This window comes from Musa acuminata, chromosome BXJ1-3, assembly GCF_036884655.1.
Source record: "Musa acuminata AAA Group cultivar baxijiao chromosome BXJ1-3, Cavendish_Baxijiao_AAA, whole genome shotgun sequence".
NCBI lineage: Eukaryota > Viridiplantae > Streptophyta > Magnoliopsida > Zingiberales > Musaceae > Musa > Musa acuminata.
Window position 1 is genome coordinate 22,884,721 of NC_088329.1, and position 60,948 is coordinate 22,945,668.

The 60,948-nt window shown below is 39.2% G+C and overlaps 1 protein-coding gene and 1 long non-coding RNA gene across 10 annotated transcripts; both read right to left on the reverse strand.

The window, feature by feature from the left end:
* Positions 1-5,442: 5,442 nt before the first annotated feature.
* On the reverse strand, positions 5,443-15,393 carry LOC135623937 (uncharacterized). Its single transcript, XR_010491567.1, has 3 exons — positions 13,795-15,393; positions 7,815-11,715; positions 5,443-5,735 (listed from the first exon to the last, which is right to left on the reverse strand). It is a non-coding gene; the product is annotated as an uncharacterized LOC135623937 (long non-coding RNA).
* Positions 15,394-51,135: 35,742 nt separating this feature from the next.
* LOC135583407 (uncharacterized) lies at positions 51,136-59,164 on the reverse strand. Of its 9 annotated transcripts, none has more exons than XM_065127428.1 (23): positions 58,982-59,164; positions 57,935-58,444; positions 57,643-57,751; positions 57,479-57,560; positions 57,304-57,384; positions 57,043-57,177; positions 56,818-56,939; positions 56,264-56,428; positions 56,072-56,177; positions 55,841-55,946; positions 55,629-55,739; positions 55,211-55,374; positions 55,012-55,129; positions 54,258-54,482; positions 53,473-53,663; positions 53,197-53,364; positions 52,925-53,030; positions 52,610-52,756; positions 52,338-52,496; positions 52,050-52,253; positions 51,756-51,950; positions 51,608-51,679; positions 51,136-51,515 (listed from the first exon to the last, which is right to left on the reverse strand). In XM_065127428.1, the coding sequence occupies exons 1-23, from the start codon at positions 59,027-59,029 to the stop codon at positions 51,402-51,404; spliced, it is 3,438 nt and encodes a 1,145-aa protein (XP_064983500.1). In that variant the 5' UTR covers positions 59,030-59,164; the 3' UTR covers positions 51,136-51,401. The 9 variants fall into 9 exon arrangements, with proteins under 9 accessions (XP_064983500.1, XP_064983489.1, XP_064983504.1 ...); XM_065127417.1 differs by having other exon boundaries at positions 55,211-55,383; XM_065127432.1 differs by having other exon boundaries at positions 52,610-52,747; positions 55,629-55,742.
* Positions 59,165-60,948: the final 1,784 nt, after the last annotated feature.

Below are 60,948 nucleotides of genomic sequence, written 5' to 3' on the forward strand. Positions count from 1 at the left end.
CATGACAATGGCAAATTTAGTGCCACATCCGCATGGAATCAAATTAGGCAAAGAAATAACAAGTGGGTCCCAAGCAGTTGGACATGGGATCGACCGGGATCACAAAGACACTCCTTATGTACATGGCAGGCCCTTCTCAATAAACTACCTACAATAGACAATATGAAAAGAAGAGGTATCTATCATGTTAACCGATGCTCCCTTTGTTTGCAACAAGAAGAAACTGTTGACCACCTCTATTTTGCTTGTGATTATACAAAATGGATATGGAAGGAGATTCTCCAGCAATTTGAACTCAATAGACTGCCGCAACCAAACTTGCACCAAGAACTAGGCGACCTTATGCAATGTTTCTCAAGAAAATGGCCTCTTACACAACTGGCAAAGGTTACTTTCAAATGCGCTATTTGGTGGATGTGGAAGGAGAGATGTAATAGAATCTTTGAATGTCAACACACAAACAATGCTCAGCTCTTAAAAGAGATTATTAGAGACTCAAGATCCTGTATGGAGCATGATCTCAAAACCGAGCACTTCACCCGAAGAGAAAAAGATATTTTTATCAAATTTAATTTTGCTATTAGCTAAAGATCTTGGGAATGATGCCAAATAATGTACCCACAGGTAGTTATAGTCTACAGTATATGAAGTCATAACTATCGCATTCGCACTCTATGAGTTACTTGGCTTTGTCTATGACTTGTATAGATAAAGCTAGTTGTAGAAACTTTACACATAATCAATTTACTTTTACTTACCAAAAAAAAATATCTAAGACGTTTGTAGCTCTATATGTACCTGATCTATTAGGTTTGGTTTGTTTACCTTTAATGCATTCAACACAAACATATAAACATGATAAGTCAATGGGATCAAGAATCCCTTCTGACATAAGTCTTTTAACTCGATTTCTAGAGATGGGACCCAAACGTTTATGCCATAATGCACCAGAATTTTTAATTTTATGTTTAGTACCTTACAATTCCGCATTCAGGGATTCATGATAGGATGTTATAGTATCAAGTAAATATAGATTGTCCTAAGCTATAAGTGAACCAGTTCTAATCACATTTGAATTTAAAGACAAAGTAAACTGATTGTTTTCAAATGAACAAGAATAGCCAAATCTGTCCAAATAAGAAATAGAAATTAAGTTCCGTCTAAATGATGGTACAACAAAAGTATCTTTCAAATCCAAATAATATCTAGTACACAATAACAATCTAAATATACATATAGCTTTCACATCTACCAATTTTCCATCCCCCACATAAATGCATCTCTCAGCATCATTGGGCCTTCGGTAGCTCAGGCAACCCTGCTTTGAAACATTGATGTTAGTAGTTGCATTGGAGTCTAACCATCAATTGTTTCTAGGTATTGAAGTTAAATTTGTTGAATCTCGGATTTTGATGATAAAATCAATTGGTAAATTATTTTATCTAATCCTTGTGTTGAGATAAGTGTGTAGGATTAACTATGATAGTAGTAAGGCATAAAGCAAAAGATGGGCCAGAGTCGAAGACTCAGACGATATATCAGGAGCTCGCCGAGAGTTCATCGTGAGATCACCAGAAAGCTCGTCAGGAGATCACCGGAAGCATGCCGAAAGACTAGCCAAGAGTTGGTTAGGAGTTCGCCGGAAGACTAGTTGAAAAGTTCATCGGAGGATCGTTGAGAAAAAAATCGACATACTGGACCATGCTTTCCGTAATTGTAGTTAGAATGATAATTAGAATTGATTTAGGAGGTAATCCCATCAACTCTGTTAGGGGCCAACTAGGCTCGGAATTGGGCTAGTTTGGGCCGAATTCAAGGCCCAACTAGGATGCTAAATTCCTGGCCAATGGTGGCATCGCCTAAAAAGCGGCACCCTAGGTGGTCTGGGCAGTGGTACCGCCCAAACTGGGTGGTGATATCACTGGCAGTTAATGCTTCTAGCAATGGTACCGCCCCTGTCAGGCGGTGGTACCACCAGAGCTCGATCTCTGAGCTTTGTCAAGCGATGGTACCACCCAGTGTCAAGTGTCAGGTGGTGGTCTCGCCCAGTAATGCCAGTGGTACCGCTAGTACCCCAGAAATCCAGGATAAGATACTTTTTGGCTCAATTTTTTAAAGCCATTGGGGCCTATAAATACCCCACCCTTTTCATCATGAGAAGGCACCGAAGTGTGATTATAATCTTGAGTTATTGGGGTGTAAAAGTGTTGTAAACAAGTGCTAGAGTCCTCCTCCTTCCTTTCTAAATTTTGAGATCATTCAAGAGAGGTGTGAGACTTGTAAGGGTCCTTTTCTAAACCCGACAAAAGGAGAAAGAGCTGTAAAAGATGATTGGTCTTCACCTATTGAAGGAAGGCCTTTAGTGGATGTCGGTGACCTTGACGGAGGAGGAATCCGAAAGTGGATGTAGGTCACATTGACCGAACCACTCTAAATTCTAGTTTGCATTTCGTTTTGAGCAATTTACTTTAATTGCAAATCATTTCATAGCAAACTACTTCTCCTCCTCATCTTGCTTTCACTATGCTAATGCTCTCTTACGTTTCAAGTTGCTATCTTTCCGAATCGATTTCCATCAAACATACGAAATATTTTATGAAATTCAAGAATTTTCTGCTGCACTAATTCACCCCCCCTCTTAGTGACACTCTTGATCCTAACAATTGGTATCAGAGCAAGGTTCACTCTCGTTTGGTTTAAAACTTAAGAGAGATGGCATTTGTCGGCAACCAAAAGGGTCATTCAATTACATGTCTGCCCATGTTCAATGGAACGGATTACACATATTGGAAGACTAGAATAAAGATCTTCCTAATTTCAATGGATTTTGAGCCATGGAACGTTGTCGAAAATGGTTTTCAAATGTCTTCTCTTCCAATGAATGATTGGAATGAGTTGGAGAAGAAGACTTTCACTTTAAATGCAAAGGCTATGAATGTCTTATTTTATGCATTAGATAAAAATAAGTTTAACCGAGTGTCGATTTGTGAAATAGCTTTTGATATTTGGCACACACTCGAAGTGACTCATGAAGGCACTAGTAGAGTGAAGGAGTCAAAAATTAATCTTTTAGTGCACACTTATTAGTTGTTTCGGATGAAACCGAGTGAGATCATTGGAGACATGTATACCCGATTTTACATATGTCATCAATGGTCTAAAAGGACTTGTAAACGTTTCTCAGATTTTAAGCTTGTTAATAAAATTTTAAGATCCCTTCCAAAGAGTTGGGACTCTAAAATAACAGTCATTCAAGAGGCCAAAAATCTAAATAATTTTCCTCTCGAAGAACTAATTGGGTCACTAATGACCTATAAAATGACTTGTAAAGCTTATGAAGAGCTTAAGGACACCCTTCCAAAGAATAGGAAGGATATAACACTAAGAACTCAAGAAGACCACTTGAAAGAAAACTCAAGTGATGAGGACCTTGATGAAGATTTGGCACTCTTAACAAGAAAATTCAAAAACTTCATAAAATAAATAAATTTAAAAATAACACTAAAAATAAATTTGAGTCTAAGAAAGATCAAGTAATATGCTACGAATGCAAGAAGCCGAGATATTACAAGAGCGAATGTCCCCTAGCCAAGAAGAGGCAACCAAAGAAGAAGGCTCTCAAAGCAACATAGGACGACTCAAGTGCATTCGAAGAAAAGGAGCCTACCATCACCAAGCAAGTTGCTCACTATGCACTAATGGCCATTGGAGATGAGGTAACAAGTTCATTTGATGCAAATTTATCCTTTGATGAACTATTAAATGCTTTTCATGATTTATTTGATTAATGTAAATTAATTAGTAAAAAATATAAATTGTTAAAAAGGGAGCATGCTTCTCTTGTTAGTGATTTCAATATATTAAAGGTTGAACATAATAGTAGTTTAACTCCTTGTACGAAATGTGATGAATTAGAAATATTTAAAAATGAAAACTTGCTACTCAAAGAAACCTTAGAAAAATTTGAGGTTGGTAGCAAGTCTTTGAACATGATCCTTGCCAATAAGGGTCATGTTCATAGGAGAAGTGGAATCATATTTGTGAGTAGCTCTCACCAAAATCCAACCACCTTTGTTAAAGGCCTGACCTTGTATGTTTCACCTCACACCAAATGCAACTTTTGTTGCAAACTCGGATATATTGCTTATAAATGTCCACTTCAAAGATGTAGTCCACATAGATTGATTTGGGTTCCTAAAAAAACCTCAAATGACTCAATACAACATGATAAGATATGTAAATCGATTTTTGAGGCACCTAAGGTCAAATGGGTACCTAAAAATCATCTTTTTTTTATAAAAAAATGTACCATCACAAGCTAGGAGCAAGAGATGGTACCTTGATAGTGGATGCTCAAGGCATATAACTAGAGATCTATCTGAATTCTCTAAGCTCACTAACCTAGATGAAGGATATGTCACCTTCGGAGACAACAACAAGGGTAAAATCATTGGTAAAGGAACCATAGGTAACAAATCCAACCTTTTTATTAAAGATGTGTTGTTGGTTGATGGCCTAAAACATAATCTCTTGAGCATTAGTCAATTATGTGATAAAGGATATATTGTTAAATTTGAATATAATGCTTACATTATTAAAAAATCATACAAAAATACATCTATGATTGCACTAAAATAAAATAACATATAGACTATTGACATTAATGATCTTTACATTATTAAAAAATGATTGCACTAAAAAAATCATACCAAAGTGTTTTCTTCTTCTTCTTCAATTTATTTTTATTTTTTGATTCTTACTTTAAGTACTTTTTAAGTTTTATTATGAGAAGTTCAAGTTCATCATCACTTGAGCTTTCGCTCAAGTGGTCTTTTTTTGTTCGATGTCCGAAATCCTTCCTGTTCTTTAGAAGGTGGTGCTCAAGTTCTTCACGTATATTGCACGTTATTTCATAGGTCATCAAAGACCCCTACAAGTTCTTCAATTGGTAAATGGTTCAAGTTTGAGGATTATTGAATAGCCGTTACTTTTGATTCCCAAGTTCTAGAAAGTAAGCGTAAAACTTTATTCACAAGTTCAAGATTCGAAAAACATTTGCCAAGAGCTTTTAAACTATTGACGACATCCGTAAAGTGGGTCTACATGTCAATAATAGTTTCGCTTGGCTTCATTTGAAATAGCTCAAAATCATGCATTAAAAAATTAATCTTCGAATCTTTTACTCTATTCATGCCTTCGTGTGTGATTTCAAGAGTGTGTCATATATCAAAAGTTGTTTCGCAAGTAGTGTCACGCCCCTCAAAATATCCATGATTTTTAAAAGTTTTCATCGTAGACCAATCCAGGATCCAAACTAACGTTTGAGGACATTGAAAAACATTCTATTCATATTCACATCCATAAAACCTGTGCAGTTTATAATCATATATCACATCACTCAATAATTCACATTTATGACAACCCAAGCCAACTTGACAAACATGAACAATATTTATAAATCCACAAGCTAAATAATTTATACAATCAGAACTCCAACTATTCACCACAAGTTCATATCATTATAAATTAGGCTTAACATTCAGAAATTTCAAATAAGAGAGATCTCCTAACACTTTTACACAGTATATCCATTTCGGTTCATCGACAACATTTCATTACATACAAAACATACTTATACAACAATATCGTAATAACCAACCAGACTTGCCCATCATTCTGAATAGCTATCCACTGCCTCAGCCCAAATCAAACATCTCGAAGAGTAACAAGCTGACCTGAAAGATTTATATAACAACGGAGTGAGCCAAAAACGGCTCAGCAAGTGACAAAGCATATTCAAAACAAAATGAACGGATTCAAACGAGTAAGGTATCATAATGTAAAGCAGAATACAAGAATTCTCAAGGATACCATCTCAATAGATACCAAATCATATGTATCATGTCATTCATAACATATTTGATCCATAACGAATGGAGCATAGAGTAATTGAAGCATATCAATGGCAGATAGGACATTTCAGAACATATCAGTTCATAGCAAATGGAGCACAGAGTAATTGGAGCATATCAATGGCAGATAGGACATATAAGAACATATCAGTTCATAGCAAATGGAGCACAGCGTAATTGGAGCATATCAGAAGCAAAGGAAACATATCAAGCTTATCAATGGCATATAAAATGTTCCGAAGCATATCAACGGCATATGGAACATTTCGAAACAAAATCATCAGGGAATGAAGCCTTTCAGAGCATATCGGTACACATATCATACAAGAGCTCAAACGTCGTCCTTGACGTTGCAATCATATCAATCTTATCCAGAGTATGAACAGAAACAAACTCACCAAAACTCTGGATGTCATATCAAACACATAGAGGGTGTAGTGGGATCTCAGTCAGAATGTGATTCATCCATTTCTGAATGACCACCTGACAAAAGTCTCCCACGTCTGGGAGCTCCATCTACCCACGTCTAGGTGAAGTCAAAGGGGGCCGGCAGAGCATCGCAGGCTCTAATCACATACCCACGTAGCGGGCAACAAGCGCAAACAGAATATCCCTCATAGCGGGACCCCATATAGCGGGCAAATAGCGCATACCCTTTACCATTTCTGGCAAAGGTCCAGACAATCCCACACACCAGAGTACAAAAGGGCAGTTTCAACAACAAGTAGCATATGTCGGAAGCACACGCGGAACAACGAAGCGTACATGTGCCTTTACGAGTCAATCCGAAGTAAGCAATAATATTTCACAAGCATATTCAGATTTGAAAGGAATTGAAAGCAAGGGCACATATGGAATCCAAGCAATCACATATAACTCAATTCAATAAGAAGATTTGATGAATTCAATGTCCAAAGGAATGAAACTGGAATAGGCACATATCGAAAGCAAATGCGGAACAATAGGATATACATGTGCCTATATGAGTCAATACGATATAGCATAAACGTTACACAACAGTTTTCAAGAATGCAATAACTTTAAGGACAAGAACATACAAGAATTCAAAGCAGTAATATAAAGCTCAATTGAATAAGAAAGCTAAAGGATATCAATTTCCAAAGGAATGAAACCAGAATATGAGAAATCGACCAAAGCTCGATTTCTGGCAGAATACAGAAGGCACATTGAACAAATGATTCAAACTATCAAACGTGCTCCAATTTACTCAGAAATAATCATTGGATAATACTTTCAGATAAGACAATGCTTCATATGAATTGAACTGTCCAACAGAGAGAGTTACAAATAATTTGGTAAGCAAGTGTCGTAGAACAAAATCTCTGTTGGCAGAATTCCTAATGTCAGATTCAACAGATAGCTGGACAGGTGTTTGGATTCCAAATCTTTCAATCCATATATCAAAGAAAGGTCTACGAGTCTATTTTCCAATGAAATCAGTTTTGAACAAATCAGAGTTTCCAACAAAGACTTATAGGCAGCTCGGTATCAAAAGGTCAGAATATCAGAAGTTGCACAGATTCGAATCGTTACGTCTAAACAGGAGATATATCAAATGCAAGGCTAGAACAATTCAAAGTTCCTCATATTCAAAGCAAATGTAGAGATAAAATGGCAGTGAGGAACGATCAAGATACTTGCAATAGGAAAGATTAGAGCAATTATAGGCGGAACGATCGGGAAACTTGCAATAAGAAAAGTTAGAGCAATTATAGGAGGAACGATCAGGGAACTTGAAATAAGAAATATCAGAGCAATTATAGGAGAAACGATCAGGGAACTTGCAATAAGAAATATCAGAGCAATTATAGGAGAAACGATCAGGGAACTTGCAATAAGACATATCAGAGCAATTATAGGAGAAACGATCAGGGAACTTGCCTTTCAAATATTTTGATCTAAATATCCAAGGAAGGTGCCAGTCCAATCTTTCTACTTTTCCTCCGTGTCCTCTCTCTGTTTCGTTTTGTGCTCCCGTTTTCTTCCTTTCTTCGTAACTACATCACGTGTCGAACATCGAGGCACAGTCACCTGCTCTCTCTTACTCTCATTCCTTCTTTTTCTTTCCCAAACGCAGCTGCCACAGCCGCCGCCACAATCGCAACTGCGGTCACAACTGCAGCCCCCTTCCACTGCACTATTTCCTTCTTCCCTTCTCTCGTTCCTACTCTTTCTCTTCCCCAAAAGCAGCTACGGCAGCCACCACCGCTGCCGCAGCTACCGCAGCCAACGTCGCAGCCGCAGCCGGAGTCGCAGCCACGGCCGCAGCCACCACACTCGCAGCCTCTTCTTCCTCCCCTGCTCTATTTCCTCCTCCTCTTCCAGCTGCAGCTGCCACTGCCGCAGCTGCCACCCCTTCTCCTCTTCCTCTCTTCTTCCTCTCCTTCCCTTTCTCTTCTTCTTCCTTTCCTTCTCTTCTTTCCCAGCCACAGCTGCAGCTGCCATCGCCGCAGCCGCAGCCCCTTCTCCTCTTCCTCTCTTCTTCCTCTCCTTCCCTTTCTCTTCTTCTTCCTTTCCTTTTTCTCTTCCTCTTTCCCTGCCACAGCTGCAGCTGCCACAACCGCAGCCGCAGCTACTTCTTTCCCTTCTCCTCTTCCTTCTCCTTCCTTTCTTCTTCTTCTCTCCCCGCTGCAACTGCTGCAGTCGCGGCCGCAGCCACGGCCACAACCTCTCCCTCCTCCCCTGCTCATCTTCCTCTTCTTCTTCTCTTCCAGCTGCAGCTGCCATCGCCGCAGCTGCAGCCCCCTTCTTCTCCCCGACGAACAGCACCTCCTTTCCTCTACGTTTCCTCCTGCAGGAAACAGAGGTGCCGCCTCTTCACCCGCTTCTACTTCTTCTCTTCTTCCTCACCATCTCTTCCTCTCCTTCTCTTCCAGCTGCAGCTGCCACCGCCGCAGCCGCAGCTCCTCCTTTCCCTTCTCTTCTTCCTCTCCTTCCTTTCTTCTTCTTCTCTTCTTCTCCTTCCTCCCCTTCTTCTCCCCGACGTCACACACACCCTCTCCTCTGTTTCCTCTGCAGGAAACAGAGGTATCACAACCTCTTCTCCTGCTTCCTCTTCCTCTTCTCTTCCTTCTTCTTCTTCTTCTCTTCGAACGCCCCCCTCTCCTCTGTTTCCACCTGCAGGAAACAGAGGTGCTGCAGCCCTAGCTGCTGCCACCTCTCGCTCCTCTCCCTCTTCCCTCTCTTTTCCCTCTTCTTCTCCTTCTTTTCTTCTCCTCTTCCCTTTTCCTCCCCAACCCCACACACCTCCTCGCTGCAGCCTTGCCGCAGCTATCATCCTCTCTTCTTCTTCTTCTTCTTCTTCTTCTTCTTCTCTTCTCCCTCTTCTTCCTCTCTTCTTCTCCCCACGCCCCACAGCTTCTCGCTGCAGCCCTCGCTGCAGCTTCTTCTTCTTCTTCATCTTCTTCTCTTCTCCCTCTTCTTCCTCTCTTCTTCCTCCTCACGCCCCACCGCTCTCTCTGTTTCTGGAAAGAAACAGAGTGCGTGGGAGGCGGTGGGATAATACCGAATTTTCGGTTTTTCCTTTTTTTTTTTTTTTTTTTTTTTTTGCAACTTAGCAGTTTAGTCCTTGTAATTTCTATATTTACATATAGGTCCCCCAATTTACATATAAATCCTTATTAATACATTTTTAAAAGTGGGGGATATTACACTCTCCCCCCCTTAAAAGAAAATTTAGTCCTCTAAATTGGTCATAGCTCAATCGATGAAAAGATGAGGATTATGATTTCTTTATTTCCTCCTCCTACTCTTAAATAATTTCATCAATTCAATACAATTACACAATTTTCCAAGAGTGACCGAAATATTCTCCTTCTTGATTCTCAATAGATGGTAAACCCGACCTTCAATCAATCTTTCAAAAATACTTGCGCACCCTGTAATTAATCAAGCAAATCGTTACTTCAGAAAATACTCGTTTTTGATGATCATCTGATTCAACTATCCATAATCAATACAAAGCCTCCATGTTCCATCCATCTTTTTAACTAACACCAGAGCACCCCATGATAAAATATTAAGCCAAATAAAATCCTCATTTAATAATCCTTGTAGTTGTTTTTCTAATTCCACTTACTCAAATGATATCATTCTGCAGAGAGGCTTAGATATAGGGATTGTCCCAAGGACGAAATCAAAAGCAAAATCACATTTGGAGGTAATCCAGGCAAGTCATCTTGGGATACATTAGGCAAGGAAATAAAATCATATCCAATACTTTCAAATAAAAGATGGGCTGATCAAATATGCAAAAAGTGATCCTTTGTTATATACCAATCCATACTGGTATGATAGGAAGATAGTCAATCCATAACAAGTATGATATCAAAACTCCAAATCTTTAGGAGAACTAAATCAGCAAAAGTTCAAGTTCTCCAATAAAAATCAGACAAGAGGACCAGATTCAAGTTCGTTATCAAAAAAATCTCCAATGATTATATTTACATATAGCACATATTGCAATGGTCTAGGTTGCATACCCAAGTGATAAGCAAAATATTACGAATCAAATCGTAGATAGGACCCATGGTCAAACAAATATTTACATTTTTTCATAATCATGCATAATACCTTCGATCACTAATTCAGAAGTTTTAGAATCATATTCAGTGATAGCATACACTCTGACTTGGGCAGATGATTTATGAGGCAGTGACTCTTTCTTCTTGTTCAAAGGGCAGTCTTTTATTTTATGATCCAACTTTCCACAAGCAAAATAGACTCTAGTCACCCGAAAACACAAACTTGTTTCATAATTTAACTTGCAATCCACACGTGATTGAGTCTTTTGTGGTGTCTTCCTTTTCAAATTCAAATGTCTTGACCCTCTCGTTATCACTTCCTAATTCATTTTCAATCATATTTTTATTGGTAAACTTGTCCTTATCATTCTTACCACTAATTTCCAAAAATTCTTTTCATTGTTCCCATTAATGATCAGCCTCTACTTCCAATATAAGGTGGCAAAAGAAATCTTTTGATCATCAGAACAATTTTGAACATCAAATATTTCTCAATTCGCATCATCCATTTTTCGACCACCAATAGATTAGGTACACCATGCTTCTGCTGCGCCACTCTGATTCAATATCCCCGATTACCCCTTTCATCCCACTTAATTAATCGAAATCAGATGAAATAGGAGGACCAAATGTCCTCATCATCCCAGATTCCTAAAATGCATCAAAGAAAATATTTCCACCAATCACTATAATTCACTAGACCTCAATATATTTTGCACGTCAACATATCAAATATTTCAGTGATCCTCAAACCATGCTCTGATACCACCTCTGTCACGCCCCTCAAAATATCCATGATTTTTAAAAGTTTTCATCACAGACCAATCCAGGATCCAACCTAACGTTTGAGGACACTGAAAAACATTCTATTCATATTCACATCCATAAAACCTGTGCAGTTTATAATCATATATCACATCACTCAATAATTCACATTTATGGCAACCCAAGCCAACTTGACAAACATGAACAATATTTATAAATCCACAAGCTAAATAATTTATACAATCAGAACTCCAACTATTCACCACAAGTTCATATCATTATAAATTAGGCTTAACATTCAGAAATTTCAAATAAGAGAGATCTCCTAACACTTTTACACGGTATATCCATTTCGGTTCATCGACAACATTTCATTACATACAAAACATACTTATACAACAATATCGTAATAACCAACCAGACTTGCCCATCATTCTGAATAGCTATCCACTGCCTCAGCCCAAATCAAACATCTCGAAGAGTAACAAGCTGACCTGAAAGATTTATATAACAACGGAGTGAGCCAAAAACGGCTCAGCAAGTGACAAAGCATATTCAAAACAAAAGGAACGGATTCAAACGAGTAAGGTATCATAATGTAAGGCAGAATACAAGAATTCTCAAGGATACCATCTCAATAGATACCAAATCATACGTATCATGTCATTCATAACATATTTGATCCATAACGAATGGAGCACAGAGTAATTGGAGCATATCAATGGCAGATAGGACATTTCGGAACATATCAGTTCATAGCAAATGGAGCACAGAGTAATTGGAGCATATCAATGGCAGATAGGACATATAAGAACATATCAGTTCATAGCAAATGGAGCACAGCGTAATTGGAGCATATCAGAAGCAAAGGAAACGTATCAAGCTTATCAATGGCATATAAAATGTTCCGAAGCATATCAACGGCATATGGAACATTTCGAAACAAAATCATCAGGGAATGAAGCCTTTCAGAGCATATCGGTACACATATCGTACAAGAGCTCAAACGTCGTCCTTGACATTGCAATCATATCAATCTTATCCAGAGTATGAACAGAAACAAACTCACCAAAACTCTGGATGTCATATCAAACACATAGAGGGTGTAGTGGGATCTCAGTCAGAATGTGATTCATCCATTTCTGAATGACCACCTGACAAAAGTCTCCCACGTCTGGGAGCTCCATCCACCCACGTCTAGGTGAAGTCAAAGGGGGCCGGCAGAGCATCGCAGGCTCTAATCACATACCCACGTAGCGGGCAACAAGCGCAAACAGAATATCCCTCATAGCGGGACCCCACATAGCGGGCAAATAGCGCATACCCTTTACCATTTCTGGCAAAGGTCCAAACAATCCCACACACCAGAGTACAAAAGGGCAGTTTCAACAACAAGTAGCATATGTCGGAAGCACACGCGGAACAACGAAGCGTACATGTGCCTTTACGAGTCAATCCGAAGTAAGCAATAATATTTCACAAGCATATTCAGATTTGAAAGGAATTGAAAGCAAGGGCACATATGGAATCCAAGCAATCACATATAACTCAATTCAATAAGAAGATTTGATGAATTCAATGTCCAAAGGAATGAAACTGGAATAGGCACATATCGAAAGCAAATGCGGAACAATAGGATATACATGTGCCTATATGAGTCAATACGATATAGCATAAACGTTACACAACAGTTTTCAAGAATGCAATAACTTTAAGGACAAGAACATACAAGAATTCAAAGCAGTAATATAAAGCTCAATTGAATAAGAAAGCTAAAGGATATCAATTTCCAAAGGAATGAAACCAGAATATGAGAAATCGACCAAAGCTCGATTTCTGGCAGAATACAGAAGGCACATTGAACAAATGATTCAAACTATCAAACGTGCTCCAATTTACTCAGAAATAATCATTGGATAATACTTTCAGATAAGACAATGCTTCATATGAATTGAACTGTCCAACAGAGAGAGTTACAAATAATTTGGTAAGCAAGTGTCGTAGAACAAAATCTCTGTTGGCAGAATTCCTAATGTCAGATTCAACAGATAGCTGGACAGGTGTTTGGATTCCAAATCTTTCAATCCATATATCAAAGAAAGGTCTACGAGTCTATTTTCCAATGAAATCAGTTTTGAACAAATCAGAGTTTCCAACAAAGACTTATAGGCAGCTCGGTATCAAAAGGTCAGAATATCAGAAGTTGCACAGATTCGAATCGTTACGTCTAAACAGGAGATATATCAAATGCAAGGCTAGAACAATTCAAAGTTCCTCATATTCAAAGCAAATGTAGAGATAAAATGGCAGTGAGGAACGATCAAGATACTTGCAATAGGAAAGATTAGAGCAATTATAGGCGGAACGATCGGGAAACTTGCAATAAGAAAAGTTAGAGCAATTATAGGAGGAACGATCAGGGAACTTGAAATAAGAAATATCAGAGCAATTATAGGAGAAACGATCAGGGAACTTGCAATAAGAAATATCAGAGCAATTATAGGAGAAACGATCAGGGAACTTGCAATAAGACATATCAGAGCAATTATAGGAGAAACGATCAGGGAACTTGCCTTTCAAATATTTTGATCTAAATATCCAAGGAAGGTGCCAGTCCAATCTTTCTACTTTTCCTCCGTGTCCTCTCTCTGTTTCGTTTTGTGCTCCCGTTTTCTTCCTTTCTTCGTAACTACATCACGTGTCGAACATCGAGGCACAGTCACCTGCTCTCTCTTACTCTCATTCCTTCTTTTTCTTTCCCAAACGCAGCTGCCACAGCCGCCGCCGCTGCCGCTGCCACAATCGCAACTGCGGTCACAACTGCAGCCCCCTTCCACTGCACTATTTCCTTCTTCCCTTCTCTCGTTCCTACTCTTTCTCTTCCCCAAAAGCAGCTACGGCAGCCACCACCGCTGCCGCAGCTACCGCAGCCAACGTCGCAGCCGCAGCCGGAGTCGCAGCCACGGCCGCAGCCACCACACTCGCAGCCTCTTCTTCCTCCCCTGCTCTATTTCCTCCTCCTCTTCCAGCTGCAGCTGCCACTGCCGCAGCTGCCACCCCTTCTCCTCTTCCTCTCTTCTTCCTCTCCTTCCCTTTCTCTTCTTCTTCCTTTCCTTCTCTTCTTTCCCAGCCACAGCTGCAGCTGCCATCGCCGCAGCCGCAGCCCCTTCTCCTCTTCCTCTCTTCTTCCTCTCCTTCCCTTTCTCTTCTTCTTCCTTTCCTTTTTCTCTTCCTCTTTCCCTGCCACAGCTGCAGCTGCCACAACCGCAGCCGCAGCTACTTCTTTCCCTTCTCCTCTTCCTTCTCCTTCCTTTCTTCTTCTTCTCTTCCCGCTGCAACTGCTGCAGTCGCGGCCGCAGCCACGGCCGCAACCTCTCCCTCCTCCCCTGCTCATCTTCCTCTTCTTCTTCTCTTCCAGCTGCAGCTGCAATCGCCGCAGCTGCAGCCCCCTTCTTCTCCCCGACGAACAGCACCTCCTTTCCTCTGTTTCCTCCTGCAGGAAACAGAGGTGCCGCCTCTTCACCCGCTTCTACTTCTTCTCTTCTTCCTCACCATCTCTTCCTCTCCTTCTCTTCCAGCTGCAGCTGCCACCGCCGCAGCCGCAGCTCCTCCTTTCCCTTCTCTTCTTCCTCTCCTTCCTTTCTTCTTCTTCTCTTCTTCTCCTTCCTCCCCTTCTTCTCCCCGACGTCACACACACCCTCTCCTCTGTTTCCTCTGCAGGAAACAGAGGTATCACAACCTCTTCTCCTGTTTCCTCTTCCTCTTCTCTTCCTTCTTCTTCTTCTTCTCCTCTTCGAACGCCCCACCTCTCCTCTGTTTCCACCTGCAGGAAACAGAGGTGCTGCAGCCCTAGCTGCTGCCACCTCTCGCTCTCTCCCTCTTCCCTCTCTTTTCCCTCTTCTTCTCCTTCTTTTCTTCTCCTCTTCCCTTTTCCTCCCCAACCCCACACACCTCCTCGCTGCAGCCTTGCCGCAGCTATCATCCTCTCTTCTTCTTCTTCTTCTTCTTCTTCTTCTTCTTCTCTTCTCCCTCTTCTTCCTCTCTTCTTCTCCCCACGCCCCACAGCTTCTCGCTGCAGCCCTCGCTGCAGCCACCTCCTCTTCTTCTTCTTCTTCTTCATCTTCTTCTCTTCTCCCTCTTCTTCCTCTCTTCTTCCTCTCTTCTTCCTCCTCACGCCCCACCGCTCTCTCTGTTTCTGGAAAGAAACAGAGTGCGTGGGAGGCGGTGGGATAATACCGAATTTTCGGTTTTTCCTTTTTTTTTTTTTTTTTCTTTTTGCAACTTAGCAGTTTAGTCCTTGTAATTTCTATATTTACATATAGGTCCCCTAATTTACATATAAATCCTTATTAATACATTTTTAAAAGTGGGGGATATTACAAGTAGAAACTCGATTAAACTTAGTTTTATCTAAAGCACAAAATAAGGCATTCATAGCCTTTGCATTTGGAGAAAAAGTCTTCTTCTCTAAATCATTCCAATGGTTCATTGGAAGAGAAGACCTTCAAAAACCGTTTTCAATAATATTCCATAAATTTAAATCCAAAGAAAGCAAAAAAACTCTCATTCGAGTTTTTTAATATGTGTAGTCCGTTCCATTGAACAAGGGAGGACGAATGAGAGAGTAACTATCACGCCCCTCAAATATATCCATGATATTTAAAATAATTTCATCACAAACCAATCCAGGATCCAAACTAACGTTTGAGGACACTGAAAAACATTCAATCAAATTCACATCCATAAAACCTGTGCATTTTAAAATTATATATCACATCACTCGATAATTCACATTTATGGCAACCTAAGCCAACTTGACAAACATGAACAACATTTATAAATACACAAGCTAAATAAATTATACAATCAGAACTCCAACTATTCACCACAAGTTCAAATCGTCATAAATTAGACTTAACATTCCGAAATTCCAAATAAGAGAGATCTTCTAACACTTTTACACAGTACATCCATTTCGATCATCAGAACAATTCATTACATACAGAATATGCTTATACAACAATAGCATAACAATCGACAAGACTTGCCCATAATTCTGAATAGCTATCCACTGCCTCAGCCCGAATCAAACATCTCGAAGAGTGACAAGCTGACCTGAAAGATTTATATAACAACGGAGTGAGCCAAAAACGGCTCAGCAAGTGACAAAACATATTCAGAACAAAAGGAACGGTTTCAAACGAGTAAGGTATCATAATGTAAGGCAGAATACAAGAATTCTCAAGGATACCATCTCATTAGATACAAAATCATATGTATCATGTCATTCAAAACATATTTGATTCATAACAAATGGAGCATAGAGTAATTGGAGCATATCAATGGCAGATAGGACATTTCAGAACATATCAGTTCATAGCAAATGGAGCACAGAGTAATTGGAGCATATCAATGGCAGATAGGACATTTCAGAACATATCAGTTCATAGCAAATGGAGCACAGAGTAATTGGAGCATATCAATGGCGTATGAAATGTTCCGGAGCATATCAACGACATATGGAACATTTCGAAACATATCAACAGTGGATGAAACATTTCAGAGCATATCAATAACAAATACCGTACAGAAGCTCAAACGTCGTCTTTGACGTTGCAAACATATCAATCTTATCAAAGCATGTACAGAAACACATAACCAAAGCTCTGGATATCATATCAAACATACAGAAGGTGTAGTGGGATCTCAGTCAGAATGTGATTCATCCATTTCTGAATGACCACCTGACAAAAGTCTCCCACGTCTGGGAGCTCCATCCACCCACATCTAGGTGAAGTCAGAGGGGGCCGGCAGAGCATCGCAGGCTCTAAGCACATACCCTTTACCATTTCTGGTAAAGGTCCAGAATATCCCATAGAGCGGGCAATAAGCACATACCCTTTACCATTTCTGGCAAAGGTCCAGACAATCCCACAACCACCAGAGTACAAGAAGGTAGTTTTAACAATAAGTAGCATATATCGGAAGCACACGCGGAACAACAAAATGTACACGTGCCTTTTCGAGACAATACGAAACAAAGAACAAATCTCTCACAAATGTATTTAGATTTGGAATGAAATGGAATAGGCACATATCGGAAGCAAATGCGGAACAACGGGGTACACATGTGCCTATGTGAGTCAATACGATATAGCATAAACGTTACACAATAGTTTTCAAGAATGCAAATAATTTTAAGGACAAGAGCATACAAGAATTCAAAGCAGTAATATAAAGCTCAATTGAATAAGAAGGCTAAAGGATATCAATTTTCAAAGGAATGAAACCAGAATATGAGAAATCGACCAAAGCTCGATCGTCGTCCTTGACTTTGCAATCATATCATTCTTATCCAGAGCATGTACAAAAACACATAACCAAAGCTCTGGATATCATATCAAACATATAGATGGTGTAGTGAGACCTCAAACAGAACGTGATACATCCATTTCTGAATGACCACCAGACATAATCTAGAGCATCGCAGGCTCTAAGCACATACCCTTTACCATTTCTGGCAAAGGTCCAGAATAACACCCTTTACCATTTCTGGCAAAGGTCTAGACAGTCCCACAAACACCAGAGTACAAAAGGGCAGTATGAACAATAAATAGCATATATCGGAAGTACACGCGGAACAACAAACGTACATGTGCCTTTACGAGTCAAATATGATGCAAGCAACAATCTCTCACAAATGTATTCAGATTTGGAATGAAATGAAAGCAAGAGTATACAGGGATTCCAAACAATCATATTTAGCTCAATTCAAATAAGAAAGCTAAAGGATATCAATTTCCAAAGGAATGAAACCAGAATATGAGAAATCGACCAAAGCTCGATTTCTGGCAGAATACAAGAGGCACATTGAACAAATGATTCAAACTATCAATCGTGCTCCAATTTACTCAGAAATAATCATTGGATAATACTTTCAGATAAGACAGGCTTCATATGAATTGAACTATCCAACAGAGAGAGTTACAAATAATTTGGTAAGCAAGAGTCGTAGAACAAAATCTCTGTTGGCAGAATTCATAATGTCAGATTCAACAGATAACTGGGCAGGTGTTTGGATTCCAAATCTTTCAATCCATATATCAAAAGAAAGATCTGCGAGTCAAGTTTCCAATGGAATCATTTTGAACAAATCAGAGTTTCCAACAAAGACTTATAGGTAGCTCGGTATCAAAAGGTCAGAATCTCAGAAGTTGCACAGATTCGAATCGTTACGTCTAAACAGGAGTTATATCAAAAGCAAGGCTAGAACAATTCAAGTTCCACATATTCAAATCAAATGTAGAGATCAAATTACAGTAAGGAAATATCAGGATACTTGCAATAGGAAAGATTAGAACAATTACAGGAGGAACGAATCGGGAACTTGCAATAAGAAATATCAGAGCAATTATAGGAGAAACGATCAGGGAACTTGCCTTTCAAGGATTTCGATCCGAAGATCCAAAGAAGGTGCCAGCCCAAATCCTTCTACTTTTCCTTTGTGTCCTCTCTCTGTTTCGTTTTGTGCTCCCGTTTTCTTCCTTTCTTCGCAACTACACCACGTGTCGAACATCGAGGCACAGTCACCTGCTCTCTCTTACTCTCATTCCTTCTTTTTCTTTCCCAAACGCAGCTGCCACAGTCGCCGCCGCTGCCGCTGCCACAATCGCAGCCCCTTCCACGGCACTACCTTCCTTCCTCCCTTCTCTCGCAGACATAACTGCTGCATACGCAGTCGCTGCCGCTGCGGCCGCAATCCCGTCCACAGTCCCTTTTTCCCCCTTTCCTTTCTTTTCTTTCCCAGCTGCAACTGCCGCAGTCGCAGTCGCAACCATGGCCGTAGCCTCTTCTTTCTCCCCTGCTCTATTTCCTCTCCTTCACTTCCAGCTGCAGCTGCCACTGCCACAGCTGCCTCTCCTTCTCCTCTTCCTCTCTTCTTCCCTTTTCCTTTCTCTTCTTCTTCCTTTCCTTCTCTTCTTTCCCAGCTGCACTGCTGCAGTCGCAGCCTCAGCCGCGGCCACAGCCTCTTCTTCCTCCCCTGCTCATCTTCCTCTCCTTCTTCTCTTCCAACTGCAGCTGCCATCGCCGCAGCCGCAGCCCCTTCTTTCCCTTCTCTTCTTCCTCTCCTTCCCTTCTTCCTTTCTCTTCCTCTTTCCCTGCCATAGCTGCAGCTGCCACAGCCGCAGCCGCAGCTACTTCTTTCCCTTCTCCTCTTCCTTCTCCTTACTTTCTTCTTCTTCTCTTCTTCTCCTTCCTCCCCTTCTTCTTCCCGGCGTCACACACACCCTCTCCTCTGTTTCCTCTGCAGGGAACAGAGGTATCACAACCTCTTCTCCTGCTTCCTCTTCTTCTTCTCTTCCTCTTCTTCTTCTTCTGCTCTTCTCCTACCCGACACCCCACACGTCTCCTCTGTTTCCACCTGCAGGAAACAGAGGTGCTGCAGCCCTAGCTGCTGCCACCTCTCGCTCCTCTCCGTCTTCCCTCTCTTTTCCCTCTTCTTCTCCTTCTCTTCTTCTCCTCTTCCCTTTTCCTCCCCAAGGCCACACATCTCCTCGCTGCAGCCTTGCCGCAGCTATCTTCTTCTTCTTCTTCTTCTTCTTCTTCCCTTTTCATCCTCAACGCCCCACACATCCTCTCCTCTGTTTCCACCTGCGAGAAACAGAGGTGCTGCAGCCCTAGCTGCTGTAGCTGCCTCTCTTTCTCCTCTCCATCTTCCCTCTCTTCTACTTCTTCTTTTCTTCTCTTCTCCCTCTTCTTCCTCTTCTTCCTCTCTTCTTTTCCCTATTCTTCTCTTCTCCCTCTACTTCTCTTCTTCTTCTCCCCACGCCCCACCGCTTCTCTCTGTTTCTCGAAGAAACAGAGAGAGAGTGGGAGGCGGTGGGATAAAACCAAAATTTTCGATTTTCTTTATTTTCTTTTCATTTTGCAACTTAGCAGTTTAGTCCTTGAAATTTTTATATTTACATATAGGTCCACAAATTTACATATAAATCCTTATTAATAATTTTCAAAAGTGAGGGATATTATAGTAACTCTCTTGAAAGCTAAAAAGAGTCATTTCTATTTATGTGTTAAACCAAATATGAAAAGCGAGGTTCTGATACCAATTGTTATGAAAAGAGTTGGCACTAAGAGGGGGGGGGGGGGGGGGGGGGGTGAATTAGTGCAGTGGTAAAAATTATGTTTCTGAAAATTCTTCATACGTTGAAAATCAATTCGGGAAATATGCTTAGATTAAAAGCATACAGAAGAATGTAGCAAGTAATGAGAAGGCAGTTTGCAGTTTAAATTAAATTTCTCAAAGTAAAGGCAAACCAGATTTTTATAGTGGTTCGGTCGTCATGACCTATATCCACTCCATCGATTCCTCTTCTGTCGAGGCCATCGGCATCCACTATCGGCCTTCCTTCAATAGGCAAAGACCAACCACCTTTTATAACTTGATTCTCCTTTTATCGAGTTTAGGAGATAACCCTTATACCCCCACTTACTCCTCTCTTAAACTATTCTAACACTTAGAACTTTTGAGAGGAGTTCACACAAGATTGCAATAGCATTTCTTTCTATTTTTACTCTCAAGTCTTGTGTAGTTTAACCAGGGATGAGAGGGATATTTATAGGCCTCAAGTTGATTCAAAATTAGAGCCTAAAAACATCTCATCTCGAGTTTCCTAGGTTCGGGCGGTACCACTCTTAGTGTCAGTCCGACATTGATACTACACTAGGAGGTACCACTGCTTGGCATTGTGCCACTAGGCGGTACCACCACCCAAACTAGCAGTACCACCATCTAGCACCCTGCCAAGGGTGGTACCACCGTCTGACACTATCTCGAAGACTGTGCCATAACGGTGCCACTTCTTCGGTCACTATTTGGGCCTTTTATTGGGCCCAACACAGTCCTTACATGGGCCAACTAGCCCATAATTGGGTTGGCCCAATTCCAATCCCAATTACGTGCTAACTACAAAATCTAAGACATTTACTAAGCTAAACAAATCCGTAAGTCTAGTTTCTTCTAGCAAGCTTCTGGCAAACTTTCAACGATCTCTCGGCAATGTTCCAGCGGACTCCCGACAAGCTCCTGGACTTCACGATAATCTTCTTGGCGAGTTTCGACAAGCTTCTCTGGTAAGCTCCGAGACTTCTCGGCTGGTTCCTGCAAAACTTCCGATGAACTCTCGAACTCCCAACGAAATCACGTTCTTGACTCCGAGACTTCATTTTGTTTTATGCCTTGCTATCATAGTTAATCCTGCACATGTAAAAACATACTTCGATCTAGACAATTAATACTAAGCATAAATCATGTTGTCCGGCATGTCATTGGTCCATCGACGCTTCGTCCGATTCTTCGGCTCATCGTCCTCTCTTGCAGCCTATTGCCCAACCGGCCAGTTGACTTCACAACTCCGATATCCTTGGCTCAATATTTGCTCTTCTTGGCCCGATGCCTGAATCCATGGCCTGAAGCCTTCTGTTCATACATCGACCGATCCTCCGGCCCGACGTCCAATCTTTTGACATGTTTTCCTCTGGCTCAACATGATTCCTCCTTCTTTAATTGTCTCATCCTGATTGAGGCATCCTGCGTCACTCAAAACATAAATCAAATCATAAACACTTATTAATTGGTTTCATCATCAAAATCCAAGATTCAACACTTATGTTGATGCCTTAAGAATAATTTTTGGCAATCCTAACTTAACGATTCTTCCAAAAAGCTGTGAACATTTACTACCTCTAAGCACTAAAATACTTCATCACATCCTGATAAGTATTATTCTCCCAAAGCAATATCATCATAATGAAGTAAGCCAAATGGAACTAGGTACCATGTATTGGATTATGAAGAGACATAACAATTGTTTTAGTTACCTAATCCAACAAAACATGATTAAACTATTAAAAAAGGACATGATGCTTCCATACGGTGGCTTAATCACAAGACTACTCTATGCCTATGATATTGTCATTCCACCCGATGAAGAAGTTATAAAACTAGACATATTTAGTATCATAAATAGAAATCTACCTCGACAGATAAAATGTGCATTCAGAAATGGTATATGGACTAGAATGCCTTGAAGAATTAATCCCCTCGCACCTGAACCTGAACCTAAAACACCAATTTTTAAGGGTAACATATCTCTTCCATCTGGTCCCTTTGAGGAATCACCTCCAGTAGAGCAAACACCTCCCTCATCTATCGACGACATAGGGACTCAGATGGATCGATTTGAACAATGTCAAGATCGACTTGAACAACGCTAAGATCAAATTTTGACTGAGTTGTAACAGATTCATCAATAACTCAATACCCTGTTTAGACATTTTGACTAGCCACCATCTGAATAATTAATTATGACATTTTGCTGATGACAAAGGGGGAGAAATAGATGAAATCCTCTTCTTTTATTTGCTTACTTTAATGTTTATGTTGTTTACCTTGATGTTGTAAACTTAAAATTGTTGAATCTCGGATTTTGATGATGAAGTCAATTGTCATTTGTTGTCTAATCTATGTGTTGAGATAAGTGTGCAGGATTAACTACGATGAAAGTAAGACATGCAGCAGGAGTTATGCCGGAGTCATGACAATGATCACGTTGGGAGTTCGAGAGCTCGACGGAAGTTCAGACAGTCGTCGGAGGTTCTACGGGAACAAATCCGAGAAGTCCAGAAGCTTGCCAAAGAAGCTCATCGGAACTTGCCAAGTGGATCGTCGCAAGTCCAGGAGTTTGCCAGAAGTCCGCAGGAGCATCACCGAGGGTTCATCGGATGATCGACGGAAGTTCGCCGGAAACTCGCCGGAAGAAGCGATTGACGCACCGGAGCAAGCTGCAGAAATTGTCTTAGGATTTATCATAGTTAGCACTAATGATTAAGTTGAAAATGGGAGGTGATCCCATTAGCTTAATCTTGGGGCAATTGGGCCCTTGAAAAACTCAAATTGGGCCAAATGGATCAACCCATTCGGACCCTGGTTGCTGTGGGAGGTGCTACCGCCCAAGCCAGGAGGTAGCACCGCCTGGACTAAGTCTCCCAGCGAGACTGGGCGGTGCAACCGCCCCAGCGAGGAGGTGCAACCGCTTGGGCTTAGTCTCCGAGCAAGACTGGGCGGTGCAACCTCTCCTGACAAGAGGTGGCACCGCTTGAGCTCAAGTTTCGAGCTCTGCCAGGCGGTGCAACCGCCCCAGTCAGGAGGTGCAATCGCCTGAGCTTGGTCTTCGAGCTCTGGCAGAGAGGTGCAACCGCCCCTGACAGAGGTGGCACCGCCCAGAGGCTCAGTCTTCGAGCTCTGCCAGGCGGTGCAACCGCCCCAGTCAGGAGGTGCAACTGCCTGATCCCGGAATTCCGGGAATTAACAGTTCTGAGCTCCAAATTTGAACTGGGTTGGGGCCTATAAATACCCCACCCATTCAGCACTGAAAGGTAGCAACTTATACTCGAAATCTTGATATCTTTCTGTGATTCTTAGAGCTCAAAATTGTTGTAAAGACCAAAAGTTCTCCTCCTTCTGTTCTTCAAAGTTTGAGTTGTAAAGAGAGGAGAGAAAACTTCTGTAAGGGTTGTCTCCTAAGCCCGTCAAAAGGAGTGAATCTATAAAAGGGTGGTTGGCCTTCGCCTATTGAAGGAAGGCCTCTAGTTGACGTCGGTGACCTCGTCGGTGGAGGAAGCCAAAAGTGGAGTAGGTCAAGATTGACCGAACCACTCTAAATCTCGGTTTGCATTTCCTTTGAGCATTTTACCTTCACTGCAAACTTCTCAATACCTTACTGCCTTCTGCGATTTTACGAACGAGTTTCTAAGTTCAGAACTTTCCGAATCTACGTTTAGACGTAAATCGGCTTTTTTTGTACGATCATCATATTTCAGTTTACGTTTACGTTTTGATCTCAATCATAACTGTTTACTGCCTTCTGCGATCTTACGAATAAGTTTCTAAGTTCAGAACTTTCTAAATCTGCCTTTAGACGTAAATCGGCTTTTATCGTACGAACGTCGCATTTCAGTATGCGCTTGTATTCTGCTTTCCATCATAAACTGCAAACTGCCTTCATAGATCTACTTTAACGTCATCTCGCTTAATCTCAAGTTAAAGTAATCTTAGAATCGGCTTTCATATTGAAATCGTTTTTATCGAACGAACACAGCTTTCATTTTAATCGCTGAAAAATTTTCGCTGCACTAATTCACCCCCCCCCCCCCCCCCCCCCCTCTTAGTGCTCTCGATCCCAACAATTGGTATCAGAGCTCGGTTAACTCTCAAACGGATTAAAACCCAAGAGAGATGGCTTACGCCGGAAACCAAGAGGGCCATTCTATTACACGTCCACCCATGTTCAATGGGACGGACTACACCTATTGGAAGACCAGAATGAGGATCTTTCTTATTTCTATGGATTTTGAACTTTGGAATCTTGTCGAGAATGGTTTTTCGAAGTCTTCTCTTCCAATGATCGATTGGAATGATTTAGAGAAGAAGGCTTTCGCTCTTAATGCAAAGGCTATGAATGCCTTATTTTGTGCATTTGATAAAAACGAGTTTAATCGTGTTTCGATTTGTGAAACCGCATTTGATATTTGGCACACACTCGAAATGACTCATGAAGGCACAAGTAGAGTGAAAGAGTCAAAAATCAATCTTTTGTTACACTCTTTCGAACTTTTCCGGATGAAACCGAGTGAGACTATTGGCGACATGTTTACCCGTTTCACGGATGTCGTCAACGGTCTAAAAGGACTCGAAAAAAGTTTTTCGGATTTTGAGCTCGTAAATAAGATTCTAAGATCCCTTCCTAAGAGTTGGGATCCTAAAGTCACTGTTATTCAAGAGGCAAAAGATCTAAACAACTTCCCTCTTGAAAAACTAATTGGGTCATTAATGACCTACGAGATGACTTGCAAAGCTCATGAAGAGCAAGAAGACATCCTTCCAAAGAACAGGAAGGATATGGCACTTAGAACTTTGGAAGACCACTTGAAAGAAAACTCAAGTGATGAGGACTATGACGATGACTTGGCACTTCTAACAAGAAAATTTAAAAAATTCATTAAAAGAAACAAGATTAAGAATGACACTAAAAATAAACTTGAACCCAAGAAGGACCAAGTTATTTGCTATGAGTGCAAAAAGCCGGGACACTACAAGAGTGATTGTCCCCAAGCCAAAAAGAGAACAACAAAGAAGAAGGCGCTCAAACCAACATGGGATGATTCGAGTGCGTCCGAAGAAGAGGAGTCCAACACCGAGCAAGTTGCTCATTATGCCTTAATGGCCATCGGAGAGGAGGTAACAAATTTATTAGATGCAGATTTATCTTTTGATGAATTATTAAATGCCTTCCATGACTTATTTGATGAATGCAAGATTATCAATAGAAAATATAAATTGCTAAAAAAGGAGCATGATAGTCTTACTTGTGATTTTGATAAGTTAAAAACTGAATATCATGATAGTTTAGATCCATGCATCAAATGCCATGATCTAGAAACTCTCCAAAAAGAAAACTTGCTACTTAAGGACACCTTAAAGAAATTTGAGGTTGGTAGCAAGTCACTGAACATGATCCTTGCAAACAAGGGTCACGTTCCCAAAAGAAGTGGAATTGGATTTGTGAGAAGTCCTCACCAAAATCCAACCACCTTCATAAAAGGCCCCATCTTACATGTTCGACACCAAAGCAAATGCAACTTTTGTTGCAAACTTGGACACAAGACGCATTATTGTCCATTCAAGAAAATTAGTCCGAATAAATTAATTTGGGTCCCTAAAGGAACAATGATAAATTCTATGCAACATGATAGACAATGTAGATCTATTTGTGAGGCACCCAAAAGCAAATAGGTACCTAAAAATTATCCCTTCCTGTAAAAACATTAAAAACATAAAAATTTTAGGCTAGAGCAAGAAATAATATTCTGCTCCTTGATTCTCGATATTCATAACCCAAAAAGGAACTCGCAATGCTCTCTAGCCTAAATTACAGACGGAGATTATAAATTTAAAATCACAAATGCGACTTAGATACAACCTTATTTGACTTTTCAGAATTAGAAACGTATGATTCCCAAATTCACATATCCCCTGGATTTTCGAACCTATCAATTTCATCTGTTCATAACCTTCGAATCTAACTCTATATCATGAAGTGACTAAGTCTGTCATGAACTTGCAAGACTTACCAACTTGAAGAAACTATCACAAACATGCGTACGACATTGAGAGTATGCACGTTAAAAATCTATCTTGATCGTGCAAAAGTCCTTGTCTTAAAATAAAAATTCTTACGTAATTACGTTAGTAAAGTTGATTGCTCTGAAAGAAAATTCTCCTCAAGACAGAAAAACTCTCAGATCAGATCACACTGATCAGAACAAGTGCTCACCGCCTGCAGGCGGTGGCACCGCCCCAGCTGGAGGTAGCACCTCCAGCTGTCACGTGTTGCAAGCGGTTGCACCGCTCCAGCCAGAGGTGCAACCGCCCACAACTCTGCCCCTTTTTAACCCAAGCTAGGGCCGGCGGTGAAACCGACCCCAACTCACTCCCTTCCCTCCTCTATGTTGAATCTCGTATTTTGATAATGAAACCAATTGATAATTATGTTTATGTTTAACTGCATTTTGAGTGATGCAGGTCTACTCGATCAGGATTAGACAGTTAACGCAGGAGGAATTAACGTTGCGCCGGAGGAGATCACATCAAGATATTGGACGGCAGAAGGCTTCGGACGTCGGGCATCGGGCCGAGGAGAGCGAAATTACTTCAAGGATATCGGGGTTGCGGAGGTCAACCGCCGATTGGGTAACAAGATGTAAGAGAGGACGATGCACCGAAGAATCGGACGAAGCGCCAACCAATGACGTGCCGGGCAACAGAATGTCAATTCGCGTTGTAATAATTGTCTAGATCGGAGTAGAGTTTTAGCTTGTGTGTGCAGGATTAACTACGATAACGACGAAGACATAAAGCAAAACAAAGTGTCGAAGTCAAGCACGAAGGATTCATTGCGAGTTCAAGAGTTCAACGGAAGTCCGAAGGTTCGTCGGGAATGCTGCCGGAACTAGCCGAGAATGAGTAGGGAGCTTGCCGAAGGGTTTTTCGGAAGCTCACCGGAAGGTTCGTTGGAAGTTCGCGGAGCTCACCGAGAAAGATCGGAGCTTACCGAAGAAGCTCGTTGGAACTCGCCAAGATCAAATCGTGAAGTCTAGGAGCTTGCCGGGAGTCCGCAGAATGGTTTCCGAGAGTTTATCGGAAGACCGTCGAAAGTTCGTCGGAAGCTCGCCGGAAGAAGTCTTGACTTACGGACTTTGTAATAGCTTAGAAAATATCTTTAAAATTGTAGTTAGCACGTTAATTAAGGTTAGGATTAGGTGTTAATCCTATAACCCAAGTAGGGGCCAATTGGGCCCGAGTTCGGACTGGTTTGGGCCAAGTTTGGAGCCCAATCAGTGAGCTGAATTAGCCTAGGCGGTGGCACCGCCCAGCACCCGAGAGCTGGGCGGTGACACCTCCTGGGCTGGGCGGTTGCACCGTCCAGCACCCGAGCGCTGGGCGGTGGCACCGCCAGCATCGGGAACATAAGAGAATTCAAATTTTTGGAGCCCAAATTTGAATCCTCTTGAGGCCTATAAATACCCCTCAAGTCTCAGCTGAGAATACAACCTTTTGAGAAGCTAGAAGTTGAGAAAAGCTTTAGGAAAAGTCTTATTTTCAATAGCTTGAGTGTTCACCTCCTTTCTTTTCATTGAAATCTTTGTAAAAGGGTGAACCACTTGTAAGAGGTTGTTAGAGGGGTGTAAGAAGGAGGTTGATCTTCGCCTAGTAAAGGAAGATCATTAGTGGATGCCGGTGGCCTCGACGGAAGAGGAATCGGAGGAGTGGATGTAGGTCACGATTGACCGAACCACTATAAACTACCGTCTTCTTTGGTTTGCATTTATCTTATTGTCATTTATATTACTACAAACCATCTTCATTTTGATGCTCTACTTCTTTGTCTCCTTCTTACATATGTCTTCAAGTTAAAATGCAATCGAAACGGTTTCAAACAAAACGTTGCTTTTATCGTACGAAGTTTCCATAAGTGTTTAAATCGTCGAAAGTTTATCATACTTTACCGTTGCACTAATTCACCCCCCCCCCTCTTAGTGCTGCTTCGGTCCTAACAATTGGTATCAGAGCCACGTTTTTCTACCTCGGTTTAACACCCAAATAGAAATGGCTCTTTACGGCTTTCAAGAGGGTCACTCTCTCATTTGTCCTCCCTTTTTCAATGGGACGGACTACACTTATTGGAAAACTCGAATGAGAGTTTTCTTACTTTCTTTGGATTTGAATTTATGGCACATAGTCGAAAATGGATTTGAAATGTCTTCTCTTCATTGGAATGATTTGGAGAAGAAGATGTTTTCTTTAAACGCAAAGGCTATGAATGCCTTATTTTGCGCTTTGGACAAAAATGAGTTCAATCGGGTTTCTTTGTGCGAAACGACTTTCGACATATGGCACACTCTTGAAATCACACATGAAGGCACTTCTAGTGTCAAAGATTCAAAAATCAACATTTTAATGCATGATTTCGAGCTTTTTCGAATGAAGCCGAGCGAAACCATTGTTGACATGTACACCCGTTTTACGGATGTCGTCAATGGTTTACAAGCTCTTGGCAAATGTTTCTTGAATTTTGAACTTGTTAGTAAAGTTTTACGATCACTTTCTAAAGCTTGGGAATCAAAAGTAACGGCAATACAAGAAACAAAAGATTTGAATATTTTTCCACTTGAAGAACTTAACGGCTCATTGATGACATATGAAATGGTGCGCAATGCACATGATGAACACAATCAACACTTGAACCACCTTCCAAAGAATAGGAAGGATTTGGAACTCCGGACAAATGAATACCACTTGAGCGATGACTCAAGTGATGAGGACAATGATGAACTTGAATTTCGGACATCAAATCTTAATAAGTTCATTAAACAAAAATCTAAAATAAACAATGAACTTGAACGGAGGAAGAGGCCAAAGAAGAGGAAGGCAACCAAGGATGAATCAAAAACTTCCAAAGGTGAAACGGCGAATTGGGCTTTGACGGGCTTTGACTACAAGGTAAGTAACTCAACTTTCTTGAATTATTTTGAAATTACTTGATGTTTTCCATGATGCATTTTCTCTTTTCTTTTGAATAATTATTTTTCTTGAAAATTGTATGTTTTATGTTAATAGAATAAAATGTTAGATTTAAATAATCATATATATGTGCTTGAGAAGCAAGAATGTGTATTTTGATGATTTCCATATTAACCTTCAATGATGATGCATGGTTTTTATATGGAAGGCTTGATGATTTTTTTTAAACCTTGTCTTTGGTTTTCAAACATGATGTATGTTTTTGACATAAGAACAAAACTTGAGCATGCTAATATAAAGTCAATCACATAAATTAAAACTAAAGAAGTCTTAGTTATCTATAAGAATCATTCAAAATTATGTTTAATGAAACCATTGCATAATGATGTAATGAAAATATTAAACATTTTGAAACCATGTTTTAGTGTCATGCATAATGATCATGCTTAATAAATTTCGAAATTATGCATATGAATCTTGTGATTTATGGATTATTGATTTTTACCATAATGAAAGTGCATTATTAATCTTTGTTATAATAAATCTTACACTTTCGGTTTTAAACATTATACATGTTTTTATTTGGTATAAGTGAAATAAAATCATATGAATTGAAACAACTAAAAAGAGGAAAATATTTTTTCCTTGAAAAATTATTTTTCTCTATCCTATTGATCTTGATGTTTATTATGATAAATCTATGTATACCATTTTGAATCTCTTGAAAGTAATGTTGATATTTTGATGATTTTGATGATTTAAATTTGAAATGAGTTTTATCAAAATCATGATATTGATTTCTTGGAATAACATGAGATTACCTTTGATGATCATTTTGATTCATGGAATTTTGGATTCATGACTTGGTCTTACATTTGTTTATGAGATGGTTGAAATCTTTGTACATTTGAATGCTTCCCTTCTTCTTTCAATTTATGCATGTTATATGTTAAAGATTTAAAACCATGTTTTGGTATCATGCATATCTAAGAAATATTGATGTGACAAATTGAATAAGTTGAAAATGAATGATGATTTTTCTCTTGAATATAACTTGTGATATTTTTTACATAAATCATCATTTTGATTTCTCGACATTCGATACATGAGATTTTATTATAAATCAAAATTTCTCATTAATCGATCTTCTACGATTTTACTTGCTATTCTCTTGAGATGAGATTTTCTAAATGAATCATGATTTTTCCTTGTGAGTTCTTGGAGTTATTACTTGATTTTTCTTTTAAAACAAGATCTCTTCTTTGTACTCCTATGATTTTTTTTGATATTTTATTTAAAGAAGATATTTACTATATGAATCATGTCTTTTGGTATTCAAATGATTTTATCCTTCATGACATGATTTCTTTGTATTTATGGCTTGAATGGCTTGAAATGTTTTGGTATAATGCATGCAATGATGAAATATTCATAAAGTTAAAATGATGTATGCAATACTTATGATAATAATGTACATGATGTATTTATTGCATATGATGTGTATCATGAATGCGTTAAATGATGAATGTTTGGTATCATGATCAACATGTTGATAAATGCTTAAAAATTTTAATGTTTGAATATCATGTATGATATGCTTATTAATAATGATTTATTTATTTTTCGGTATCGTGCATGAAAAATAAGGTTATTGAAATTGTGTATGTTTTAATTTGAATATATTATGATGCACAAATAAGAATGATATTTACCTTTGTCATAATATGAAAATTGATATAAGGGTCTTCCATTCTTTTTTACAATGACAAAGGGTGAGCAAGAATTTCTAGCGTGGACATCATGAAAAGAAGCAAACTAACTAGCTTGCACAATTCAAGATGTAAGCAAAAATTGCACTTCTCAAAAGAGAATATGCAAATGTAACATTTGCCAAATTGTTTGCTTGCCTCATGTAAAACATTATCTCTTGCTAGTTTGGCATTTTTGCTAGCTTGTATGTTACAAAACTTGATCACTTTTTCAAACATTTTGCTAGCTTACACTTTGCAAAGAAAGCAAAAATGGCACTTCTAGAAGAAAGAGCTTATTATTTTGAACATCACAAGCTTGCCTATCTTAAGAAACAAAAATTATAAAAGTTCTATCTTGCCTATCTCAAGAAGCAAAACTTGCAAATTGCACATTGCAATAGGAAGCAAGAATTATGAGCTTACACAAGAAAGCTATCTTGCATTTGCTTTCGAAATTTTTGCTAGCTTGTATATTGTGAAACTTACATATATTAAAAATTGCTAGCTTGTAGTCTAAAGAGAAGCAAAAAGTTGCTATCTCAAAGGAAGCAAATGTGCTATCTTTCCTATCTTAAGAGGCAAAAATGCTAACTTTCCTATCTTGCCCTTCTCAATAAACTACCTACAATAGACAATATGAAAAGAAGAGGTATTAACCGATGCTCCCTTTGTTTGCAACAAGAAGAAACTGTTGACCACCTCTATTTTGCTTGTGATTATACAAAATGGATATGGAAGGAGATTCTCCAGCGATTTGAACTCAATAGACTGCCGCAACCAAACTTGCACCAAGAACTAGGCGACCTTATGCAATGTTTCTCAAGAAAATGGCCTCTTACACAACTGGCAAAGGTTACTTTCAGATGCGCTATTTGGTGGATGTGGAAGGAGAGATGTAATAGAATCTTTGAATGTCAACACACAAACAATGCTCAGCTCTTAAAAGAGATTATTAGAGACTCAAGATCCTGTATGGAGCATGATCTCAAAACCGAGCACTTCACCCGAAGAGAAAAAGATATTTTTATCAAATTTAATTTTGCTATTAGCTAAAGATCTTGGGAATGATGCCAAATAATGTACCCACAGGTAGTTATAGTCTACAGCATGTGTAGTCATAACTATCGCATTCGCACTCTATGAGTTACTTGGCTTTGTCTATGACTTGTATAGATAAAGCTAGTTGTAGAAACTTTACACATAATCAATTTACTTTTACTTACCAAAAAAAAAATGCTAACTTGCAAATCTAGCAAAACTTGACAAATTTGCATATTTCAAGAAGCAAGAGTTGCTTTCTTGAACATCTCAATATTGCTAGCTTTTTTTTTTTTTGGTAAGTAAAAGTAAATTGATTATGTGTAAAGTTTCTACAACTAGCTTTATCTATACAAGTCATAGACAAAGCCAAGTAACTCATAGAGTGCGAATGCGATAGTTATGACTACACATGCTGTAGACTATAACTACCTGTGGGTACATTTTTTGGCATCATTCCCAAGATCTTTAGCTAATAGCAAAATTAAATTTGATAAAAATATCTTTTTCTCTTCGGGTGAAGTGCTCGGTTTTGAGATCATGCTGATCTTGAGTCTCTAATAATCTCTTTCAAGAGCTGAGCATTGTTTGTGTGTTGATATTCAAAGATTCTATTACATCTCTCCTTCCACATCCACCAAATAGCGCATCTGAAAGTAACCTTTGCCAGTTGTGTAAGAGGCCATTTTCTTGAGAAACATTGCATAAGGTCGCCTAGTTCTTGGTGCAAGTTTGGTTGCGGCAGTCTATTGAGTTCAAATCGCTGGAGAATCTCCTTCCATATCCATTTTGTATAATCACAAGCAAAATAGAGGTGGTCAACAGTTTCTTCTTGTTGCAAACAAAGGGAGCATCGGTTAACATGATAGATACCTCTTCTTTTCATATTGTCTATTGTAGGTAGTTTATTGAGAAGGGCCTGCCATGTACATAAGGAGTGTCTTTGTGATCCCGGTCGATCCCATGTCCAACTGCTTGGGACCCACTTGTTATTTCTTTGCCTAATTTGATTCCATGCGGATGTGGCAATAAATTTGCCATTGTCATGAGGCCAAATAAGTGTATATGAAGAGTTGTTCCTGATTGGAATAGCTATGATAGTCGGCCAAAGTGATAACATTTCGGGAGAAATAGGATTAGGGAGACACCAAGTATCGTTAGCAATGAACTCAGAAACCTTCCAATCTTTGGGAGCCCCAAGATCTTTTCGTATTCTGTCGCCATATAATTGAAATATACTCTTCCCATTCACCCAAGGATCGTACCACATATTAGTACTAGTTCCAGAAGAGATTGCATACGAAATATGTTTGATTAGCCAATTCCTTGCCTTTAAAATTCCTTTCCAAGCTGCAGAGTGGTATGTTCTTGTTGAAATTTCCCAGATTGATTCCTTTGAAAGATACCTAGCAGAAACCCATTGTGACCATAAGGAACATTTGTTTTGCAAAAGATCCCACAATTGTTGTACCAGGCATGCTTGATTCCAATCTCTAGTATTTCTCAAGTTTAGCCCCCCTTCATCTTTCGGTTTGCAAATGCTATCCCAATTTACCATATGCATTGCCTTATCATTTGTGCCATTCCAGAAGAAGTTCATTAATAACCGTTCAATATCTTAGAGAAGTCCAGTAGGCAAAAAAAATGCATTACACCAATATATAGAGTAGGAGTGCAATACAGAACGGATGAGTTCGAGTCGTCCTGCTTTTGATAGAAGCCTATTTTTCCAAGAAGAAATTCTATTCTTTATTTTTTGCAGGATAGGCTGACAGTGGGTTTTGTGAATGCCTGTGGATATGAGCAGGAGACCCAAATAAGGAACTGGCAGGCTTCCTTCACTAACCCCCAAAGTTTGTGCAATAAAGACCTTATCCTCAACGTAAGGGCTCATCTATATTTTACTTTTCGCATGATTTAACTGAAGTCCATAAACCATACCAAAGTCATTCATAATAGTAGCCAGGTTCTTTACTGAAGTTGGATCATTTAGGAGAAAGATAAGTAAATCATCTGCAAATGTTATATGTGATATATGAATAGAGCCAGCATTGGGTACTTTAATGCTGCCATTTAAGACTGCATGTTCCAACATACAGCTAAGTCCTTCCATCGCAATAGTAAAGAGATACGGAGAGAGTGGATCACCTTGTCGGATGCCATTCGTGCTCCCAAAAAAACCAATAGGTGAGCCATTAAAGAGTATCGAAAACTTTGGAGTTTCCAGGCAAGATTGAATCCAATTAACCCATTGCTGTGGGAAGTTCATATCGAGGAGCATCTTATAGATAAATTTCCTATTAACTGAATCAAAGGCTTTCCGTAAATCAGCTTTAAAACATATTTTTGTCCCTCTTGCTTTTGAATGCAAATCTTTGACCAAGTCATTAGCAAGCAAAATGTTATGATGTATACTTCTCCCTTTAATGAAAGCAGCTTGATTTGGGCTAATAATCTTGTGTATTACCTTTTGCATTCTATTTGCCAATACTTTGGAGATGATCTTGTAAATAAAGTTGCATAATGATATGGGTCGATAGTTCTCTAGTGAATCTGCCCCTGCATTCTTCGGGATTAAAGAAATAAAAGTACAATTCATCTCTCTAAGAATTTGACCTGAAGAGAAAAAATGTTGGCAAGCCTTGATCACATCATTTCCAATAATAGACCAAGCAGTTTGGTAAAATTCAACTGGAAATCCATCTGGACCTGGGCTTTTGTGCTTTGGTGACTTAAAGACAACACATACAATTTCGTCGTCTGTAATTGGGGCATTGAGGATTGAAATAGCTTCCGAATCAAGTTTTCTAGTCGGCTCCACATGAATGTTATTAGTTTTCCCAGCTTGATTGAGTAAGGAATAAAAAAATTGCTCTGTGTGTGCTTTAACCTCATCTAAATTCTCAATAAGATTATCATCTTTGTCTCTGCATTTGCTGATACGGTTAACAGCCCTTCGAGTAGCAATTGAAGCATAGAAAAATTTAGTATTGGAATCTCCTAGTGTAAGCCAATGCTGTCGAGACTTCTGCTTTGCAAAACTTTCCTCCTGTTTTAAGGCTTGCATGAAGTTATTTCTAGCTTCTGTCTCTTTGTAGATAATATTCTCATCATTTGGCTGAAGTTGCAGCTCATGTTGCAATGACATTAGTTCCTTCCTGCAAAATTGAACTGTGGTGGTAATATTGCCAAAGGTATTTGTATTCCACTCCTTTAGTGCTGCTTTACAGGCTTTGAGCTTTTGACATAAGATGTAAGGGGGGGATCCATGCACGTTAACATTCCAAGCAGATCTGATAACATCAAGAAATTGAGGATGCGTACTCCACATGTTAAATAATCTAAACGGTTTCTTGCCTCTTGGTGTCGCTTTGTCTGCGTGTATATACATTAAAGAATGGTCAGAAAACAAAGGAGCACCATACTCAAGAAGTGAATCTGGGTAAACTGTTAACCATTCATGATTAATCAAACACCTATCAAGTCGAGCCATTATTTTTCTGTTAGCTGCACCTTGATTACTCCAGGAGAGCCAATTACCCACAGATTTCATATCAAACAAAGCTGCAGTATCAATGTAATCATTAAAACTTTGAAGCTGGCTTTCTGAAAGTTGTCTACCCCCCTCTTTTTCATTTGTGTACCGAACAGTATTAAAGTCTCCAAGAACAATCCAAGGTACATTGAGACAGCCATTTACAATATTAGTCAAGTCAAACCAAAGAGTATTTCTTTCTTGCATACTATTTGAAGCATATATACCAGTGAAATTGAATTGACAGCCATTCTTTTTGTCCTCTACCTTAAGACGAATGAATTGATCAGTAGCAGAAATAAACCAAGCATTAATAGAGTTAGGATGCCATAAGACCCATATTCTACCAAAAGTTTCATTTGAGTCATTGGTAAACAGTTCTGCGTCCGGCCATATTAAATTCTTTTGAGCTTGAACGCGCGATTGTTTAATTTTCGTTTCTACTAGAATAACAATATCACATGCGGCAGACTTGATTATTCTGTTGAGCTCCCGACATTTCTCCGGCTTATTAAGTCCGCGAACATTCCAACATGTTATCTTCATCAGTAATAAAGAAATGAAAAGGTGGTAAGGTATTCATCTTACGACTTTGGATGGGCTGTACCATCCTTTTTCTTATCCTTCGGTTTTGTATTTTCCTCCCGCACAATATCCTTACCTTTTATGGCTTTATTCCTATATTTATCCACTTCATCTACAGCTTGCAGATTTTTAAACTTTAAAATACCTTGAATCATGTGGTCTTGATTGGCAGGGTTTGTTGAAGCACGATAAGATTGTTGCAGCACAATATCCTGGATAATACTTGTTGGAGTAGCCTGGCTAGAGAGGTTTATTGGGGCATGAGTTTGTTGAGACAGAATATCCTTGTTGACGATGTTTGTTGTGGCCTGAGTTAGTTGAGGAAGAATATCCTTGCTGGCGAGATTTGTTTGGGCCTGAGTTTGTTGAGTTATTGTGGACGGATCCAATGATATTGGAAGAGATGAAGTTCCTGACTTATGTTTCTCCTGTCCACTAGTACCAAGGGAAACCTCTGTTGTGGAAGGCTCCGACATTATAGGAAGAGATATAGTTTTGGATTTGTCTTTCTGTCCGCGGTGCTGTCCTTGCGAGTCGGAATGCTCAATAGTCTTCGCCACCATCGGTGCTACTGCCATTAGAGAAGACTCGCTTTGTTGTTGAGGTGCTTGACGTGGTCGATAGACCTTTGTGATTTGTTTTGGAGTTTGCTGACAAGCTCCATTTGCATGACCAAAAGATAAGCAGTGCTGACATCGTTGTGGCTTCCAGGAATATGAGACATGTACCTTCCGAGTGTTCCCGTCAAGATCACGATAGAAAACCTCATTTGGAAGATCTTCATCGGAAGAAACCAGTACACATGCTCGTGCAAATGCTAATCTCGTCTGAGCAGCTGTTGCTTTGTCGATGTAGAGTGGCTGTCCCAGAGTGCTGCATAACTTTGCAATAAAACGTCGACTCCAAAGAAGTAGAGGAAGACCTTGAAAGGATACCCATAATGGAATAGACTGTAGGCTATCTAACTCCAAACGGACATCAGGAGACCAGCGTCGTAGAATCATTGGATGGCCGCGAATAGTCCAGAATCCTTCGAGGACCCGTTGTAAATCTTCTTCAGAGTATAGCTTGCAAACAAAGAATCCGTTCTCCAGCATATGAAGATCAAATGACGATATTCCCCATCGAGTTTTGATAAATGATGATAGTGGGAAATAAGATGTTTTGAGACCTACCACATAGCCAACAATCGCCATAGACCATGTCTCAATAAGCTCTGCTGAATCAGCAGTCTCGTATACAGCAATCTTCTTATCAGCCTGAACTTCTGGAGTAAAGAATTCCAAGCTTAGATCCGGACTTCCAACCGGAGCCTTGAAGAGGCTAGTCCAAGGCCTAGGGTCACTGGAAATGAGGGCAGGCTACCGCGATCTAGAGCGCGACCTACTTCGATGCTGTTTCGTCGAAGGAGTTTCTCTCTGGAGAGGATATGGAGGAGGAGCCAATTGAGGGGTAACGGTAGGGAGTCTTACCATCGTATCAACCCTCCCGCCACCATCGCCAGCCCTAGGGGCCGTCGCTGCCATGTTTGATCCCTCTTCTGGTCGCGGCTATAGAATCGTCTCCATAGGGAAAAGCCACCGTCGCAGTATATCAGATCGCCGATACAGTACTGTCGCCCTAGAGAGATCTGGTCGCCGCTATAGTATCGTCGCCCTTGGGGAGAAGCCGACGCTGCAGGAGATCCGATCACCACTACAGTAAGGGAGATCAAATCGTTGCTATAGTATAGTCGCCCGTGGGAGAAAGCCAACGCTGCAGGAGTCAGATCGCCCTAGGGAGATCTCGTCGCCGCTATAGTGTCGTCGTCGCTATAGTACCGTCGCTGCTACAGTGTCGTCGCCGCCGCTACAGTACCGTCGCCCTTGGGAAACAGCCGACACTGCAGGAAATCAGATCTCCGCTACAGTGTCGTCGCCCGTCGCCCGTGGGAGAAAGCCGATGCTGCAAGAGTCAGATCGCCCTAGGGAGATCTGGCCGCCGCTACAGTGTCGTCGCCGCTACAGTGGTCGCCCTAGATCTGGCCGCCGCTACAGTGTCGTCGCCGTTGCAGTGGTCGCCCTAGATCTGGCCGCCGCTACAGTGTCGTCGCCGCTACAGTGGTCGCCCTAGATCTGGCCGCCGCTACAGTGTCGTCGCCGCTACTGGCTCGACTTGATCCAAGTGTTATCTTGTATGCTGTAAAACTTGCATATCTAAAACTTGATAGCTTGAATGTCCTAAGCATGATGCATTACTTGCTAAATTTTCTAGCTTCAAAACTGCATGATGATAAAACTTAATATTATGTTTTTCATGCAATGAGTTGAACTTATATTACAAACACAAAGAATAGTTGTACTTCTCCTTTTTGTTGATAACAAATGGGGAGAAGTATGTTGATGACATGATATGCATAAGTCTATGCATGAGTTCATAATGACGTGTTGCAAGTATTCATGATGAATATTGCAATGACTTGAATTCAGTTTGAATTCAAGGTTCTATCAATATGGCATATTGATAGGGGGAGTTTGTTTAAACTCCGGGAGTCAAGTTTAACTCCGTCATCAATTGGTTATCATCATCAAAAAGGGGGAGATTGTTGAATCTCGTATTTTGATGATGAAACCAATTGATAATTATGTTTATGTTTAACTGCATTTTGAGTGATGCAGGTCTACTCGATCAGGATTAGACAGTTAACGCAGGAGGAATTGACGTTGCGCCGGAGGAGATCACATCAAGATATTGGACGGCAGAAGGCTTCGGACATCGGGCATCGGGCCAAGGAGAGCGAAATTACGCCAAGGATATCGGGGTTGCGGAGGTCAACCGCCGATTAGGTAACAAGCTGCAAGAGAGGACGATGCACCGAAGAATCGGACGAAGCGCCAACCAATGACGTGCCGGGCAACAGAATGTCAATTCGCGTTGTAATAATTGTCTAGATCGGAGTAGAGTTTTAGCTTGTGTGTGCAGGATTAACTACGATAACGATGAAGACATAAAGCAAAACAAAGTGTCGAAGTCAAGCACGAAGGATTCATTGCGAGTTCAAGAGTTCGACGGAAGTCCGAAGGTTCGTCGGGAATGCTGCCGGAACTAGCCGAGAATGAGTAGGGAGCTTGCCGAAGGGTTTTTCGGAAGCTCACCGGAAGGTTCGTTGGAAGTTCGCGGAGCTCATCGAGAAAGATCGGAGCTTACCGAAGAAGCTCGTTGGAACTCGCCAAGATCAAATCGTGAAGTCTAGGAGCTTGCCGGGAGTCCGCAGAATGGTTTCCGAGAGTTTATCGGAAGACCGTCGAAAGTTCGCCGGAAGCTCATCGGAAGAAGTCTTGACTTACGGACTTTGTAATAGCTTAGAAAATGTCTTTAAAATCGTAGTTAGCACGTTAATTAAGGTTAGGATTAGGTGTTAATCCTATAACCCAAGTAGGGGCCAATTGGGCCCGAGTTTGGACTGGTTTGGGCCAAGTTTGGAGCCCAACCAGTGAGCTGAATTGGCCTAGGCGGTGGCACCGCCTAGGCTAGGCGGTGACACCTCCTGGGCTGGGCGGTTGCACCGTCCAGCACCCGAGCGTTGGGCGGTGGCACCGCTTGGCTGGGCGGTGGCACCGCCAGCATCGGGAACATAAGAGAATTCAAATTTTTGGAGCCCAAATTTGAATCCTCTTGAGGCCTATAAATACCTCTCAAGTCTCAGCTGAGAATACAACCTTTTGAGAAGCTAGAAGTTGAGAAAAGTTTTAGGAAAAGTCTTATTTTCAATAGCTTGAGTGTTCACCTCCTTTCTTTTCATTGAAATCTTTGTAAAAGGGTGAACCACTTGTAAGAGGTTGTTAGAGGGGTGTAAGAAGGAGGTTGATCTTTGCCTAGTAAAGGAAGATCATTAGTGGATGCCGGTGGCCTCGACGGAAGAGGAATCGGAGGAGTGGATGTAGGTCACGATTGACCGAACCACTATAAACTACCGTCTTCTCTGGTTTGTATTTATCTTATTGTCATTTATATTACTACAAACCATCTTCATTTTGATGCTCTACTTCTTTGTCTCCTTCTTACATATGCCTTCAAGTTAAAACGCAATCGAAACGGTTTCAAACAAAACGTTGCTTTTATCGTACGAAGTTTCCATAAGTGTTTAAATCGTCGAAAGTTTATCATACTTTACCGTTGCACTAATTCACCCCCCCCCTCTTAGTGCTGCTTCGGTCCTAACACTCTGCTCTTCCAAGCCTCCTCCATCCCCATTTCTCCCATCTCAGCATCCCAAATACCCCTCATTTCAAAGCAAAGCATCAACAATCCTTCCCTCTCTTGAAGATCTCACTAAGGTACTCTCTAAGAAGCCCTTAAACTCTGTTTTTTTTTACTCATTTACTCTTGCTCATCATTATTGTTCTAAACAGCAGTAGTTATGGGATCTAGAAGATCCTCAAGGGACAAAGGAAAGAGGAGATTAGTAGAAGATTTTGATCTTACCCTTTTCGATTCAAAATACCATGCTGAAAAAGTTTCCTCTTTCGAACTTAGGAGTGTCAATAAGGGAAAATACATAGACTTAAATGAACTAAGAGACTTAGAGACAATCCAATGGTTTACAAACTTAGATCTACTTCCAATTTTACAAATTAACGAACCCATCTATCCAAGACTTGTTAGATTGTTTTACAACAACATACAAGTAGATGAAGAAGAAAGAATGTTCACCTATCTTTGAGGAAACACATCAATTTGAGCAAACTCATACATCATCTGTCGAAGATATTGGGATTCGGATGGACCGATTCGAACAAAGACAAGAACGGCTTGAGCAACGACAAGATCAAATCCTATCTGAGCTGCAGCAAATTCATCGTCAATTTGACTCCTTGTTTAGGCACTTTAATTTTCCACCTCATGAATGAGCTTGTATGAACACAATCATCTGTTGTTATTGTAAACTCCTTATGTTACTCACCATGATGTGCTTTGACTTGATCCTTGATATGGTCACCTGATATATTTTGAGCATATGTAGAGTTATAAATATCTATCGTGGTAAATATATGCCCTGTGCCTTGTGGTAAATATAAACTAAATGGTTATCTCGGATTTTATATTGAAACTAAAAGTTTTGAAAACCTTGTGCTTTAATTTCCATGATAAATATAGTTTGAAAAAGTGATATACCAATGCAGTTGATAAGTCATTGTCATTGATACTAAACATCAACTAGCCGATATTTTTACAAAACCTCTAAGTGAAGAACAATTTGATTTTATAAGAAGAGAATTAGGAATGTTGATGTGTCCGAATACTTAAACTAGTTAAAATTACTTTTCGGACTTTATTGAATGATCAAATCACTTGATTGCCATGTGTTGAAATGTTTTGATTTTTGAAAAACTGTAGCATAATCTTGTCCGAATGCATGAAAGAATTCGTCTCATTTTTTGACTCGCTTAACAGTTGGAATGACAAAAATCAAACACACTCTTATGAAAAATATTTTTTTCGAAATGGATTTGATAAAATGACTTTCCTCCTTCATGCACAAAAAAAATTATAACATACAAGGAGAAGAAGTATTCAAAGCAGTATACTTATCATGCCTTCCTTTATATGTTTGATAACTTGCTTATATTATTCTACTGGTATCACATCTACCATGCTTTTTGTTGATGACAAAGGGGGAGAAATATATGAATTGATTTGATGCTATAAACACTGATGCTATGATTATGCCATGCCTACATCATCAAGAGATATATGAAAAGATGCCATATATAGAAATGCAACACTTGCTAAAATACAAGAAATGTGTGCATTATGTAATGATATCAAAATCTTACTTCACAGCTTTATATGTTGATATCTTACAATATGATGAATTGCTACTATTACCATCATTCAAACTTGTAATGTAAAATTTGAAAATGAATGTCAAGCCTTGACATCATCTTCAAAGAGATACATCATAATAGGAATCATGATGGGAATATGTCTTTTGAATTTATAAGGTTTTAAATTCAAGAATGACTTATCTCAAGTATAGCATATAGACAGGGGGAGTTAAGGTTAACTCCATTATCAATTGATTGTCATCATAAAAAAGGGGGAGATTGTTGAATCTCGGATTTTGATGATGAAGTCAATTGTCATTTGTTGTCTAATATATGTGTTGAGATAAGTGTGCAGGATTAACTACGATGAAAGTAAGACATGCAGCAGGAGTTGAGCCGGAGTCATGACAATGATCACGTTGGGAGTTCGAGAGCTCGACGGAAGTTCGGACAGTCGTCGGAGGTTCTACGGGAACAAATCCGAGAAGTCCAGAAGCTTGCCAAAGAAGCTCGTCGGAACTTGCCAAGTGGATCGTCGTAAGTCCAGGAGTTTGCCGGAAGTCCGTAGGAGCATCACCGAGGGTTCATCGGATGATCGACGGAAGTTCGCCGGAAACTCGCCGGAAGAAGCGATTGACGCACCGAAGCAAGCTACAGAAATTGTCTTAGGATTTATCGTAGTTAGCACTAATTATTAAGTTGAAAATGGGAGGTGATCCCATTAGCTTAATCTTGGGGCAATTGGGCCCCTGAAAAACTCAAATTGGGCCGAATGGATCAACCCATTCGGACCTTGGTTGCTGTGGGAGGTGCAACCGCCCAAGCCAGGAGGTAGCACCGCCTGGACTAAGTCTCCCAGGAAGACTGGGCGGTGCAACCGCCCCAACCAGGAGGTGCAACCGCCTGGGCTCAGTCTCCGAGCGAGACTTGGCGGTGCAACCTCTCCTGACAAGAGGTGGCACCGCTTGAGCTCAAGTTTCGAGCTCTGCCAGGCGGTGCAACCGCCCTAGTCAGGAGGTGCAACCGCCTGAGCTCGGTCTTCGAGCTCTGGCAGAGAGGTGCAACCGCCCCTGACAGAGGTGGCACCGCCCAGAGGCTCAGTCTTCGAGCTCTGCCAAGCGGCGCCCCAGTCAGGAGGTGCAACCGCCTGATCCCGGAATTCCGGGAATTGACAGTTCTGAGCTCAAAATTTGAACTGGGTTGGGGCCTATAAATACCCCACCCATTCAGCACTGAAAGGTAGCAACTTATACTCGAAATCTTGATATCTTTCTGTGATTCTTAGAGCTCAAAAATGTTGTAAAGACCAAAAGTTCTCCTCCTTCTGTTCTTCAAAGTTTGAGTTGTAAAGAGAGGAGAGAAAACTTCTATAAGGGTTGTCTCCTAAGCCTGTCAAAAGGAGTGAATCTGTAAAAGGGTGGTTGGCCTTCGCCTATTGAAGGAAGGCCTCTAGTTGGCGTCGGTGATCTCGTCGGTGGAGGAAGCCAAAAGTGGAGTAGGTCAAGATTGACCGAACCACTCTAAATCTCGGTTTGCATTTCCTTTGAGCATTTTACCTTCACTACAAACTTCTCAATAGCTTACTGCCTTCTGCGATTTTACGAACGAGTTTCTAAGTTCAGAACTTTCCGAATCTGCGTTTAGACGTAAATCGGCTTTTTTCGTACGATCATCATATTTCAGTTTACGTTTACGTTTTGATCTCAATCATAACTGTTTACTGCATTCTGCGATCTTACGAATAAGTTTCTAAGTTCAGAACTTTCTAAATCTGCATTTAGACGTAAATCGGCTTTTATCGTACGAACGTCGCATTTCAATTTGCGCTTGTATTCTGCTTTCCATCATAAACTGCAAACTGCCTTCATAGATCTATTTTAATGTCATCTCGCTTAATCTCAAGTTAAAGTAATCTTAGAATCGGCTTTCACATCGAAATCGTTTTTATCGAACGAACGTAGCTTTCGTTTTAATCGCTGAAAAATTTCCGCTGCACTAAATCACCCCCCCCCCCCTTAGTGCTCTTGATCCTAACAAAAATGCTACTTACTTTGATGATTACAATTATGTGCTTTAATTTCCATGTTATCTCTTCAAATGATGAGTATGATATCATGCTTACCTTGATGCTGAAAATTTCTGTCAATATCATGCTTATTTTGATGCTAAAAATTTTTGTGATTTTGACTCGAAAATGGATATCATACCTTGACATCATTTTGATAAATACTTGGCATTCTATTTTAAGAATATTAGATCATGATAGGAATCATGATGTGCATGTTGATAAGTTTAATGAACTTAACTTATCGGTTTGATTCTTGAATTCAAAGGCCTTGAATTCAAGAATGTCTTTTCTCAATTATGGCATATTGATGGAGAGAGTTAAGATTAACTCTATCACCAATTGGTTGTCATCATAAAAAAGGGAGAGATTGTTAAATCTTGGATTTTGATGATGAAATCAATTGGTAAATTATTTGATATAATCCTTGTATTGAGATAAGTGTGCAGGATTAACTACGATAGCAGTAAGGTGTAAAGCAGATGATGGGCCGGAGTCGAAGACTCGGACGATATACTAGGAGCTCGTCGAGAGTTCATCATGAGATCACCGGAAACATGTTGGAAGACTCGCCGAAAGTTCATCGAGAGATCGCTAGAAGCATGCCGGAAGACTAGCCGAGAGTTGGTCAGGAGCTCGCCGGAAGCTCGCCGGAAGACTCACCGAAAAGTCCGTCGGAGGATCGTCGAGTGAAAAATCGACGTACTGGACCATGCTTGCCTTAATCATAGTTAGAATGATAATTAGAGTTGATTTGGGAGGTAATCCCATCAACTCTATTAAGGGCCAATTGAGCTCGGAGTTGGGCTGGTTTGGGCCGGATTCAAGGCCCAACTAGGATGCTGAATTCCTGGCCGACGGTGGCACTACTTGGAAAGAAGCACCCCATGTGGTCTGGGTGGTGGTACCACTGGCAGTTAATGCTGCCAACGGTGGTACCGATAGAGCTCTCTGAGCTCTACCAAGCGGTGGTACCGCCCAATGTCAAGTGTCAAGCGGTGGTACTGCCAGTACCCTAGAAATCTAGGATGAAACACTTTTTGGCTCTATTTTTGAAAGTCATTGGGGCCTATAAATACCCCACCCTTTTCAACATTAAAAGGCATTGAAGTTTGATTATAATCTTGAATTATTGGGGTGTAAAAGTGTTGTAAACAAGTGCTAGAGTCCTCCTCCTCCCTTTCTAAGTTTTGAGATCATTCAAAAGAGGTGTGAGACTTGTAAGGATTCTCTCCTAAACCCGACAAAAGGAAAAAGAGCTATAAAATGTGATTGGTTTTCACCTATTGAAGGAAGGCCTTTAGTGGATGCTAGTGACCTCAATGGAGGAGGAATCCAAAAGTGGATATAGGTCACATTGACCGAACCACTCTAAATTCTGGTTTGCATTTCGTTTTGAGCAATTTACTTTAATTGCAAATCATTTCATAGCAAACTGATTCTCCTCCTCATCTTGCTTTCACTACGCTTACGCTCTCTTACGTTTCAAGTTGCTATCTTTCCGAATTAATTTCCATCGAACGTACGAAATATTTTATGAAATTTAAGAATTTTTCGCTGCACTAATTCACCCCCCCCTCTTAGTGACGCTCTTGATCCTAACAAAATTGACTTTAGAACAAACTAAAGTAAGGAATGTATCCTTTTTAGCATGCCAAGTGTGATATTTAACACAGTCCTTCTTTAAATGCCCAGATTTTTTGCAGAAGAAACAAGTATCATCCTTATTTTATTTCTTCTATACTGGACCCTTATCAGCCTCATTCTTTTTAGATTTATATTTTCTTTTCTTGCCCTTAAAGTTGGTTTCATTTAGAACCGGTGCAGAACTAAGGTTAGCAGATATTATTGCAATAGAACCCAAACAAGAGAACAATAAATAACTAGAAATTATACTCATATCTATTACCATAAACTTAAGTAAATTCAAATAATGATATAACCCATCTCAAGATACCAAGTACAACATTAATATTTTATCTTTGGACTTCAATATTAATTACTAGTGGTAGTCTTGTTGTAATGATCACTGATAATAAGACATGTCAAATGATAAACCTATCTTTGGATTGATTTATTATTTACATGTATAACTTTATAATTGTCACGTGTTTACAGGTATGTATAAAATCCTATTAGTCATTAACCTTTCTTTGGGTCAGGTAATTACTGCATGAATATAAATACACATTACATTTAATATTTTCATGAAAAATGTTATATATGAGAGGTCACTTTGGTAACTTCATGCATTAAATTACTCAATCTAATATTAAATAATCACTAATTAAATATTAACCATATTAGTTAAACTGGATTGATCTTAATTTGTTGACTAAAATATTTAATGCACGTAAATCATTTGATTTATGTCAACAAATAACTTTATAGAATCAATATTATGTTTAAACCAATATAATATTACAACAATATTATTATTAATTAAATTTACATATTGCAACAACATAATTAAACCATCATAATATTACAACAATATTATTATTATTAATTAAATTTGTATATTGTAACAACATAATTAAACCAACATAATATTATAATAATATCTAATTAATTAAATTTATATAAATATAATTAATTGGATAAATTCTAGAGGGAATTTGGGAAATTTATATCTTTCAGTGCAAAAATGAATTTGTATACTATGAAAAGGAAAATACATTAAAAAGAAAAGATATCTCAAAATTAAAGTGATATAACATCATAAAAATGCACTAAACTGAATGTGAAGCATGCTATATCATGATTACATAAAACCTTCATCTTTTCCAACGATGATAGAATCAAATCACTCCAAAATACTGATAAAAATATGATTAAAATACATGAAAAACAAGCTTAGATGTTCGTCAATCATTGTAGGATGACTCTAATACCAACCGTTCGGTCTTTAACATATCGAATATGGATCAAACAATTATTTTATAGAATCAAAACCGAATTTTTAGTTCAAAACATACTTTATAGATCCAAAATAATGGTTTTAGAATGTTTCCATAAAACTTATTAAATCCACTATAATATGTATGAAATCCTATAATAATTAAGAAATATATTAACACGGAAGCGTACCTGATGAATCCATTAGAGTATTTTCTGAATTAATCGATGATTTGATCTTCCAATTGCAAAGTATCCTTAAGAACTTTATATTTCTCCTTGACAGATGAAGAGAAACTTCATTCGATATTGCAACCGAGGATCATAACCTTATTTATAGTCATAACTGATGAATCTACAATTATGATTATATTCACGATTGATGAATCTACAATTATGCCTCAAGAGTTTCATATTCCTAAATTATCTCGTCATTAAGTTAGAAATATGACTGATGGTATCCACACAATTAATTTTCATAATAATTATGTCCCTAAGCCAAATAACTTTACTTTAATAAGATCATTTTAATTTTGATTGATCAAAATAATTACTTAATATAAGTGACCCTTAAAATTCTAACACTCCTACACTTAATTTCCTATATATTATTGGCTTGCCAAAAATTATTGTAATACTTTGCATGTTGTAAACATCATAGTGACATGTTTCCCCTTTTTTTTTTTTTTTTTGTAATTCTAAAGGTCTTTTCAAGTTGTTGTGCTTTCCTACTTTGGAATTAGCAAGAAGTGAAGTTCATTCAATGTTAATGAGGACAGTAATTTTCTTAGAATCATTTTAGTGACTAGTTAAATTTTGCCGTCAGCTGAAGTGTGAAGCCACTTTTAGAGAACCTTGCAAGGCATGAGTCATACGTAGCCGAAAGCAAGTTATTGGGAACGACAATAATCACGTCAAGTAGTTAGCTTAAGCTGTTCTATTTCTTTTTCTATTTTGGTAACCGGTTTGCCGGCATTGGAACCTGAATTATGTAAATCTCTTTCATGGAAATTGCAGTGGCCGTAGAGCAGATTCAAATGAAGCTGCCGTAATCCTTCTTCCATCAAATATTACTGTCTCCGCTCATTGACTTTTCTGGCTCAGGACTCTCTGGAGGTGATTATGTCATCCTTGGATGGCATGAGGTAACTCGTGCTTTCTTCTGGCTTTCTGTTTTTGTGCTTCTTACACAGTGTAATATCTCAACGTCATTATGGATTTACAGGTCTGAAAGCTTTTTATTTCTTTTACTGTTGCTGGCAAGTACTTTCTCAAATTTTTGACAAGTCAAGTTAATTGATGAGTCTTTCAGAAAGATGATCTTAAAACCGTGGTTTCCTTCCTTGGGAGCGATAAGCAAGCTTCTCGCGTAGGATGCGTGTGACAAGGTATCATCCGCTTATTATTGTAGAATCATTATTAACTATCAATTATGCATCAACCATCAACGGATGCGTGTGTTTCCAAAAACAGACCTGTGCGTATAATCTAAGTTGTCTAGTTTTATTAAAGGTGGTATTAGCTTGCAACTTTTGTAGGCTACACAGATGCAATGAGTTGTAGTAAGAAATGCTTTCCTGTGGGAAACTAGAAAACTTGTACGCTTTTGTGTCTTTTAAAAGTGTCCAAACTCTGTCTTGAAGTTTCTGAACAAGCAACCATTTCTTTGCTTGACTGATGTCCTATTCCGTTTCATCAATTGAAATTATGGGTAGGATTCTCCGTAACTAATTAAATTTCAAGAATGTGCTGAAATTATTACATAGTCACTCTCGAAAGGTATTATTACATTTACGACTAGTTTGTCCTATCAGACTATCAAAGATGCCTCTAGTTTTTTCTGATGCGTAAATTTACGAGTCCTTTGCCTCCTATCATCCTTGATACAATGGTTCGGAGTACAATAACCATTTTTTATAGAGCAGAAGACTCTTTCTTTGATTACTGGTATGATGTTAGATAGTTGCCTTTTCTAATTTGTTTGATCTTATGATGGAGCTCGTCAATGTTTACAAAATCCGGCTTCTTAAATTTACAGTATACTAAACCTTGCATCACTTCATTTGATTTAACTACTTATTTTTGACAAATGTAGGATTTCCTTTTCGATGAAAATAACTTGGCAGGTTATTTTTGGTTTGTGAGTTAGATGTATTCGTTAATTGTTTCATCTGACTTTTTAAGTTTCTTCGGTTTCAATTATTTTGTTTGTTGCTATTGAATTATTTGTATAGTTACTTACTAGCCCATCTGAAAATTGGAACTTTGTATTATGATGATCGAAATTTCTTGAAAAAAAATGACACACCTACTAATGTTGCCTGTTTGCTGACACAATTATGCTGCCAAACCATAAGCTGTGCTGCTCCTTTTACTATTTATTTATAGATAGCAGCTCAAAATGATCAAGGTTAATGTTATTTGGGAATTTTGCTAAAACTGTTAAAATGCTCTTGTGCTATGTGTTGCATCATTTGTGCAAGTGTCAAACTATTTGTCAGTCCAAATGCACTAATCTTGAATGTTCTAGTTTATGATAGGGTTGACTTTCCAATGCTTTGTCACGTAATATGCATTCCACACCCTTTTAATCTATGTTTTGACACAAATTTATGCTTCTAATTTCACATAATTTTTTACATGGGTACTGTAGTTGCATAAGTTTGTTTTTGAGCTCCTATACTGACTTGTCTGGTCCCAGTTCCTCCCTCTGCCAAGGATGTATACTTTTGACATGCAAATAAAGTTGTGTACGTGCAAATAAAGGATGTATACTTTTGACATGCAAATGTACAAACAATTTAACCATCATGTACGTCATAAAGTTGTGTACGTGCAAGTTGCATATTAGACTTTACTGTTTCAGTCAACATGTATAGACGAAAAGAACCAGACCAAACGACGAATTCTGCTCCTATTCGAGCTCCAACAGAGAGCTGGGGCAGATAGATAGATGCTCGGTCACAGGAGACTCTGTGTGACATATCATCCTCTGTGGAATCCCCGGTTCTTTTTCTATTGCCCATATGATGGATGGGGATGAGCAGAGTTTTACCTTGAATTTTACTAAATAAAGTCCACTCGCTTTTCTCCTATTTACATCTGTTTTGCGATTTTAAGTTTGACGTTCAACAAGCAAGTATAGATGGCTTCCGTAATAACCAAAATCATTAAAAAGAGAACAACACATGCTTGGTCATCAGTATTGTAATGCGAACTCTACACCTATTCGAGCGAGCCGAGATGCTCAGTCTTCGGGAGACACTGACAAGCCAGAGATGCTCAGTCTTCGGGTGACACTGACAAGCCATCCTCTATGGAGTGCACTAGTGGAAGCTCCAACAGCAAACGACAGGTTCTTTTTTCTCTTGCCCATGGCTGGCGATGGATGAGCAGAGATTTTTTACCTCAAATTTTAGTAAATAAAGTCCACCATACATCTTTTACTCACTTTTCTCCTATTTACTTCTGTTTTGTGATTTTGAGTTTGATGTATGTTCAACAAGATGGCTTCAGTAATGACCAAAATCATTAAAAAGAAAATACATGCTTTCTTAGTATTGCGATGACAACTAACTGATTGTTGTTTTGTTCTTCTTCTAGCTACTTCACCTGTCTAAAAATCTACTCTTTCGACTTCGGATGACGCTCAGACCGCTTAGGCGCGGATCCAAAGGAAATGCTCCGTTAACCCAAAGTATAAGGAAGAAGAGTGTGGCAATATTATGTCTAAGGAACCAAAGCAGGAGAAAATTGCATCCTAGGGCGAGCCGACCACAGACACAACCTTTATTCGAACTTGTACCATAGGGGGAAAACATGACTGTGTTTGTGGCACCAATTTTGTGATTACAAGGCTCTGATACTTGTTGGTTAAGCAAAAACCTGATTGTGCCCGTTGGTGGGTTGTCACCGGAGCTGCAAAGCGAGTGGAAGGCAGTGGCTCGTTTGCCGTTTCAGCTCCGTGTTCTCAGAATCTGGAATCCCTGAAACAAGCCTGTGCAATATGGGATGTAAACTGAGTTGGGTCCCCCCACATGCAAACTGAGCTGAACTTACTCGTATCCAATTCCAATTTGTAAAAGACGTCGATTTCATGATCCAGCTTTGTTGTTTTACTTGGTTTATTACACTGGTGAGAAGAAGCCTTGTTTGAGCATCTCACCCTCCATTTAAGAGAAAGGCAATGTACATAGAGAAGAATGGATGCTTGTTTATCTCTTTGTTCCTTGATAAAGAATGACAAGACTATATAATACAGTAAAGAATGACTATAACACAATTACGAAAAAGTGCCTCATCTTCTGCTGCCGAACAATTTGATTGATTGGGATTTCCATAGCCGATCGCGGTTGAAGTTCAGCAGAGGATGGACCGGGCTTCGATCACTGCTCGAGGTGGATCCAAGTCCTTGTCTTGCAGAGAATTCCCGAGCAGTTTCTGCATCTCAGATGCAAACAGATCATCTAAAATCTGCATGTCATCAATAATCCACATGAGCAAAGATATATATACCAAGACACTCTTTTTCATTTAGTAGAAAGTATAAACAAATGACTGCTTACCCCTAAAGCATAATCGGATCCTCGATACCATATTCTGTTCTCCTTTCGGCTCTCAAGAAAGCTCAACACAATCTGATGAAACACAAGTTATAAGTTGGAAAGACGGTTCCATTTCTTGTTTATAGTGAATCTGTTTTCTTCCACATACCTGTCCCATTCTATCCCAGAAACCACGACAAATTGCAACAAAGATCCTGATAGCTAACACATGATGTAGATTGTGTATCGAATCTGTTAGCTGCAGACACAAGGTCTGCATCCTGTCACGAATCTCGGGTTCACCTTCTGCTTCTTTTGTCTCTTCGAGAATCCTTTTGAGCCTCGTGGTTCGGTTTGCTTGTGCCTGCAAAATGTCACACCAAGACTTATTTATGTACAGCTCGCAAACACCCAAACTATAAAGAGGCAAGTGAAATGAGGGAATGTTTAAAGTGACACTAACATTGCTGACAAGCTTTTCCACAATTGCTTGCATGTACTTCTTGTACTTCTTCCTCAGAGTTACTGTGATTCCATTCATTTGCTCTCCAAAAATTGTATTTCCATCCTCAATTGTCAAGCATGCAGCCCAACATTTTAAAAAATCCTCAACTCCAGGATGTAGCACTTCAAGGATTCTTTTAACAGTGTTAAGAAAGATTCCCAGCTGCCAGAACACAAAAAAAATAGTTATTGTATTAGCAGTCTTGATGTTTCACCTAAATTTGAAATCTAGACATGGAACACTCACCTGACTGGGTACGACATAAGGAGAAGTAGGCTGTCGCCTTGTGAGCTTCTGCACTTGCTTCTCGAGTATTTTTGGAATCCCATCCCTCAAAGGTACAAGGATCTCACTGTATTGTTTTTCTAGTGCCTTGAAGACTGCTCGTTCGATGTCAGCAAGAGCCTAAAAGTGATATGATTGCATGATTGTGAAGCATACCAACCAGAATAAATACAAATAGAAGATTGCATTGCAGCAGCTACTGCTGGGGCAAAAAAATAACCATTATCACTTACATTCTCTAAAGCCAACAAGTACTGAGGCCACCTACTTATCACCACCTCATACTCATTTATGCCTTTTCTAATCTGTTCATATATGTTCTCAACAAATGGTGACGTTGCACAATTTGTGGATACATCTAACCATGGTACCTGCAAAGACTATATACAATAAAAGATGAATGATTGTTTTCCCAGTCATGCATCCAAGATATCTGAATATAATGACAATGTTTGATTATTACCAGACTATAAATCACTCATATTAATTCCTATTGATTAAATTTCAGAAAATGCAAGGCCAAAGAAAATATGAATGCAAAGAAAGACCTTTTCTGTCTTGCAAAGATCAAGTAACTGAAGCCGCGTGTCTTGGATCCAAACCATGATATAGTCATGGAACAAGTCCTTTGAGACAACCCCTCCATGAACTGGCCTGAAGAAGACAGTGTAGATAGATTAATATTAGAACTACATTGCTGATGCAGCTGACTACTATATCTTGGTTAGCCAAGTTTGAAAATACACACAGCCAAAAACCATAAAAGCAGCATAAGTATTTATCCATCAATATATTTCTAATTAATTCTAATATAACTTACCTGATGTTCCATGACTCAAGATCTCTTTCAAAATCAGCAGTTGCAATCAGCAGCTCTGCCACATGCTGTGAGGGCTTGGATGGAGGGCAAGCTGCAAGAAACCCTCGGAGTCTTTTGCAGAGCTCAGTACTGTATAAAGAAGCAGCAATATTTGGCAGATCTATGGAACTGACAATAAGGGGGCATCAACAGTTCTTTTGTTAGTATCATCATGCAACTAAATCCACTAAGGTTGCTTCTGTTAAAAGTCCCAGAGATGGCTAAACAAGAGAATACCTAGGAAATATATGCTGATTGTGAATCTTGATATCTGCTTGAATCTCGTTGCTTATATTAATGCATAGCATTTTCATTTTGAGATATGCTGTTGAGAAGGTCATAGGGTCTGCGTAGAGTCCATCACAGTTGCTTGACATAAATTCATCAGTTTCTACCATATGCCGCCTACACCGCTTTGCTGCAGCAATCTGTAGCACAAGATTTAGGTATGATTTAAGCCTCACAAAAGCAATATGGTGAATCTCCTAGAAGGTCCAGAGGAATTAAAAAATTCACTATCCAAACAACAAGATATTGTAATTATATCAGATAAAGGAAACAAGAAAAATACCTCTATACTCGTAACAGAAAAATGGAATTTCTGATTAATGTAATGTAATAACCTTATTGAGTAAACAACAAGTTTATTAATAAATGGAAAATAACATATTAACATCTTTGGGTCCATCTCATCAGTACCTTCAAAACATGTACAATATCATGTATGCTTCTCTAGAGTTGCAAATACAAGCTCTTATGATTTTCAACTTATTTCATATATGCCCAGTATTTTTGTATATGCTCACATTATGTAAAATTTGGAAGGATCTTCATGAAGTTTTTAACAAGGGTTACAATCAATACAAGCATTAGAGGAGTATCTATGATATTTCCATCTTTGAGAGGAGACCTATGAAATCACAAGCAAAGGGACACATAAAATTGCAACATATTGTATAGAATTTTTAAGGTAGTGCCAGATATATTTTGACTAGCTAAATGCATTCATTTTCATAACTTGCCTGCAAATGATTTCTTAAAATATTTTGAGCTTCTTGAGACAGGATATCATGCAGAAGAGTGAATATCTGTACAGCAGGCACTAAGGCTGGTGCAGCAGATTCCGGAATTGGACCAAAAATGTCAGTTAGGCCTGTTGGTGAAAGCTCATCTAGTGACTTGTAGTTCTCAAAAGTAGTTGCCAACAAATTGTTGATCTGATCTTCACAATCCAGTAGAATGCTTCTCTGTGATAAACAGTGGAAAAAGACCATGTCAGAAACTTCTTGCACATTACCTTGAGTTATTACTTGCATAATAATTTAATCCTTACTTTGGCATATGAACAACAGATGCATCAAATGTTGCACATCATCACCTACCAGCTTACAATAATGCACATATTTTCCAAATTTTTTGTGCAAGAGTCATTTGGTCAATTTAAACTGAAAAACTAGGTCACACTGTAAGCAGTCATAATGATGATTTGTTCAATTTACATAACGATAGATCAAATCATGTTGCAAACCTCTTTCTGGATGGTATATTTGAAGCTTGGTCATAGTACGTCAACGTCCCAAACAAATGGTAAATGTAGGTCTAAATTAACATATAGAGTGACACCTACAAAAAACTTACAGGGGGACAACCAGCCATGACTTTTTGTTTTTTGATTCTTTAAAAAGTTTTCTTTTTCAAATATTTCACAAGCATGCATTGCATAACCAGAGATAGTGTTTTAGGTAACAATGCATATTGTAGATTGTAGAACAATACCTCTTGTCTAGTTAAATTTTTTTCACCTCGAGCTCTCATGATGGGTAAAAGGAGCTCATATATAAGCTCTAAGCATTCTTTTGTAGGTGTCGCAGCATTCATGATAAATGAAAGATACCTAAGAAATTTACAAAAGATAGACATATTAGTATTTTAAGGATGTATGTGATTATATTCATTAACTCAGACATTCAACTACCTCAGCTTTGTATATGCATCAGTTACTCCATAATAATCAGCAAATTCATTCAAAAGCCACTTCCAATGACCATGTATATGTAAATTCTTTGAATGAAAATGCTGAGCTCGCATTGTTGCCTCAAGTACTAGATCATATATCATTGTTTCAACAACTGGACCACCCTGCAACATCTAAGAAACAAGTAATCAGGTCATCCATTATCGATAGTGGAATAAATTCAAGGTCATATTAGAATGTGCCAAAAATCATCCTAGCACAACTTGAAACTTCATTATGCTAAAGGGCCTCGGTATTTGACTTCAAAAGACTTAGAAGAGTTACAATCTTGATAGATCAGGATCTCTTATGATGCCCAGACCTGTTCATGTAATAAAAAATTGGCAGTTGTATGCTCAAAAAGAACAAAAATAACCACCTTGGTGGAAGTCATCTTGTCCGAAGAGTGAAAAACACTGATTGAGATTTGAACCTTCCCTACACAGACATGATCTTCTAAGTATATAGGGCACCATCTAGTCATCTCTCCCTGCTTCATTTGCATGCATCTTATAAAAGTAAGCTTGGTGATGATAGTAAAATTATTAAATCAGAAGAACCTATTAGAAAGATGGTAGAACAGATGCATACATGACATTCAGCCAGTGATGATATTGGTACTGTGGCACGACCTTGGATAATTCTATTTATATTATGGACTTCAATCAAAAGTGCATCTCCTTGACTCTCAGGATAGCTGAAAAGAGATCAGTAGTTGAGCGTGTACTTGTGCAGAACATAAAACTAGTGGCATCTCATGTTAATGCATATAGCAAGTAAACATAAACTGTACATATATAGTAGTTATTAATTTGGACTTACAATATATGAGAATCACCAGTTCCAGGTTTCAAACACACACTAGAACCTGATTCTGTGAGTGCATCTTCACTAGAGCTCTTCAATTGTAATATACATGACAGAGTGTCTGAAGTTAGTAAAAAGAAGTTAGCATCTTTAATGACTATTTGCAAATTCTGGGACAAAAATAGGATAAATGCTCAGTTTCATAACCTTCAGAAGAAACTGGGGAAGCAGTTGCTCTTAATGAATTTATTTGACTTTTTAAAATTGCTGACATGTGTTTGACATATTCAGCTCCCATTTGCATATATATTGTTCGATACGAAGAGGTAGGCTGCAGCTTTCTTCTTTGAGGTATGATGCGGATCCTTTTCACTACAAAAGAAAGGAAAATTCACATTTTATATTGCAAGAATATATATTATACAATTGAGGGATGTTACTCTCAAGACTGATACCTACTTTTGTAAGAACTCTATGTATGATTTTTTAAAAAAAAAAAAAATCAAATAGAACTAAAGGATGTCTTCATCTTCTTAAAGTAGAAAGAAAGATGGATTCCATTTAGTGTCTATATAAAAATCAACCTCAATAACTTTTCTGTTGTTTCAAGAAAGCTGATGTTTGATCCAATTCTCCAATTTCTAAAACAAAAATTAGTCAAGAAAATGCCTTGAGGTGTGACTGTACATGGAAATGCAAGTGAATCAAGTCATAAGTTGTCATCATAAGTTCCTAGCGAAATCATATTCAAAAGGCTTTACCTTCAATTTCCACTTGTCCAATCATTTTCCGACCCTTAATGACATTTGTTCCTTCTTTACTATCAGCATGCCTTCCCTCTCCTTGAGTTTGGCCCCTAGGATGCAGCAAGAAGGTTTGCAATCTGTACGATGATGAGATATGTCACTTATCACACCAAGCTACACAAAGTGAGAACCATATTTTACCACCAAATGTAGAGCTTCCATAAACTAGTTAATTCATACCCAAAGGCATTGCGCAGAGCCATGCACTCATCCCGAAGGAACTCTGGAGCCTCCATGCAGTTTCTTGCCCATGCATTGAGGCACAATCGGAAACATGCATCATAAGCAATAAATGTTTGCCATGCGCTCTGAACACTGCTAGCACAAATGGGCAACAAAATGTACTCTTATGATTTTTATTTTATATGTAGGCTACACCAAAGTACTTGGGAAACTAAGAAGTCTTTCCTAGGGCCTCAAACATGAACTTGTTAGGCAAACCTAGTATTGTAGCTTGGCATATGGGAGGCAATATTTGTTTGCCAGAGAGGAATCTGCATATCTCCTTCTACAGGTATGGCTCTGTATTACACAATCCGTTTAATAAGGCAAAATTAATTTGAAAAATATATATGCCAACATGAATGAAGTAATTGTTAAGAAACATGTTCCATACCCTGCTGGAATTTCTCCAACTTTCTGTGCCAGTATTGAAAAATCTGAAGAGACCTCAGTGCCTAAATTAACCTTGGTTTCACCTAATGGGCAAATTTCATTTGTTAGGTGTCACCACATGCCATAAACAGTTCCTTCATGTAATGAGTATGACCTGCTCCTTACCATTTAAATTTAGGCTGCCTGATTCTCTTCCATTCCCCACAATGGGAGGTGCACTGGGTGTTCCAAGTTCTTGAAATTTCTCAGCCATGAACTCATTTAAAATATGAACCTGAAATGAAAACAGAGCTATTGTCAGATTAGCACAAGTGTTACAGACCTGTGGATCAAATTATAATTGAGATTCAAATTAAAGGAGTAGGTCATACACGTGAATGGATCAAATTATAGCACAAGTGTTACAGGCTGTGGATCAAATTATAATTGAGATTCAAATTAAAGGAGTAGGTCATACACGTGAATGGGGAAAGCCATCTTGTTCATGATTCTGGGCGATGGCACCTGAGACAGAGCTTCTATTAGCGCTGAACTTGGACTTCACCTCATCACCTCTACAAGAATTGTTTGCTGCTACATCTACTCTTAGGTTCTCCTTGGAAAGCCCTCGAACTAAAGTAGATCGCTGTCTGCCATCTGTTTCTCTGACTGGCTCGTAGCAAGAACTTTCACCTGACAATATCTCCTCCTCGCAACTCCTCTTACCTGGCTTCCCAAAGAGATCGGAGTCGCTGTCGGAGTAATTGGCGTAGTAGTCCTCTGGAACAGAAGCTACACTCTCATCTTCGTCCGAATCAGACAACAAGTGCGAGTGCGGAGTTAGCAAGCTCGAGTGGAATTTTACGGGGGGCAATGCTTTCGGCGACAGAAAGTTGTTGCATTTGGAGAGCAATCGTTGTTCAGGGACCGGTTCCACGGGATATTTCTCTACCAGAGGAGATCGAGGTTTCTGAGCAACATCTGATCCCTGCTACCGTTCATGCATATGTAGGAAATCAGAACTCCATAAGAAGGAAGTATTTGCTAGGGTTCCATAGTTACATGGAAAGAAGCAGCTATATTTAAGATACTGAGCAATAATAACCAGAGACAAGAAGACCGGCCACCAAGAACGTGAACAAAGACAAGAAGGAAGAGAGGACGGATCCACCAGGTAAAGCTAGATCAAGAAAGGACCCAGCTTTACACTTGGTGCAGCAATCGAAACCAGGAGAGGCGGCACGCATCAAAGATCGAACGGAAAGAAACAAGAACTCCATCAAATAATCACACATCGGGATGCAACCGCAAAGGACCAAGAAGAGACGGATTTCAAGAAACCCTTGAAAGGAAACAAGTCCGCCACCAGAACCACAAATGACCGAGATCCGACACGGGGCCGACGAATCTCACCATCCGGAAAGATCCAAAGCGAGATCAAATGAAAAGAAAGCATCTTCAAAAGCGCAGACAGAGGAGTAATTCATGAAGGATGGAAAGAGAGATGGAGCGTCGTTGAGCGGACCTGATTGACCCAGCTGATGGCCGTCTCGTCCAGCCCCTCGGTGAACATCTCCGGCGTTAAATGATTTGCAGAGGGCGATTGGGAGCGAAGAGAGGGGAAAGACTGGAAGAGAACGAGGAATGTGGTGGAGTTGGGAGCAGACGTTTTCTTGAAAGGGAAGAAGGAAGACAGAGGGTTTTAAAGCGCGGCTCCGGAGAAGCTGTGGGAGTGTGAGGGATGGGGAACGTGGGAGGCGGTGGTGTGGACTTAGTCGTGGTGCGAGTAACGGCTAGTTCGGAAGAGAGAGAATTTGAAAGAGCGGAGAGGATTCTGGGACCCACCAGGGCTCTCCGCCGAATGGGTTCAGAAATATTTTATGGGCAGAAATCACCAGGCCGCGGTTCAATCGACGAAATGTCTCTAAAACCGGACCGGGTCATCAGTTCGATTATGTATGACGTTATCAATCTTTTTTAAGATAATAACAGAATGTTAAAAAGATAACAGGGGGAACCCACCAGGTCCCACCGGCGATGGGTTCAGAAATATTTGACGGGTAGACGACTTGGACCCCACCAGGTTCAGTCGATGGCAATGTTTCTGGAAACGACCTGGCCATCATAAATTATTTTATTATTAAATATTTTATCGAGAAAAACTCTAATGGGTGCCCCCATATTTGTTTCAACTTGGATAAAAATATATTTAATCTTTTACCAAGATGGTTTGGTCATATATGATATTTTAAAAAAATTAATAATTAATTTTATCATAATTTTTTTAAAAATAAAGAAGTATATTAATCATCTTAAAATCAGTAGGATATGATTTTATATGATTTTTATTTTTTTAAAAAAATTATGATAATTAATTATCAAAATTAATAATTTTTTGAATAACATCTAATCATTTAAGTAGAAGTATGAAGTCATTTTTATCCAGGACAAAAACAAATATGAGGTAAAAGATGTTAGAAGATTTTTTCAGTAGAATGTCCTTTATTATTCAAAAACAAAAAAAGGAACCGTGTTTTCCATATTTTATCCATTTCGAGCTGGTTTGATACCTGATTTCAGTAATAAATCAGATCGAACCCTTGTGATGCTCGATCAAACTCATCAAATCAATCGAATTGATCACCTATTGCATGAAATCTTGAGATCGATACTAACTCATCTCAAACTCGATCCATCGGACACATGGAATCTCGAGCATATATTTTCTCTTGAAGGGAAGATCTCAGTCAAACCTGATCCTATCATACTAAATATCAGAAATAAATGCATACCTTGTCCCGACCCTTACCCTGATTTATCTTGACCAACTTATTACTAGCAAAACTGGCAATATTTCATCTTCTTTAGTAGAATTATAATACTCAAATCAAATCTGGGTTAATATTTTAAATAATTAAAACTCGACACCCACAAGCATGAACTTGGAGAGAATAATATCCGTATTTCATGAATATTTCTTTCCTATGCTATCAATATAAACCTCTATCCAATGAAAATAATTACTTATGGGCATAATCTCATTGTTAGTTTTGTAAGTGCCATTCCTCATGATACAAGGGATCCGATTGGAGGGACTGATGCTATTCTGGTGACAAGATAACTTTTAGGAATTGATGCAAGTTAGTGATAGAAATGAAGTGCGAGAAAGAAGATGCATATCTTCTCATAGATATATTCTCCTCTATTTATACAGATTAAGATGAAAAATCTTTTTTAATAGGGTAGAAAGATTTCTTCATACAGTTAGGAAAATATTATCAACTATTATGCCCCCACAAGATAGTGCTCCTATTAAGGATACCAATCTTGGAACGATGTAAAGCAAAAAGTTTATGAGTGAGAGGCTTCGTGAGTGAGTCGGCTAATTGATCAGTCGTATGTACATGAGAAACACGAAGTTAACGGCGAACAACTTGATCTCTCACAAAGTAGAAGTCGATAGTAATATGTTTCGTGCAAGAGTAGAACACC

Coding starts and splice junctions, on each gene's coding strand:
- LOC135583407 (XM_065127412.1), bottom strand. CDS start 59,029: ATGTTCACCGAGGGGCTGGACGAGACGGCCATCAGCTGGGTCAATCAG. Junction 55,947..56,071: donor ACTGGTGATTCTCATATATT/GTAAGTCCAAAT, acceptor ATCTCTTTTCAG/CTATCCTGAGAGTCAAGGAG. Junction 55,384..55,628: donor ACAAGATGACTTCCACCAAG/GTGGTTATTTTT, acceptor CTTGTTTCTTAG/ATGTTGCAGGGTGGTCCAGT.